General features: G+C 50.4%; 1 protein-coding gene across 1 annotated transcript; it reads right to left on the bottom strand.

Annotated features, from left to right (window-relative positions):
* Positions 1-14,007: 14,007 nt before the first annotated feature.
* Rps6ka1 (ribosomal protein S6 kinase A1) lies at positions 14,008-53,503 on the bottom strand. The gene is made up of 22 exons (XM_041652195.1): positions 53,288-53,503; positions 46,679-46,723; positions 37,177-37,293; positions 36,864-36,945; positions 35,072-35,152; positions 34,823-34,902; positions 32,389-32,495; positions 31,648-31,685; positions 31,002-31,144; positions 30,545-30,615; positions 30,109-30,197; positions 29,149-29,213; positions 28,792-28,894; positions 26,504-26,634; positions 24,166-24,291; positions 23,875-23,964; positions 23,438-23,596; positions 17,390-17,551; positions 17,121-17,197; positions 16,888-17,005; positions 15,216-15,353; positions 14,008-14,852 (listed from the first exon to the last, which is right to left on the bottom strand). Exons 1-22 carry the CDS (start codon positions 53,348-53,350, stop codon positions 14,730-14,732), a joined length of 2,208 nt encoding a protein of 735 aa, XP_041508129.1. The 5' UTR covers positions 53,351-53,503; the 3' UTR covers positions 14,008-14,729.
* Positions 53,504-70,827: the final 17,324 nt, after the last annotated feature.

Here is a 70,827-nt window from a genome sequence, read left to right as displayed (position 1 = left end):
TGTTTTGTTTTTGTTTTTCGAGACAGGGTTTCTCTGTGGTTTTGGAGCCTGTCCTGGAACTAGCTCTTGTAGACCAGGCTGGTCTCGAACTCACAGAGATCCGCCTGCCTCTGCCTCCCGAGTGCTGGGATTAAAGGCATGCGCCACCACCGCCCGGCTCAGACCCCTTTAGAGATGGTTGTGAGCCACCATGTGGTTGCTGGGAATTGAACTCAGGACCTTTGGAAGAGCAGGCAATGCTCTTAACCACTGAGCCATCTCTCCAGCCCAAAGTTAAGCTTTTAAAGAGTAACTAGAAACAAAGTTTGTCTACTCAGATATACCTAATAGACAGACACTTCTCAAATTCTCACAGATCAGGAGAATATAGCATTTAAAATGTTTAATTAAAAAGCTTTTCATCAGTCAGGCGGTGGTGGCACACGCTTTTAATCCCAGCACTCAGGAGGCAGAGGCAGGCGGATCTCTGTGAGTTCGAGACTAGCCTGGTCTACAGAGCAAGTTCCAGGACAGGCTCCAAAGCTACACACAGAAACCCTGTCTCTAAAAGCCAAGGGGGAAAAAAGGAGCTCTCAGTGGTCAGCCCCCTGCATCTCCTGGGCAATTAGATAGAAAGATGGTGCTTTAAGGTGTGAAGTTTCTGTGAGGGTCTAAGAATGCTTCAGGGTCTAGGAAAGTGGCTAAGGTGGGTAAATGCACGTTACGAAGGTCTGAGGATGAAAAGGCATAAGTGCTGATAAAGGGATTTGAGACGCTTAAAAGAATATAGCATTGGGGAGGCTGGAGAGATGGCTCAGCGGTTAAGAGGACTGACTCTTCTTCCAGAGGTCCTGAGTTCAATTCCCAGCAACCACATGGTGGCTCACAGCCATCTACAATGAGATCTGGTGCCCTCTTCAGGGGTGCAGGTACGCAGGCAGAGTATTGTATTCACAACAAATAAATAAATAAATAAATCTAAAACCCCAGTAAACATTAAAAAAAAAAAAGAATATAGCATTGGGCTGGAGGGATGGCTCAGTAGTTAAGAGTACTGCCTGCTCTTCTAAAGGTTCAATTCTCAGCAACCACATGGTGGCTCACAACCATTTGTAATGAGATCTGGTGCCCTCTTCTGACCTGCAGGCATACACGCAGGCAGAATACTGTATACACAATAAATAAGTAAATCTTAAAAAAAAAAAAAAAGAATATAGCATGCTCCAGATTTCTCTCTCTCTCTCTCTCTCTCTCTCTCTCTCTCTCTCTCTCATTCTGCTCCTGTTAAAATAAGACTCCATGCCGGGTGGTGGTCAGCACCTCCGCTTTCCCGCTTTCTCAGGCCTCCCAAGATTCTAACACCCCCAGATCAGCATTCGGAAGCAGGCTGCCTCTGTCTTTGAAGTGCGGGGATTACAGGTCTGGACCACTTTGCTAGGGTGTCAACATTGGTCTTTAAGTAGCCTTTCTTTCTTCTTTTAAATCTTATTATGTTCATATATGAGTGTAGATTTGTGTGTGTGCCGAGGTGAGCATTGTTAGATCACCTAGAGTTGGTGGTTATGAGTCCTCTGATATGGGTGCTAGAACTTGAACCTGGGTCCTAAAGACTATGTGCTTTAAATGCTGAGCTGTTTCTTCAGTCCTAAGTAGGGTTTTTTTTTTTCCTCCCATTTTTCGATACTAAATTTCTTTGTGTAGCTTTAGCTGTCCTGGAACCCAGTCTGTAGGCCAGGCTATCCTGGAACTCACAGAGATCTGTCTCTGCCTCCCGAGTGCTGCGTGGCTCTAAGTAGCCTTTTCAATAACCACTTTCTTCCCTGGTGGTGGTGGCCTACGCCTTTAATCCCAGCACTAGGGAAGCAGAGACAGATGGATCTCTGTGAGTTTGAGGCCAGCCTGGTCTACAGAGTGAGTTCCAAGACAGCCAGTGTTGTTACACACAGAGAGAAACCCTGTCTCGAAAAACAAAACAAAAAACCACTTTCTTAGAAAAGATTTACTGACTTGGTCATTCATAGAGACCTGAAATAATCTTTCTGCCTTCAGCAGACTCCCAGGACTCCAGACAGGCCCATGGCACCTCATCAGAGAGCCAGGACAGAGAACAGCGGAATGCAGGAAGCCCCGATCTTCTAAATGAGCTGTTTGGGTCTTTCCGCCGAACTTTACGGCACTGTGCCCACTGCACAGCAGAAGGTCCGCCTCTGCTCTGCTCTGTATCTGAGACTGGTGTGGCTTTCATAGGCATTAAGTTTGTTAAATACCACTCAATTGTAAATCCCTGTGCTCTTTATTGTATTTAAATTAAAACTCAACATAGTCAGTATAAACATGGACGTGAAATTTCTTCCTCGGTCTGTCAGCCTCAGTGAGAGTTTATGAAGAGAATCCTTTGTCCAAGTGAGGTGGGAAGAACTGGGCGCTATTGACTGGTAGGCAGCTCACCAGCGCCCCCTGGAGGTGACCCGACAGCATAGCCCATATTCCCGGCAGAGCTTCTCTTTGAGACCCAGCAACAGAAAGGCTTTTTGGTCAGATTTTCAGTTCCAGATGCAGAAGTAGGCTTCCTTAGGAACTCTGTGGTTTTACCTGGATGTGGTGAGACATGCCCGTGATTCCAGCACTCCGGAAACCGAGGCAGGAGAATGGTGAGTTTGAGGCTAGGCAGGCCGACAAAGTAGGCTCAAGGTTAGCCTGGTCTATCTAGCGTACTTCAAACCTGTCTCACCAAGCATCATATGACACGTCTTTAATCCTGCACTTGGGAGGCAAAGATAGGTGGATCTCTGTGTGTTCGACACAAGCATAGTTTACAAGCAAACTATAGTTTGGCTGGCCTCAAACTCACAGAGCTCCTCCTGCCTCTGCCTCTTGAGTTCTGGGGATCAAGGCGTGGGCCACCACTCTCGGCAGACGTTCGTTTTTTTCCGTTTGCTTATTTGTTGTTATTGTTCAAAAACAGGATCTCATTTAGTGTGGACCAATCTCAAACTAGCTGTGAAGACAAGGACAACCTCGAACCCCTGATCCTCCTGCTCTACTGCCCAAAGACTAGGATTATAGCACCCATTCTACACCCAGGTGCTGGGGAATATTTTCAGGTGTGTGACTTTTGTTTACGCTGCATTTGTTTAACTCTGTGAAGCTATTACTGTGCCTGTCTAAAACACCTGATGGTCCTAACAGAGATGACCGGCCAATAGCAAGGCAGAAGCAAGGGTAGGCGGGGCTGGCAGGCAGAGAGGATAAATAAAAGGAGAACCTAGGAGAAAGAAGAGCAAGAGAACAAGGAGAGGAGGACATCAGGGGCCAGCCACCCAGCTACACAGCCAGCCACGGAGTAAGAAGGAAAGTAAGATATACAGAATTTGAGAAAGATAAAAGCCCAGGGACAAAAGGTAGTTGGGATAATTTAAGAAAAGCTGGCAAGGGGCTGGAGAGATGGCTCAGCGGTTAAGAGCATTGCCTGCTTTTCCAAAGGTCCTGAGTTCAATTCCCAGCAACCACATGGTGGCTCACAACCATCTGTAATGAGGTCTGGCGCCCTCTTCTGGCCTGCAGACATACACACAGACAGAACATTGTATACATAATAAATAAATATAAAAAAAAAAATAAAAAAAAAAGAAAAGCTGGCAAGAAACAAGCCAAGCTAAGGCTGGGCATTTGTAACTGAGAATCAGCTAGGAGGCATCTGTGTCCCCATTTCTTCTGCCCATGGTCACTGCCAGAGCCTTGACTCTCATTCCTTTGTTTTCCAGTCCCGGGGATTGAACCTACGTCCTTGCATGTGCTACGCCAGTAAGGGCTCTACTGCTGAGCGGTGTCCCCAGTCCCGTTTTTACTTTTTAGCTTGAGACAGTCAACTAAGTTGCTCAAGATAACTTTGAACTTGAGTCTTCCTGTCTCAGCCTTCCACATAGCTGGAAGGGCAGTCCTGAGCCAGCAGACATGGCTGTCTTAACTCTTTCTGAAGTGCCCCCACTCTCTCTGAAGAGACTCAGTAGCTAGATGTAAGACCCGAGATTCACAGGCCAGGTGACTGTTTAAGAATACACAGCTAATAATGGCCGGAGTGAGACTCAGCCTCATTTGTGCCCTTGTGAACCCCCACTCAGTCCTCAAAGTTTCTAGTTGGACGCCCCCTGAAGTCCCCGATGAGGGGCCCAGTAATTAAAGCTCCAGGGCTACAGGTAGGAGGAACAGGGGCCAGCTAAATCCAGCCCCAGGGAGAAGTTATTTTGCCATGGATGAGTGGCCCTGACCTGTCCCAGAGGCAAGCTTCATGCCCGGGTCAGAATGTGTCATCTGCCTCTTGATTTCTCAATTCAGCCCACAGCCTTTGGGGCAGGTGTAGAGCCTCAGAAGAGACAGAGGAAATGACTTACAAAAAGCAGTCTCGGATTGAGTCACACACATGAGTTATAGCTCAGAGAGTGGTTCTGGGCAGGAAGGGAAAGAGTGAAGGCCTTGGGGAAGGTTCCCTCTGCTCCCTGGGGTTCAGGTCCTTCAGAGAAGCTGGCTTCTCTCCATGGTTTTGCTCTTCTAGTTTGGGATGAGGAAGGAGCCTGAGCTAGAAGGTCGGAGTATGTGAGGAAGGGGGGTGGCAGTGAACACGTGTTAGTTAGCCTGAGCCATCTTTTTTCACTTACTTTTTTAAAAAAGACACACCTGGGTGGTGGTGGCACACGCCTTTAATCCCACCATTCAGGAGGCAGAGGCAAGCAGATTTCTGAGTTTGAGGCCAGCCTGGTCTACAAAGTGAGTTCCATGACAGTCAGGGCTATTACACAAAGAAACCCTGTCTTGAAAAACCAAAAGAACAAACAGAAGGATGGGGAAATCAAGGCAGAGATGTCAAAGGACTACCCAAGATCTGCTGGCCAGTGGCCAAAGCTGGGTTGTAAACCAAGACTGCCCATACTGCAAACGGTAGCGTTTCTTAGCATGTGTGCAGCCTTCTGTCAACCCCTTCTCCCACTACCAAAGAGTTATCCAGCAGGGCCAGAGTTCATGCGGTGGTACTGTACCCCAGCACTTGGGACGTGGATAGGGAAGGATCAGGAGTTCGAGACATCCTTGACTACCTAGAAAGTTGGAGGCCAGACTAGCACCTTGAGACTCAAAATACATCCCCAAATCTTAACCAAACTGAACAGCTGACCCTGCCTCAGCAACCACTGCTCCGGATTCCTCATCCTCTGGCAGCTTGCTTATTCTTCATCCTGCTCACGACTGTGTCAGGGCAGGGGTTGGCTTGGTAAACCTCCCTTTTGCAAACCTAGTTCAAATCCCAGAATTCACATGAAACTCTTGGGGCTCAGGAAGCAGAGACAGGAGGGTCTGACTTTTGGGGCCAGCTAGCCTAAGCCTAATGAGTTAGGGCTGTGGGACCTGCCTGTCTCAAAGGTGTGGGCTGCACTTCTGAAGATGCCACTGAAGGTTGCTCTCTGGCTCGAGTGTAGACGTGTGCGTGCGAACACACATCGGATACTCTCGCTTGGCATTTGAGGATGTCACAGATCCAACTGACTTGGTGTCTGGGTTGTGTCCACCCATTGTTGCCTTCTCTGATGGACTGGACAGGCAGGGACAGGAAAGGGGAACTACAGGGATCCTGGGGTTCTGGGCCTAAGCCCTCATACCCCTCTTTTCCCTTGCACAGTCTTAGTGCCTCCCCTCTGCCTGTGGCTTGTGGCTGCTACCGTCACTGAAGGTGCAACACCCAGCGAGGTTTCTCTCCTTTGTACTTGTCATTTTTCCCTGAGTCCCCCAGAGTTAGTGGGGAACCCTCTCTCCATTTCAAGAAGAAAATATTTACTCAGAAAATCTCAGCTCTGAGCGGAGGAACTTTCCATGGGTGTGGGGACTACCCTGTGGTAGGTGGAGTCTCCACTACTGCTGATATTTCACTGAGGGCCTGGTTGGCTATCTGAAGGGGCTTCCTGTAGGGGAGGCAAGGGTTGGGTCGAGGCCTTTAAGGCTTTTATGAGTCATTATGAGTTGAAATTTAGCCTTTGAATGCGAATCAAATATAGGACACCTTTGAACTTTGGGGTAAGAGGGACTTAGGCTCAAAACCTCCCTCACTGGCACAGTATGGTGTAGCTGAGACCAGAGGATTTCTGAACCCAGAAGTTCAAGGTGAGAATGAGCACCATAGAGGCCTTCCTGACAATAGGAAATATTCTCTTTCTCAAAAACAAAACAAAAAATGGGGCTGACGAGATAGTTCAGCAAAAAAAGGTCCTTGCCACCAAGCCTAACGGCCTGAATTCGGTTCCCAAAACCACATACCGCGAGAGAGCCAATGTCTGTGTGATGCCCTCTGACCTCCACTTAGTTGCTACGGCATGTGTGCCCACACACATAAAGGTACACACACAATAAATAAATGTTTTTTTTTTTAAGTAACATAGCCACAAGCTTCCTCACTTGACCTCAGTTTCCTCCTTCTAACATCAAAAATACCTACCTCATGAGACTATCTGGATTTTTTTTCTCTTCTTTATGAGTCAGGCTGGCCTCAAATTTGCTATGTGGCTGAGGATGACCTTGAACCCTGATCCTCCTACCTTTACTTCCAGAGTGTTGGGTTTATGGGTGAAATGACCACTGCTGGTTTTCCACAGTGTCAGAGATGGAACCTAGAGCAGGTGAACGCGACACAAGCTCTCTACCAAGCGAAACACCTCAGCCCTCTGTGATTGCTTCAGCCATGAGTGGGGCATCAGTGCCCTGCCTGGTGGGAGGTGGGGCTCGGTAGATCACACTGCTGACAGTTCTTCAGCAAATGCCTAAGCCACAGACCCGCCGCTACAGGGTTGAGTGAAGGGTTGAAATGTATGTGTCGACGTCCCGCATGTTTGGATGTTTGACACGGGCAGGAAGCCAGGCCTTCCTTTGATGGGGCCTATTTCTGAGGTATTCCTGGAAAGCATGGTACACAAACACGCAAAACGCAAGAAGGTCTCAGGGTCCGTAGGGCAGGAGAGATGGCTCAGCAGTTTAGACCACATTCTGCTGCTCTTCTGGAGGTCCTGAGTTTGGTTTCCAGGATCCACATCAGGCGACTGGAAACTGTATCTCCAGTTCCAGGGAATCCAGCGCCCTCCATAGGTACCTGCACACACGTGTGCATACAAACCAGTGAGGGCACATACATGTACACATTTTAATCTATTTTTATTTTATTTGCATTGGTGTTTGCCTGCTTGTATGTCTATGTGAAACTGACAGAGCTTGGACTTAAAGACAGTTGTGAGCTGCCATATAGGTGCTGGGAATCGAACCCGGGTTCTCTGGAAGAACAGTCAGTGCTCTTAACCACTGAGTCATCTCTCCAACCTATATACACCTTTTAAAACAGAAAGAAAAGATGCCCAGAGATTCCGATGTGCAGGACAGCAATTGTGAAAGAGTCTCCAGTGGCTGGAGAGATGGCTCAGGGTTAAGAGCACTTCGTAGATCTTCCATAGGTCCTGAGTTCAACTCTCAGCACTCCCAACTGTCTATAACTGCAGTCTCATGCATTCCAGTGCCCCCTTCTGGTGTGCAGATGTACATGCAGATGAAAGTACCTGTACACAGCCGGGCGGTGGTGGCGCACGCCTTTAATCCCAGGACTCGGGAGGCAGAGGCAGGCGGATCTCTGAGTTCGAGGCCAGCCTGGTCTACTAGTTCCAGGACAGGCACCAAAAACTTTAGAGAAACCCTGTCTCAAAAAAAATCAAAAAAAAAAAAAGTACCTGTACACATAAATAAATGAACCTTTAATAGTATATACTGTATGAGAATGAATATCTGAGCCGGGCGGTGGTGGTGCATGCCTTTAATCCCAGCACTTGGGAGGCAGAGGCAGACGGATCTCTGTGAGTTCGAGACCATCCTGGTCTACAGAGCTAGTTCCAGGACAGGCTCCAAAACCACAGAGAAACCCTGTCTCGAAAAACCAAAAAAAAAAAAAAAAAAAAAAAAAAAAAAGAATATCTGATCCAAAGGGAACGTGACAGTGCTTCCTGACATCCCTCTGTGAGAACAGGAACCTCCTTGACTTTGCCAAACCATCACCAGTGTGTGTGGCCCAGGCTAACTGTCTGTCTGTCTGTCTATCTATCTATCTATCTATCATCTATCTACCTACCTACCTATTTTTGGTTTTTCAAGACAGGGTTTCTTTACGTAGCTCTGGCTGTCCTAGAACTAGCTCTATAGACCAAGGTGGTCTCAAACTCCGAGATCCGCCTCTGCCTCCTGAGTGCTAGGATTAAAGGCCTGCGTTACCACTGCCAGGCCTCTATTTTCTCTTTCTTTTTTCCTTGTAAAATAAGTTCCTTTTGTTGTTTGGGAATTATGAAAAAGAACCCCAGGAGCTCTGGTTCAGTTCTTGGGGGAGAAACAACCCTCTCAAGCTTGAGATCTAGGTCTGTGCACACCCTTGTCTTCCTCTGCCATGACCCAGGGCGTGTCCTCCAGGGTGCGTCCCTGCAGCTTGCTTCTCACTAATCTGTGGCAGGTACCAGGGGGTGGGAGTTCTTCCTCAGAGTATCGCCCCCTCGGGAATACAACTGTTTTTATCTAAGGTCAATCCATGGCCCGACACAGATCCTCTACTTCGTGGACTCTATCCAGGGCCAGGTATCCTATGAAGTCCAAAGGCAAGTCTGTCCTTTTTTTCTTTTTTATTGATATTTCTTTTTTTTTTTTTTTTTTTTTTTTTTTTGATTTTTCGAGACGGGGTTTCTCAGTAGCTTTCGGTTCCTGTCCTGGAACTAGCTCTTGTAGACCAGGCTGGCCTCGAACTCACAGAGATCCGCCTGCCTCTGCCTCCCGAGTGCTGGGATTAAAGGCGTGCGCCACCACCGCCCGGCATTTTATTGATGTTTCTTGAGCTCTACATTTTTCTCTGCTCCTCTCCCTGCCTCTCCCCTCTCCCCTTCAACCCTCCCCCAAGGTCCCCATGTTCCCAATTTACTCAGGAGATCTTTTTCTACTTCCCATATAGATTAGATCTATGTAAGTCTCTCTTAGTGTCCTCATTATTGTCCAAGTTCTCTGGGATTGATTTGTAGGCTGGCTTTCTTTATGTTTAAAAACCACCTATGAGTGAGTACATGTGATAATTGTCTTTCTGTGTCTGGGTTACCTCACTCAAAATAATGTTTTCTAGCTCCATCCCTTTTCTTGCAAAATTCAAGCGGTCGTTTTTTTTTGTTGTTGTTTTTTTTTTTTTTTTTTTTTGGTTTTTCGAGACAGGGTTTCTCTGTAGCTTTGGTGCCTGTCCTGGAACTAGCTCTTGCAGACCAGGCTGGCCTCGAACTCCCAGAGATCTGCCTGCCTCTGCCTCCCGAGTGCTGGGATTAAAGGCGTGCGCCACCACCGCCTGGCTTGTCATTATTTTTTCTGCTGTGTAAATGTACCACATTTTCCTTATCCATTCTTCGCTAAGAAATCGAGGGGCATTTAGGTTGTTTCCAGGTTCTGGCTATGACAAACAAAGCTGCTATGAACATAGTTGAGCACATGTCTTTGTGGCACAATTGAGCATCCTTTGTATATATACCCAAAAGTGGTATTACTGGGTCTTGGGAAGGTTTTTTCCTAATTTTCTGAGAAATCGCCACACTGACATCCAAAGGTGTTGTACCAGCTTGCATTCCCACCAGCAATGCAGAAGTGTTCCCTTTTCCCCACAACCTCTCCAGCATAAGTTGTCATCAGTATTTTTGATCTTGGCCATTCTTACAGGTGTAAAATGGAATCTCAGAGTTGTTTTGATTTGCATTTCTCTGAAGACTAAGGATGTTGAACATTTTCCTTAAGTGTCTTTCAGCCATTTTAGATTCCTCTGTTGAGAGATCTCTGTTTAGGTCTGTATTCTATTTTTTTTTTGTATTCTATTTTTTTTAATTGAATTATGTGATCTTTTGGTGTCCAATTTCTTGAGTTCTTTGTATATTTTGGAGATCAGACCTCTGTCTGAAGTGGGGTTAGTGAAGATATTTTCCCATTCTGTAGGCTGTCGTTTTGTCTTGTTGACTGTGTCCTTTGCTTTACAGAAGCTTTTCAGTTTCAGGAGGTCCCATTTATTAATTGTTTCTCTCAGTGTCTGTGCTGCTGGGGTTATATTTAGGAAGTGGTCTCCTGTGCCAATGCTTTCAAGTGCACTTCCTACTTTCTCTTCTATGAGGTTCAGTGTGGCTGGCTTTATGTTGAGGTCTTTGATCCATTTGGACTTGAGTTTTGTGCATGGTGATAGATATGGGTCTATTTTCATTATTTTACATGTTGATATCCAGTTATGCCAGCACCACTTGTTAAATATGCTTTCTTTTTTCCATTTGATATTTTTTGTCTTTTTTTTTTTTTTTTTTTTTAAAGATTCATTTATTTATTATGTATACAACATTCTGCCTCCATGTATACCCGCACGCCAGAGGAGGGCGCCAGATCTCAGCACAGATGGCCGTGAGCCACCATGTGGTTGGCTGGGAATTGAACTCAGGACCTCTGGAAGAGCAGCCAGTGCTCCCAACCTCTGAGCCATCTCTCCAGCCCCTCCATTTGATATTTTTTGCTGCTTTATCAAAGATCAGGTGTTCGAAGATGTGTGGACTGATATCTGGGTCTTCTATTCGGTTCCGTTGGTCCTCTTGTCTGTTTTTATGTCAGTACCAGGCTGTTTTCAGTACTGTAACTCTGTAGTTGAGTTTGAAGTCAGGGATTGTGATGCCTCCAGAAGTTCTTTTATTGTACAAGATTGTTTTGGCTATCCTGGTTTTTTTGCTTTTCCATATGAAGTTGAGTACTGTTCTTTTGAGGTCTTTGAAGAATTTTGCTGGGATTTTGATGGGCATTGCGCTGAATTTGTGTGAGGTCTGTCCTAGGAGTGCTCAGGGCACAGGACCGGCAGGCCAGCGCTTTCTGGGGGCAACAGCCAGTGTGTGCAGGCACTGCGCAGCTTTGTGGGTAGGGCAGGGTGCGAAGCAGGTGAAACAGCTGGGCATGATTGCTTTCACAGGGTGGGCAGGCACGAAGGGTGGCAGGCAGCTGGAGGGAGGCAGGGAGCCTGCAGGGAGGGCCTCCGCAGAGCCCAGATTGTAGAGCGGAAAGATGGGCCTCTATTTTCTGATTGTTAGGAAACTTCCCAATCTCCAATTTGTCTTCCACTAGTTGTCAAGGAAAAGAACTTTCTTTTCTTTTAAAAAAATTATTTATTTACCTGGGTAGTAGTGGCGCACACCTTTATTTATTTATTTATTTATTTTTTTTTTTTTTTTTTGGTTTTTTCGAGACAGGGTTTCTCTGTGGCTTTGGAGCCTGTCCTGGAACTAGCTCTGTAGACCAGGCTGGTCTCGAACTCACAGAGATCCGCCTGCCTCTGCCTCCCAAGTGCTGGGATTAAAGGTGTGTGCCACCACTGCCCAGCTCTTTTTTTTTTATATTTATTTATTTATTATGTATACAATATTCTGTCTGTGTGTATGTCTGCAGGCCAGAAGAGGGCACCAGACCTCATTCCAGATGGTTGTGAGCCACCATGTGGTTGCTGGGAATTGAACTCAGGACCTTTGGAAGAGCAGGCAATGCTCTTAACCACTGAGCCATCTCTCCAGCCCCCTGTTTTTGTTTTTGTTTTTTTTTTGTTTTTCGAGACAGGGTTTTTCTGTGGCTTTGGAGTCTGTCCTGGAACTAGCTCTGTAGACCAGGCTGGCCTCGAATTCACAGAGATCCGCCTGCCTCTGCCTCCAGCCTTGGCACACGCCTTTAATCCCAGCACTTGGGAGGCAGAGGCAGGTGGATCTCTGTGAGTTCGAGGCCAGCCTGGTCTACAGAGCTAGTTCTGGAGCAGGCTCCAAAGCTACAGAGCAACCCTGTCTCAAAAAACAAAGAAAAAGCCGGGCGGTGGTGGCGCACGCCTTTAATCCCAGCACTCGGGAGGCAGAGGTAGGCGGATCTCTGTGAGTTCGAGACCAGCCTGGTCTACAGAGCTAGTTCCAGGACAGGCTCCAAAGCCACAGAGAAACCCTATCTCGAAAAACCAAAAAAAAACAAAAAAACAAAAAAACAAAGAAAAACAAAAAGCTGTATACCAACTGATATGTTTTTTCTGCATGTATGTCTGTATACTACATGGGTGCCGGTGCCCATGGATGCAAGAAGGCGGCACCAGATCCCTTGGAACTGGAGTTACAGAGGGTTTCAAACTGTCATGTGGGTGCTAGGAGCTAAACTTGGGTCCTCTAGAAGAGCAGCCAGTGCTCTTAACTGCTGAGCTATCTTTCCAGCCCATGATTTCTGTTCAGCGAGTGGGAAACTGAGGCAGGGAGCACCTGAGTTGGCAGCTCACAACACTGGTTCCTCCAGCACCATCACACACGTCTGTATTGTTTTCATCTATTCGCTAACCCTAGCTGAGGACCAAGGCGCTGCGTGCCAGGTCAGGGATACAGGCGAGAACAAAGCCCAGTCAGCATGCTAGGGTACTCAGCACAGAGGAAGCATCTTCTCCGACGGTCTGTGTGGTGCTCACAGGTAGAGCCTGTCACCACACAGCTTGTATCTTGGAAGCTGATTCTTAGAAGAGCCATTTGTACTTTTCTAAAGGATGAGGACAATTTAGCCAGGTATGCAGGGAAGTGGAATGCAGTGGAGGCAGGAGCATGGCAGGTTGTGTGTGCCTGTGAGGGGAGGGAGTCTTAATGCTAGGGACTGGGTAGGCTAGGTCAGACAGAATACGGTTACCTGACTGAGGTGCTTCATACTTGCCTTGTGGACAGTGACTGGTCATTTGAGGGTAAATGCTGGGCCAGGTGTGGGATCAAACTTGTTAATGTCTGCCAGGAGGTGGTGGTGCACGCCTTTAATCCCAGCTCTTGGGAGGCAGAGGCAGGCGGATCTCTGAGTTCGAAGCCAGCCTTCTACAAAGCTGAGTTGTCTAGACTGTGAGTCCAGGACAGCCAGGGCTATCTATCACACAGAAACCCTGTCTCGGAAAAACAAAACAAAAAATACAGTGTTTGAGGCCAGCCTGGGCTATAGTAGGAAGGTGCTGGGGAGAAAGATAGACCATGTTATTATGTCTTATTTATATGGTGTCAGGAATTAAACTTACCCTGTACCTCTCAACGACATTCCTAGCCCCCAAATCAGTGCTTCTCACACGACCCCTTGGAGTGGAATGACCCTTTCACAGAGGTCACCTGTGACCACTGGGAAACATAGATATTTACAATTCATAACAGTAGCAAGATTACAGTTATGAAGAAGTGGCAACTAAAATAATTTTATGGTTGGGGTCACCACAACATGAGAAACGGTCTTAAAGGGTCGAAGTACTAGGTTGAGAACCACTGCTCTACGTCAGATGCTCAAGTCTGGCCCACCCCTGCCCAGCCTCGGCTTACACAAACTCGAGGTTCTGAGGAGTGTCCTAGCCCTCTCACTGGACCGACTGAGCCGTTTCCCTAGCTCTGGCCTCTAACTAGTCATGGATTCTTTTCTAGATCTCCTTAACCTCCAGGTCTCAGCTTCTGGATCGCTCATCCTCTACAGGGGTCTCCCTCCCGGCCTACTCAGTCCTCTGCAGGTCCCATCAGTAGGTGACCTCGGGTTACCTGTCCATCTGCCTGCTATGGAGTAAGACCCAGGGCTTTGCTTTCCACACGGCTGCACGAGGAAATGCAAGCCCCTCTCTGAGCCTGTCTTCCCTCTATAAAACGGAGATTTGCCTGACAGGCTTAGTTGTTTATGTGTACGGGGGCCCTGGGGTCGGACTCAGCACAAAGGGAAGGACAGACATCTTAGGGCTAGGCACTGGGTCAGCATTTGTCACGGATGTCACTGTCATTATGTTTCTCCATACTGTGGTGGCGTCCCCTGGAGGAGCATATGGATGGAATCGGAGGGAGTCTCACACGCTCCTCAAATGACGTGTGTTCCAAGCAGGAGGGCTAAACTGTCCCTAGCCCTGTTTCCTGTCCCCGCCAAAGTCCTGGAATATGAGAAAGAGGAGAAGAGACATGCTTCGACTGGACTGTAAGTTTATTAGAAAGGCCTTGGACAGATGAACCCTGAGTTACCAGCTGAGGAAATGAAAAAGCCCTCGTCCCCTGTGGCCCACTCCCTGGTCTCCTCTGTCCAGCGGCAGACAGGAGGAAGTCTGCCCAAAAGTGCTCTCTGCCTCCTCTCCACGGGGCTGTCCGACCCGACTGCAGGGGCCGCTGTGGAAGGGCAATGCGGATGCTGGTGCCTGGAGCTGACAGGGCGGCGTCCTCGCGGAAAGTGGTTCTGGAACTCCAGAACAGAACGGAGAGGCGGGGACCAGTTTCTGCTGAATAGCCAGTGGGCGAACTCTGAGAGGCAACACTGGGCTTGCTTGGAGGTGTGTGCAGATGGCTCCACGGCCAACAGAGGGGCGCTTAGGGGACTCCCCCAAAGCTGATCACGGTCTCTATGTGACTCTGCTCCTCCTGGGACTGCAACGGCCAGAAAGGCAAATGGATCTTGTAAAAACCCATGGTAGAGGATGCCATTAGAAAACAGTTTGTACAGTGAATGGATCTCACACACGGAGCCTGAGCCCAGAGGAGTCCGTGCTAGGGAGGAAGGCACTTCACACCGTCACTCGGGTGATCTGGGCTGGCTACTTCCCGGGCCCTTAGGACTCCACTCCACTTGGTCCTGCGACTCAGGCCCGTTCCCTCTGGGAAGGACTCTGCCTCCAAGGAGTTTGTCTGCAGTGTGGTTCACAGGGTGGTGGACGGCAGCTTCCTCACCCGCCGCTGGGCCAGGATAGATGACTCAATCGGCTTCAGCTGGGGAGTGGGTTTGGTGCTATTGAGCGCAGAGTAGGTAGCTGCCATGGCTCCCTAGGAGAGAGGGTAGGAGAGTGAACCATGAGGGAGGGCAGACAGACAAAACACATGAACCCTCCCGGGGTTCCACAGCCCACTGTCCCTAGCCTTGGTGGCACTTTATGGCCACTGGTTTTCCCTGGGACACAAGGATACAGTGACACTATTGCATGTAAGTCTGGGACTCCCCTGGGGGCAGGGCTATGTCTTTTGGTTCATCTGGTTTCAGTCACAGACTGCCTGGCTCTCTCTGCCACTTCAAGTCCTTGCTATACCCCCTAGACCGAGAACCCCCCCCCCACTTCAAGTCCTTGCTATACCCCCTGGGCCGAGACCCCCCCACCCCCACATTCAACAGCCCCAGGCCCTCATGGCCACCTTCACAAGCTGCAGGTCTTGGTGAGACAACTGGCTCCGGGGTAGCTTGTCTTTCTGGGTGATCCACGGGTGTTGCAGGACCTGCTTGGCTGTGAGGCGCTGGTGGGGGTCCACATGCAGCATCTTAGATACCAAGTCCTGGAGACACAGTGGGCAGGGAGGCGATGGGTGGGGCGCCGAGGAGGCACACAGCTGTGCCCCATCAAGTACCCCACTGATCGCCAATGACTGGAAGGCAATCGCGTCCAGCCATCTCTGGCCTGCGCCCTAACAAAAGGCCCTGCAAACAGGCAGTGGAGGCGCACTCCTTTAATCCCAGCACTCGGGAGGCAGAGGCAGGCGGATCTCTGTGAGTTTGAGACCAGCCTGGTCTACAAGAGCAAGTTCCAGTAAAGGCTCCAAAGCTACACAGAGAAATCAAAGCCTTCCCCTAACAACAGCTCAGGAAACTTTCTCTTCCGCCTTTGTTGCTGCAGGCATTGTGGTTGACATCTTTCTCCTTTTTCCCTTTCAGCAAAGTTACGTGAAAAGGTGAAACCTGCCTAAAGACGGTGTGTGTGTGTGTGTGTGTGTGTGTGTGTGTGTGTGTGTGTGTGTGTGTGTCAAGGAGACACAGGTTCGAATTTGACCCTTCCGGGGTGAGAATGTAACTGAGAGCTTTAAGAGTTTGCCTGGCTGGCAAGAGGAGCTGGGCTCCATCCCCAGTACGATGAAGAACAAAAAGAAAAAAAAATCCATGAAAAAGCATGCCAGGTATTCAATCCCAGCACTTGGGAGGCAGAGCCAGGGAGATCAAGAGTTCAAAATCAACCTCAGCTACTAGGCTTGAAGGCCAGCAAGGCCTGGGAGAGACCATCTTCTATGTAAAAATCAAAACAGACAAACTCAGTGCTTACCAATCTCCTCAAGGCCTGGAGTTCAGTTCCCAGCCCTCTCGCTAGGAGGCTCACAACATGTGTAAACCCAGCTCCAGGGGACCTTGTGCCTTCTGGCCTCTGCGGGCACCTGTACTCATATGCGCATTCCCGCGCACACACACACAGAATTAAAAATAAAAATAAGGTGTGGGGTGGTGGGGCACACCTTTAAACCCAGTACTGGGGAGGCAGAGGAGGACGGAGCTGGGTTAATGCTAGCTTGGTCTACAGACCTGGCTCCCGGATAGCCTAGACTACACAATGAGACCAAACCCAACCCAACCCTGAAACAGCAACAGAGCCTCAAACAATTAAAAACCCTAAACTCGGCTCTTCTACTGAGCTTGAGTGTCCTGGGCAGTTAACTTTCTGAGCCTCAGTGTCCCTCTGAGAAACACTGGTGTAGGCAGTGCTGATCGTGACAGGTTCAGCCTGATCTAGCCAGGGGTTCTTGGTAGAAACTTCCCAATACCAAGAGTTCAAGCTCAGTTCCTTTTGGGAAGGCACCGCACAGGGCACGGGCAGGTACCCACACGTCTGGCCAAAGAGACCAACCTCAACGTGCAGGTCTGTAATGCCTACCGTATCAACTTTCCATAGAGATTAGGTTGGGCAGCTCTCCGCATCCCTTAGGGCCCAGAACATGGAAGGGTTAGTGACTTCATCCAGACAAACAGGGAAGGCTGCAGGAAACCCACCCGTGAACGGCACAATAGCACTGACGTTAGCAGGCTGGCTCCGTCCTTCAGACTCACCTTGGCTGTCTCTGAGACGGTGTTCCAGTTTCCCCCACTGAGGGTAAACTTCCCGCTGCCGATCCGGGTGAGGATCTCTTCTGGGGTGTCGCTGGGTCCATTGGCAAATGGAGTGTATCTAGAGAAGTCCCCGAACCCGGCTTTAACCTCTGGCCTCCATCCTGGCCCTGGGGGTAGGTTAGGGGGGTGGCAGCTCCCAGAGGCGGGGCCACGGGACCAGCGTTCACACTCACCCTGCCAGCATGGTGTACAGCAGAACGCCCAGGCTCCAAATGTCACAGCCTTCGTCATAGCCCTGACGTTTCAGCACCTGGCCAGGGGTGGGGGTGGGGAGTGAGGGAAGTGGTCAGGCTCAGGGGCATTCAGAAACAACCAAACAGTTCCCAGAAGGGTAGGAAGCAGTCCCAGCTGTGGGCTACACGGGTCAGGGTCATGAACACCAGTTCTAGACACCTTTGGGCCTTTGAAAGCAGTCACGAGCGCTCCTGTTGCCTCCAATTACCTCAGGTGCCACAAAGTTGGCTGTGTAGCAAGGCGTCATGAGAAGTCCGTTCTCAGCCCGCAGCTGCTTGGCAAAGCCAAAGTCACAGATGCGCAGGCACTCGGGGTTCCCGGACTCATCCACATACAGGATGTTACTGGGCTTGAGGTCCCTATGGACGACCTAGGGGAAGAGGGCTGGGTCAATATATGGTGGTGGAGGGATCAGTGACCCAGGCCAAAGTCACAACTGGGAAAGTCACAGGAACTCTGAGAGGGAGGAAAGTGTTGAAGTTCCCTATGTCGGTATACCGCCTTTGAAGATGGTGTGGCGGGCCAGGACGCACGGCCTGGAGTCAATTCTCTCCTCTACCTTGTGGGTCCTGGGGATCAACTCGGCTGTCAGGCTCGGCAGCAGGCACCTTTCTTTGACGAACCATCTCACCCACTCTGCTGCCTTGCTGAGATCTCCGTGAAGATGCCTGTGGCTCTAAGCCCTGCCTAACGACTCCCCTTCAGTCTGCTCATCCTCCACGCTCTTCTGGGGCAGCTCCCTCCTTCCTACGGTAGGGGTCCTCTTCCCTTTTCTTCTTCCTTTTTTTTTTTTTTTTTAAAAGATTCTTCTTTCCCTGTACTTCTCTACTATTTCATCAAACTCTGCTGGCTCGGCCCAGGCGCTCTCAGCCCCTCTCCTGTCAGGAATCCTGTCTCCAACACCATCACCAGCCCTGAGACTCTGCTGTTGCCAGAGGGAGTCAAGGGGTCAGTGAGATGGCTGGGCAGAGTGTGATCAGACTCCACATGGAGAATCTACTCCCATAAGTTGTCCTCTGACTGCCACATGCATGTGCCACAGCATGAATACATGCACATGCGTGTGTGCGTGCCACAGCATGAATACATGCATGCACATACACACAGAAAATATAATAAAAATGTAAAGAAAAAATGGAGGACCCTGCAGGAGGATCAGAAGTTCACGTTCACCCTTGACTACACAGTAAGTTAGAGGCCAACCTGACATACACTTTCCTGTAAACAGTCAACCACCCAACCAACAGAAGCAAGCTAGAAAGATGGCTTAATCCCAGCACTCAGGAGGCAGACAGGCGGATCTACAGAGCTAATTCCAGGACAGCCAGAGCTACACAAAGAAACTCTGCCTCGAACCCCATCCTTCCCTCAAAAACACAACCCTGGCAGAACAATCGTGAGGACCATAGTAGGTTTTAGACCCCAGAACCTACAGAAGAAACTGTGCTGTGCCTGTAACCCCATTTCCAAGTGGGGCTGGCAGAGACAGGCGGATTGATAGAGCTGGCTGCCTTCCAACCTAGCCAAGAAAATTTAAGCCCTAGGGAAAGGGAGAGACCCTGCCCGAAAGGAAGAGACGGAGCAACAAAGAATATGTAACATCCTCTTCTGCCCCCACATGTAGGTACGCACACAAACAATCTCACAGACACATAAGCCTTTTAAAAAATGTCATTTCACAGTCATGATCTCACCACCTCAGTATCTGGGTAGGTGACATTTTTCAGGAGGAAGCAGACCCTGAGAGAAAAACTGAGAAACAAGGGCAGGACTTGAACTCAGCCCTGACCATGGTCGCAGGATCTTTTCAGGTTAGTGTGGCACAGAGAACACTTTTGGGGAACAGGGATAGGGAAGTTTGTGATCTTGCCCTGCCCTAGCAACCTAAGAAATGAGTAAGTCTGACGGGAACCGTGCCGCACCATGGCTGGCACAGAGGGGGCGGGGTCCAGCTGGGAAAAGTGCCTGAGTGCTAGAGTTACACGCATGTGCCACCACGTGTGTGCCCCACCCCCCAAGTACTGTGACTGGAACTCAGGGCCTCAAATACAGCAGACAAGCACTCTCTCCACCACTGAAGCAAAGCCTTCAGGGGAGCGTCAACCAGTATTAACAGAGAATGAAACAGGAAAAGGGAATATGTCTTTGATCTGACATATTTAAGCATTAGTCTGCTTGCATTGGCCATTCGAGAAACCAAAGCCACTTCAAATATGAAAGACACGTGCCAACCAAACCGAAGCTTTGGTTATGAGGTAAAGTCCCCTATAAAAGAATGCTGGCCCTCTGAGATGGTTCCATTGGTAAGGGCACTTGCAGGCAAGTCTGAGGACCCAAGTTCGATCCCTACAAGTTGAAAGAGGATCAGTGACTTCTACAAGTTGTCCTCCGACCTCCATGCGTGCACCGGGACACACGTACACCCACATATGAAATTAATAAACAAGTGTGAAAGAATTCTCCTAGCAAGTTCCACGTAATCAAACGCTGCCGTTTTTTCAAGTCTAGCAAAATACTCGATCCAAAGACTCTGAGAGGATAAATCCATTAAGACGAGGGCTTCCTGACGAGGAAGTGGGGTTGCTCCCGCCTGGCTTGAGTAATCAGGGGAGGCTGCGTCTGTGGATGCCATGCAGGGTCAAGGACAATGTCACACCGAGAGGACAAGCGAGCTTGCTCCCCGCCCCCATTGCCTAACATAACCCATAGCGACCAGATCGTCCTGCCAAAGAAGAACCAGTGCATAAGTACAAACGGGAGCCCGGCTGTTCTACATAACCAGCCCAGGTCCTGTGATTGACCCCTAGGTATGAGCAGAAGAGATCCTGAGTCTGCGCACCCGTGAGGACATCATGACCCCTACCTACTTCCATCCCAGTCACTAAAACATGGACCTGGAGGCCATGTCACAATAAGTCCCCTTTCCAGAGTCCTCCTCTATAGACAGCCTGTTAAGGACAAAGAAAAAGAATTCTTGGAGGCCAGTGGCCTGTAATAGTTAAGAACTCTTGCTGGATTTTGGTACTCATGTCTATAATCCCATCCCTGGGGAGGATGAGGCAGGTTGATCTCTATGAGTTCCAGGCCAGCCTGGTGAGGTCGAATAGTGAGTTCAGGATCAGCCTGGGCTACACAGCAAGTTTCAGGCTAGCCCAGGTTATATTACAAGACCTTGTCTCAAAACGATAAACAAAAGCAGGGCCTGATAGTGCGCACCTTTAAAGGAGCGCTCTTGAGGCAGAGGCAGGTGGATCTCTGAGTTCAAGGCCAGCCTGATCTACTGAGTGAGTTCTAGGACAGCCAGGGCTACATAGAGAAACCCTGTCTCAAAATACAAACCAACAACAAACAAAAACTAGTTAAGCCTTCTACATAATTCATTTGGATCTCAGGCCTTGGTTGGCCTTCCGAGCCTTATTCCCACTCCCTGCAAGAAAGTGAAGTAGAATTAAGACTTTAGGGCAGTGTGTACCTAGCACACATGAGGACTTAGGTTTGATCCTCAGCATGGACAAAAAAGACTCTTCCTCCCACTCTTCAGGACACAGAATGGATGCCAATGGTGAGGCACGGGACTGCAAAGGGCTAGAGGAGCTGCAGCAGGTTTCACTGTACCAGAAACACAGCCATGATGTGAATTACGAAGTAACACAATCGATGCTGCTGAGGTTCAGAACCTGGATGTTCCAAGGAAACACTGATCTCTTTTACATGCACGTGGCTTACCAATAGGAAAGCCTCACACCGCAGACGACATTGCTATACACCTTATGCAAATAAAGGCGCAGGCGCCACCACCGCCCGGCTGCACATACAAATTTTTAAAAAGTACTTGCCACGCATGCTGGTTAATTCTTTGTCATCACAACACAAACCACAGTCATCTTAATGAGAAAATGCCAAAATGCCTCCATCAGACAGGCCTGCAGCAAATCTGTGGGGCAGTTTCTTTTTCTCTTTTTTGGTTTTTCGAGACAAGGTTTCTCTGTAGCTTTGGGGGCCTGTGCTGGAACTAACTCTTGTAGACCAGGCTGGCCTCAAACTCACAGAGATCCACCTGCCTCTGCCTCCCGAGTGCTGGGATTAAAGGTGTGCCACCACCGTCACGTGGGGCGTTTTCTTGATTATGACTAATTTGAATGTGGAAGCCCATCTCCCTTGACGGTAATACCACCTCTGCACAGGTAGTCAGTCCTGTGATGTGAGAACCCCCTCTGTATGCTGTGAATGTTTTATTACCAATGGTTAATAAAGAAGCTGCTTTGGCCTATAGCAGGGCAGAATACAGCCAGGCTGAAAGAGATATAAAGTAAGCAGAGTCAGGGAGACACCATGTATCTGCTGAAGGAGACAGATGCCGGATCCTTACCAGTAAGCCACAACCACATGCCAATACACAGATTAATAGAAATGGGTTAACTTAAGATATAACAGTTAGCTAGGAATATGCCTGAATCGTTGGCTATGCAATATTGTGATTAATAAAGTGTCTGTGTAATTATTTCAGGTCTGGGAAGCCAGGAAACAAAGAGCAGTCTTGGCCTACAGTCCTGGGTTATACAAACCAAGTAAACTGGGGCTGGAGAGATGGCTCAGCAGTTAAGAGAGCTGCTGCTCTTCCAGAGGACCCAGGTCTGACTCCCAGCACCCACAAGGGAGCTAACAACTGTCTATAATTCTAGTTGCATGGGATCCAATGCCCTCTTCTGGCCTCTTTAGGTACTGGGGGAATGCATGTGGCACACACATGCTGGCAGGCAAAATATCCACATAAAATATACATAAATTAGGGGCTGGAGAGATGGCTCAGCGGTTAAGAGCATTGCCTGCTCTTCCAAAGGTCCTGAGTTCAATTCCCGTCAACCACATGGTGGCTCACAACCATCTGTAATGAGGTCTGGTGCCCTCTTCTGGCCTGCAGGCATACACACAGACAGACTATTGTATACATAATAAATAAATAAATATAAATATATATATACATAAATTAGTTATAATGATAATAAAGGTAAGCTAAGCAAGCCACAAATCAGTAAAAGTAAGCACTGCTCCTCTGTGGTTCCTGGCCTCCAGATTTCTGCCTTGACTTCCCTCAATGCTGGAAGTCTAACCGAAATAAATCTTTTCCTCCCCACGTTGCTTTTGGTCATAATGCTTTAGTTTAGCAACAGAAAACAAAAGAGGATACCATGTAAACATGGGAACCAAGTCCAGATCTTTAGAACCCACGTCAACATGGGGCAGATCTGGCAGGCTGCTTGTAACTGCAACACTTATGAAGTGGAGACAAGGACAATGAAGTCAGCACGTTCCTGGATCAGTGAGAGACCCTGTCTCAAAACATACAGTGCAGTGTGACCTCTGACCTCCACACTCAGGCACACGTGTGTATGCAAACCTGCCCACATACATGCCTATATAAATGCTATCTTACATATACATACATGTATACATGTGAGGGGGGTGGCACATACCCTAGGCTCTCTGCCAATTTGTGATGATCCTTTTCCCTTGGCTTGGCCTCTTAAGTGCTGGGATTAAAGGCGGGCTGCCATGTCTGATTTACTGTGGTGTCCCCCTGCCCCCGACACTTGGTCTCAAAGTCAGAGAGATTCATCTGCCTCTGCCTCTTCAGTGCTGGGATTAAAGGCACATGACCCCAGACTGACGTCACTCCCAACCCTCCCACTGTCTGATCAGAAGCACCCAAAGCATCCCATGACCTAGAGAGAACTGAGAAGTGACTCAACTACCAGGAACTTTAGCCTCCCACTTGGCTTTTCACCCAGGGCAGCATCAATCAACAAAGAAGACCACACCCTGCTCTTTGGCCCCACCCACTCCCTCTTCCTTAGCACCTGGACCAACCTCTCCCTCTTTGAAGCTTCAAAGCGCCCCACAGGGACCCTTGCACCTTCCAAACAAAATCTACTCTTCCCCTCAACTTCCAGTTCCCCTACCCCACCCGTGGTGTGATCTCAGGGAAGCAACCTTACACTCAGACTTCTGGCCTGCCGAGGGTCATCTAATTCAGGATTTTATGGAAATCCAAATGGAATAACAAAGGAAGCTTTCCCTTAAATTAAACCTTAGCAAGGCAGATGGCACATGGTTGGTGCTGGCCAAATGCTCCTGTGCCTGGCCCCATCTCTTCCTTCCACCTACCCAGCCCTGGTCCCCTCTGACTGGTAATTTGGAGACTGCCACTCCTGAGGCAGCCAGTTCTCACACTCTGCCCTCATCATCTGAGACTTACCCCCTGGGAATGCAAATATTCCACCGTCTTGCTGATGGTATGCAGGACAAAGCTGGCCTCCCGCTCCGAGAAGAACTTCTGCCGCAGGATCTTATCCAGCAGCTCGCCGCCCCTCATCAGCTCTGTCACCAGGTACACGTGTTTGCCATCATCATACACCTGCCAGACACCTCGCCATCAGGCTGGGACCCTCGGCCGCCAGGTCTCCTGACAAGGAAGTCTTAGGGCTGGGTTCTGCCACACTGCAGTGACTCTGCTGGGGCTCCACCTTTCCAGGCCACCACTGCTGGGCAGTGGACGCTGGCCTCGTCCCTGGTGGTTAAAGAGGGCTCCAGGAACGCCCGAGTCTGCAGGGGAGGGCTCAGAGACCCCTGCCTCTTCTCATGAGCATTGGAAAGCGGCCCTGATGTCACCAACGAGGACCCCTCCCCACTCACATCTTTCAGAGTGATGATGTTGGGGTGCTGTCCATACCGAAGAAGAATCTCGATCTCCTCTGAGGGATCTCGTTTGCTCTTGTCAATAACCTGAAGACAGCAGGAGACACGGCACTGTCAGGAGCACAGACCCCATGATCTGATTCTCTCTACCATGAAGCCCGTACCACAGGGACAAGGAGAACCAGTCCCATGCCTGCCATAATCGACAGACCCTCCCATCAAAGTGCCACGGGTACACTGGCCTCACCCCCAACCCAGCAGCCTTAGAGATATGGTTGGGAAGCCGACCTTGACAGCGTACTCCATGTTGGTGGCCTTGTGGACACATCGCTTACACACAGAATAGGAGCCCACGCCGATGGTCTCTTTTACCACGTAGCCATCACTGAAAACTAAGTTCTTCCCATGGAGTTGCTGCAGGAGACAAGAGTCAGCTTGACTCCAGGTGCCCCGGTCCAGGGGTCATGCCTAAGATCAGGCCTTGCCTCAGTAAAGATCGCATGCAGAAAGGAGAGTCACAAGGCCTAAATGTTATCTGCTGTGACCTCAGTCAAGAACCTGCCCCGCCAGGCAGTGGTGGCGCGCGCCTTTAATCACAGCACTTGGGAGGCAGAGGCAGGAGGAGCTCTATGAGTTTGAGGCCAGCCTGGTCTACAGAGCTAGTTCCAAGACAGGTACCAAGAAACCCTGTCTTGCAAAACAAAAGAACCTGCCCCTTCCTGAGCCTCAGTTTCTACTCTGCAATGGGCACACTCACAGCAGTCTACAGTCACAGGGGCACACTCACCGCGGTGTACAGTCACAGGGCACACTCACCACGGTGTACGGTCACAGGGCACACTCACCGCGGTGTACGGTCACAGGGCACACTCACCGCGGTGTACGGTCACAGGGCACACTCACCGCGGTGTACGGTCACAGGGCACACTCACCGCAGTGTACAGTCACGAGGGGCACACTCACCACGGTGTACGGTCACAGGGCACACTCACCGCGGTGTACAGTCACACGGTAGCCCAAGCGGGGGAGATGGGGGACACGGCAATGCACGAAACAACAAAATGGAAGAGGACAGACCAGGAGAACCGGACACTGAGAAGTGCAAGGTTTTAAAACCCTGCATAGACCTAAGCTGAATAAAAACCCAACTATATCTTAGGACTTCCATTTAATGCAGCTTTAAGTAATGGGCTCCTGTTCTTGGGGTATCTGGGTCTATACCATCATGTCTAAAGGTTGGCATATACTTTATATAAAGATTGAGATATTGAGCTGGGTAGTGATGGTGCACACCTTTAATCCCAGCACTTGGGCGGCAGAGACAGGTGGATCTCTGTGAGTTTGAGGCCAACCTGGGCTATCCTATGTTGAAAAACCATATATATATATATATATATATATATATATATATATACACACACACACACACACATACACACATACCTTTAAGATTTATTCATTTTTAAATTTAAGCATGTGGATGCCTGTATCGATGCCTGTACCAGAAGAGGTCGTCACATTCCCTGAAGCTGGAGTTAGAGTTAGAGATAGTTGTGAGATAGTTGTGAGCTGCGTGGGGATGCGGGGAACTGAACCCAGGTTCCCTGCTAGAGCAACAAGTGCTCTTAATTAGTGAGGCATTTCTTCAGCTCACGTCTCAAGGTGGTTTGTTAAAAGATTTATTTATGTATATTATGAATATGGGTATTTCATCCGTACATTAAAAGAGGGCACCAGATACCATGGGATTACAGTTATGGACGGCTGTGAGCTGCTGGATGGGTGCTGGGAATAGAACACAGGACCTCTGGAAGAGTCTCAACATACCTTATAGACAACCCTGGCTTATGCTGGCTAGTCTGGTTAAGTTTTGTCCTGCACAGACATCCCAATTTAGGTAAGAAATTACCTAGTGGGCAGGAATGGTGGCACATGCCTTTAATTCTAGCCTTCCAGAGGAAGAGACCTTTGGATCTCTGTGAAACCAAGGCCACCTTGGTCCACAATAAAGAGTTTCAGATCAGACAAGGTATTTAACCTATTTAGTGAGACCCTTTCTCAAACAAACAAGAAAAGGAATTACATGGTGATCTTAACTTCAACATCAGCTCCGGAAAGCCTTAAGACACAGCAGAGAAAGGTTCTATTATCACCCATTTACAGAGGAGGAAACTGAGGCCAGCATCTCCTCCAGAGTCTGCTTGCCTTGTATGTAATAAGCCCCGGCCTTAAGCTCCGACATCTAATTATTGTCTCTGTGCACAAAGGAGGGGTGAATGTGAACACACACACACACACACACACCCTGCCTACTCGTAGGGGGGACACCTGAGCTACTCCCTCATTCCACCCTCAGGGCAGTATCTGGCATTCCTGCTAAGAAGTTTCTCTCTCTGATTCTGGCCGACGATCAGGGCCGCTCCACTCCGAGACAGGAGACAGGTGTCCCCGACTGTGTTTCACTAATAGGCTTAAACCTGAGGACAGTGAGGGTCCAGGAGCTTAGAGGTTGCCTGGGTCCCAGAGAAGTGTGACCTGTTCAGCTCCAGAGCCTGTGTTCTCAGCTTTCCTGCTGTGCCTTCTACATGGAAATGGGCAACTGGGGGGCAGCCCCCCACCTTCTCACCTGTACTACCGAGTGCAGGGGGGCCTGAGTGGTCCGGGGCTTGCCGTCATCCTCCATCAGGCCAGTGGCCACGAAGCTGAAGCCACGGAACAGTTGATGGGCACCAGCACTGGGGGGGATGCCTGGAGAGTCTGTTGAGAGGAGGGGACATGGGGGTGAAGGGGGTACCCTTGATCCAAGGCAGGCAGCTATGCTGGGAGCATGTTTAAGGCCGTCCACGCCAGGACTTTGCCTATCTGTTCACATGTGGAGCTCAGTGGTATAGTACTTGCCTAGAACATTCGATGTCCTGGGTCTGATTCCCAGCACCACAGAAGAAACACAAAAACGTGTACTGTTAGGTGTCAAGAAAACCTGGGACGCCGGGCGGTGGTGGCGCACGCCTTTAATCCCAGCACTCGGGAGGCAGAGGCAGGCGGATCTCTGTGAGTTCGAGGCCAGCCTGGTCTACAATAGCTAGTTCCAGGACAGGCTCCAAAACCACAGAGAAACCCTGTCTCGAAAAACCAAAAAAAAAAAAAAAAGAAAACCTGGGACAAGCAAGTTTCCGTGCCTGTGGCTCTTCCCAGCACTCCTCACCACGCCCCCTACCCTAAGCTCCTCCCTCCCAGGGGCTAGGCTTCAGGTTTCCTTCCCTCATTCTGACCCTGAGATAACTCAACCATTTTGGCTACCCCAGTCTCTAGGTCTGTTTGGGGGGAGGGATCCCTCTTGGTCAGGCTCCTCTCTTGCTCTCCTCTCCCCTTCTCTCCTCTCATGGTCTCGGTTAGTCTGCTGCCATGTTCTGCCTGGACTCTTCAGCGCCTGCTTTCTCCCTCCTATCTGCAATGAAGACCTCCATGCTTTAGAGGCAGTCATGGCCTCCTCCTCTTACTCCATTTTTCTGTTCACACACTAAGGGAATAAATAAACAAGCCTGGTACGGTGGCACACGCTGCAGTCCCGGCCCTCAGAGCTCGAGGCAGGAGGATTGCTGCTAGTTTGAGGCCAGTCTGGGTGACACACAGAGTTCCAAGCTAGCCTGAGCTACAGAAACCCCAAACAGCTAATGCATACAATATAAACACATAAACGTCACTTAGACCATCCTTGCCCTGCCACACGAGGAATGCGAGACCCCCACATAGGGCCCCCAGCTCAAGCCAGGTGCACCATGCCTCCCCCATAGCCTCCCCATCTCAGGTCCACCTCTCTCTCTATCGTGAGCACAGCGAGAGGAACAGTCACAACCACACAGTCTGCTGGCCACCTGGCCTCTGCACCTGCCAGCGGGATGCTCTCCACCACCTGGCAAGTGAGATCCACGTGGCCCCCTCCTTCCCTTTGGCAGCTCGGCCACAGTGGAGCTCCATATTCTCAAAAGAGCCTCGGAGCGGCCACACACGCTGTTCCTCTGGATTAGATAGTCTACTCCTCGTCCATCATTCAAGGCTTAGTTCATAAGCCCTCCCGAGAACGCTGCCTGAGGCTGCTTCTCTGACCATCTAGAATCTCCTTCCCACTGACAGCATGAGCCATGTGGTTTCGACTTATGGGCCACTATTCCAGGTCTGCCCATTCTCTCCTAAGGCCGATACACAGCAGGGACCTGGGATGGACTTGGAGGATAAAGAGATACACAGCTCAGAAGGGCTTGCTGTCCTCGGCAGTGTGCCAGCCACACAGAAAAAAAAAAAATCACCCTCCAGGAAGGCATTGCAGAACCAACACGCAAGTCCCCATCCACTGGCAGTATCTGGCCAGAGCGTCAGCTCTCCCACGCTCCTTCCCGGAAGTCCCCACACTGGCTTTCGGTAGCCACCGAGGCAGGTCTGTGGCTGTCTGAATGTCCCAGATGAGCCAAGGTGCCTCAGCACCAGAAGCCGACATCCATTCTTACATTCGCCCAACCTGTGGGTACTGCCACCTCTGCTCTGCCAGGCTCTATCCCTGTCACGGGTTTGCTAGGTCAAGTTCCTCACGTCTGATGCGAGCGGAGGCCTGAGCTGGTTAGTCTTCCCAGCAGGCTGGAAGATGCCTGGGGCAGGGGTCCCGACTTTCCTGTTGTGCCCTAAACCACCCCCACATCTCATTCTCTCTCCCAGGAACAAAGAGGCCCATAGAGCCACAGAGAGGCAGCCAGGCAGTATGAGACCAGGATGAGTATAAATCCCTCGGAGCCAGAGACTGCCTATCTACCCACACACCTGAGCTCCCAGAGTCCTTGGAGGCCTCTGTATCCCAGGATTCCCCCAAAGATCTGCTTACTGGGCCCAGCCCCAGACAGACTAACCAGATCAGGGACATACCCCGGGGTGTGCGGGACGTAAACTCAGTGTCAAAGTAGAAGGTGTCATCGGGCTGGGCCACAGCTGGCTTGAAAGGTGGCTTGATCTCACGACGGTAGAGCTTCTGCAAGGTGGGGTATGTGCTCTAGTCACCATGGTGACTCCAGCAGGAGGAGTGGAGGCTAGCCCAGTAGTAACAGTGAGTCCGAGGCCTTGGGAGACCAGTCGTGTCCCACAGGGCGTGGCGTTGCCCTCCAAGGGCATTTCAAGGGCTGCTCACCTTCTATCTCCCACATCTGAGGTCCTAGTTGGCAGAGGCCCTGTTTCCCACCCTTCCTGTGTCCCCCAGAGAGCCATGGTGTAAACAAATTCACTCACATTCCAGTCAATGGAGGAGTAGAAGACATGCCTCTTAATTTCCTCTGCCCCGTCAGGACCTGAGCCTGAAAGAAGCCAAATGAAGGTCCAACCTCAGACACGGAGCCTGTCCCCCAACTCTGGACCGGCTGCTGCAGCAGCACACAGGCCGGGCCCGCCCTGCCTTGAATCTGCATCCATCATCCTGAAGCCCTCAGCCCACTCAGCACCCTCTACGGGGCCTCTGATGATCAAGTCCCAGTGTACAGACAGAAGGAAGGACCAGGCAGGACAGGTAACCTGGCCAAGTGACAGTCGGGACAGAAGCTAGACTTCTGAGCTCTATCAAGGTCCCATCTCTGTCCTTCTCCTACTGCCTTCTTCATCCCTGAGACAAACTCTTGTTCAGTTCAACACAGGGACTTGGACTGGGCAATTAAAAAGTCAACAAACACTGTAGACTCCAGTATGTGACAGACGCCTCCTTCTCCGACTCAAAGAACCTGGGGAGCCAGGCTGGGATCACTGTCTCCACCAACACAGAAGACTTGGGGCTCAGAGTGGTAAAGTCACCTGCCCAATCACGGAGCTCATAAACGGTACCCAATCACTCAACAAATATTTACAGTGCCTGCTAGGTGCCAGGAAGTGGGGACAGTCACAGCTAGTCCTGGGACCTTTCTCACTCCTGAGCTCGTTGTGCCTTCTCCTGAGCCAGCAACTTTGGCAGAGAAGTTGTGTGGGGGCCTCTGTCCTTGTCCCTGAGTGGGTAGGGATGACTCAGTTCCTGCCTTCCCCCTACACACAGGTCACCCTCCCAACACCACACATGGAGCCAGAAAACAGGGTGGCCAGCAGCATTGTCTGCTCACACAAAGCACAACGGTTCCTTTCAGTCCCCGATGTGGCCCTGTGGCCTAGGCTGCAGCTGTACCCTGTTCCCCACTGCCATGCCCCCTCCCCTGAGCTGGGGTTGCTTACCAAGCCGATTGGCAGGATTCCTCTTAAACAGGGCTCGCAGGAGGCTCTGGGCTTCTGTGCTCAGAAACTGGGGCATGCCTAGCTTTGCCCTGGAACAGCCGCAGGTCTCATGAGTGACAAGTTTCACCCCAGAAGCCCCAGAGCCCCTTCCCTTTGTCCAGGTCTTTTTCCCAGCTCGGTCCAGAGAAGCCAGCCACTAACTCACCTCCCAAAGACTTTAGGGTACCTCCCACTGGCCCTGGTAGACAACAAGGGTCTGTGGAGTCTGGGGACACCTCCCACTGGCCCCGGTAGATGGCAACGCTCTGTGAAGGCAGGGGATACCTCCCTCTAGCCCTCGTAGACAAAGGTTTGTGGAAAAAGGTGACTCTCTGGCCCCAAAACTGGGGTGGGAGTAGGAAGACCATACTAGTGCCAGGGCAGCATTGGCGCTTACTTCAAAATCAAGGTCATGGTCTCTTTCCGGTCCTTCCCCTGGAAGGGCAGGGAGCCTGTCAGCATCTCAAACTGTAGGACAAAAAGGGTGCAATTTTGATCTCTGTCTCCCACATCTTCTTCCTCCTTCCCAGGCTACTCCAGTTCCAGGATCTTTGCTGGCCTGTTGGACTTTAGAGTCGACCTGGAGCGAGGACCGTGCCTGCGTCTGCCCCCATCCCAACCTAGATTCCAGAAACAGCACTGAAGCTGGAAACTGAGGAGAAACCCCATGTCAGGTGCAGGGCACTCTGGGTGGACTGAAGCCCGTGCATCTCCCAGGGAAAGACGGTGCAGGTGTGCAGGGCACGTGTAGCTGGGAGACGAGGGAGGGCCGGACGATCCTTCTTCACTGTACACACAGGGAAACTGAGTCCTGAGTCTGGGACCGGATCATTTACTCTTGCCAGGACACTCACCATCAACACCCCATAGGACCACCAATCTGCACTGTGGGTGTGGCCCTGGCGGTTGACCACCTCGGGGGCCATGTACTCCACTGTCCCGCAGAATGAATAGGCCTTCTTCTCGTGGTCAATGGCCTCCTTGCTCAGGCCAAAGTCTGTAGCATGGAAGGCAGAGAAGCCATCTTTAGGACCCCTGCCATCCTCATTGCTATCACACTGAGCTCCCTGGCCAGAACAGGGGATCACCTCCATGATACCAAGAGAAAGCTGAAACCCACGGGTATTTGAAGGTTGTGGTGGGGAGCTGTGATTCTAAACTGGGACCTGGGGGCTTTGAAAGGTGGCCCCGCAATTAAGAGCACCAGCTGTTCTTTCAGAGAGCCCAGGTTTGATTCCCAGCTCCCATATGATGGCTAACGACCAGTTCCAGGGGACGCTGGCTTCTGTGGGCAATGCACACATGAGGGACACAGACACACACACAGGCAAAATCCCCATACACACAAAACAAAATAAATAACATAGCCAGGCCCTGGGCTTTGGATTCGTGTATATAACTGGCACCATCTCTGAGGTAGCAGAGGGAGCTCCCAGACCTCAGCTAAAACTTATCAGGACCCCTCCCATCCTTCCCTGGAGTCCAATACACTTCACTCACCAGTGAGTTTGATGTGGCCCTCCTCATCCAAAAGGATGCTGTAACAGAGAGATGGGTCAGGAGCCTTAGCAGCAGACACTATGTGGGTTCGGGTGGTACCATGGGATGGAGGAAATTGGGCCTGCCCAGAAGTAGGGCTTGGTCGAAATCTACCCAATGGGAGAATGGTAGAACGGAGGCCCGACAGTGACATTAGGGCCCCATTTTGCTAAAGGGAAAACTACATCTCAGGAAAGTAACTCTCCTCCACAGGATATAAATGTCTGAGGAACCTGTCTTTCTTTTAAACACAGTATCTACTATATTGCACAGGCTGGCTTCAAACTCTTGGACTTAGTCTCTTTAGCAGCTAGGACCACAGCCATGCACCATAATGCCTGACTTGGGGTGTGCCTACCTCGACCACCAGACTGTCCTACCTCTTAAGGTAGCACCGGAAGGCATTGCATTTGTAAACTGTGGAAAACCACAGGACAGACTTATCAGGATGTGATCTTTAACGGCAGCATCTCTGACGTCACTAGACAGGATGGGACACATGACACAGCTGCCTGGTGGCCTTTGGTAATAGCACTACGGATCAGGCAGTCCCGAATTACCTAAGGTCAATTTGCTGCTGCCATTACCCCTCCAACCACTTCCTGATAGCCCCAAAAAGGTAAGAACCTGAGGAGAGCCAAGCCACCTCCATTCGAGTGGCCCTGCTCCATACCCTGTAGAGAGGCCAAGAGTTTCACTCACTTCTCAGGCTTGAGGTCTCTGTAAATGATGCCCAAGCTGTGCAAGTGGTCCAGACCCAGTGCCAGTTCAGCCAGGTAAAACTTGACATCCTCTTCTGTAAACATAACCTGTTGCAGGGAGAGAGACATGCTTCAGCCAGGACATCCTGTTCCCTAAGAGCCGGGCTACGGAGCAGCCACAGCCTTTGGGTGTTGACGGTCTGCCCTGGGGACATAGTGCAATGGTGTTGAGGGTCTGCCCTGGGGACACAGTGCAATGCCACATACCTTTCTGCAATACACAAGTCACTCACTGTGCTAAAGTTCGGAAACAGCAAAGAGTAAAACAATCCGAGTACCCAGGAGTAAAAGACTAGAATTAACTGCCTCTCCCGGGCAGAATCAAGAGCTACGCAGCTGTAACGTAGAACAGGGAGTTTTTCCACATCCCGATACAGAACAACCCAAGATTTACTGACTTGAGAGGCCAAGCCTAGCACAGTGTACAGAAACTAATCCTTCTCAGGTAAGAGAGTGGGTGTAGAGACTCAGAATATGTTCAAAATGTATTTATAAAAGGAACCTGAGGGCTGAGAGATGGCTCAGAGGTTAAGAGCACTGACTGTTCTTCCAGAGGTCCTGAGTTCAATTCCCAGCAACCACATGGTGGCTCACAACCATCTATAATGAGATCTGGTGCCCTCTTCTGGCCTGCAGGGATGCAGGCAGATGCTGTATACACAATTAATAAAAATAAATTAAAAAAAAAAAAAAGGAACCTGAGATGGTTAAATAAGAGTTGGACGGTGGTGGCGCACGCCTTTAATCCCAGCCCTTGGGAGGCAGAGGCAGGTGGATCTCTGTGAGTTCGAGGCCAGCCTGGTCTGCAGGGCGAGTTGCAGGACAACTATATGTGACACCACTGTGGCCTCTAGTTGCTTAATCTCCCAACGCTTGAGGTGGAGTGCCACGGTCTGTGCCTGGTCTAGGGAAAGAAGCCCAAACCCGCCCAGGTAACTAGACTTAAGGTTCTTGCTGGGCAGTGAGATCTATACAGAGAGTTATACAGAGAACCCCTATCTGGAAAACAACGGTGGTGGGGGGAGCTAGAGGGAGCTGTAGTAACCAGACTGTACCACTAATGTTTACTTTTGAATCGTGAAAACGGATCGCCTAATTAAGCGTTAACTTTTCAAATACTGAAAGTTTGGTTCTGAGTAAGTGAGACAATGCAGTGGGAGTTCTATCCTCCTGGAACCAACCCCCATGATGGAAGGAGAACCAATTCTCTCTCAAGCTGTCCTCTGACCTCCACATACACACATGTCCACACATCTGTGTGCATATGTCCCAATACACACACATCTGTTGTTTTCTGTCCTCTGACCTCCACATACACGCATGTCCACACATCTGTGTGCGTATGTCCCAACACACACACATCTGTTGTTTTCTTGTTGTTTTCTTCTGTTTCGTCTTTTGTTTTGTTTTTCAAGACAGGGTTTCCCTAGCTGTCCTGGAACTCACTCTGTAGACCAGGCTGGCCTCAAACTCATAGAGATCCGCCTGTCTCTGCCTCCCGAATGCTGGGATTAAAGGCATGCGCCACCACCGCCCAGCTCCAGGTATTTTATTTCTAAGAAAGTGTGCATTATTATTTTTTATTTCTAGTGAGTGAATCAGGCCCTGCACATACTAGACAAACTCTCAACCTCCATGTTACATCCTGAGCCCTGTTTACTCTTCGTTGCTTAGGGAGGCCTTCATCTTGTAATCCACCCACCTCAGCCTCCCAAGTAGCTGGGATGGCAGGCCTGCACCAGCATGCCTGGCCAAGCTTGGTTCTCTCCCTCCAAAGAAGAATTGTATTAATGGTACCGATTCTTTAAAAATTAAGTTCACATCCTTTTATATTGGATCCTTTATATTATATTCTTTTATATGAACGACAGTATAAGAAACTTACGCCTTTTATTGTTTTTTATTTGGTTTGGTTTGGTTTTTTAGTTTTTTGAGACAGGGTTTCTCTGTTTATCTATTGCTGTCCTGGAACTCACTCTGTAGACCAGGCTGGTCTTGAATTCAGAGATCTTCCTGCCTCTGCCTCACAGGTGCTAGGATTAAAAGTGTACACCATCACTGCCCAGCAAGAACCTTAAGTCTAGTTTCCTGGGCGGGTTTGGGCTTCTTTCCCTAGATCAGCACAGACCGTGGCACTCCACCTCAAGCGTTGGGAGATTCCCTTAGCAACTAGAGGCCACAGTGGTGTCGTTCCTCCTCAGCCCATCCCCAGAGGAACTCGCAGAGGCACTGCCAGGGGCGGCCTCTCTTTCAGGGCCGGTGTGACATTTATTGCAGCCGGGAGGTTACAGGCCTAGGCCACACTGAGAATGGGCTTCCCAGGACCCCGGGACTGGACTCTGTCCTGCATCCCTGGCAGTGGGATGTTGGCTTACCTCCTTTGACAGTCGTGTGAACAGGTCACCGCCACGCAGGAAGTCCAGAATGAGATAGAGTTTGCCCTCAGTCTGGAAGGCTGAGGGAGGACAGAGGCCAAGGCGGAGTCAGCTGGGCCTGTGACCTATGCCTCTGTCCCTGGCTCCTGGGCCTGGCCCGTGAGAGGTGGGACAAGGAATGAGGCAGGTCACAGGCAAAGGTGGACACTGAGGAGTGGGGTGGCACTTGGGCAGGGTCTGTGATCTCACCATAGTGCAGCTTCACCACGAAAGGGTGGTTCACATCAGCCAGGATGTCTCTTTCCATCTTGGTCCGAACGCGGTCACGCACTGGCCAGAGGAGAAGAGAGGTCACTAAAAGTCTACACCCAACACAGCCTCCCCAAGCCCAACCCTATGGGCCACTTCCCACTCAGCCTTCAAAGTCCGCACTCCAGAGGCTCTTCACCCTCGGGGCACTCAGTTTCCCCCTTCCTCCCCACCCTGCCCTGGCTTCTTGGCCTGCTCTTGCTCTTTTTTTTTTTTTTTTTTTTTTTTTTTAATTTTTCGAGACAGGGTTTCTCCGTAGCTTTTGGTTCCTGTCCTGGAACTAGCTCTTGTAGACCAGGTTGGCCTCGAACTCACAGAGATCCGCCTGCCTCTGCCTCCCGAGTGCTGGGATTAAAGGCGTGCGCCACCACCGCCCGGCTGCTCTTGCTCTCGCTCCTCACAGAGTCCAGGCAGAGTCCTGGTGTCTTGCCCAGTTATGCCCCAAGGTACCCTATTTCCTGAGGTCCCGGACTTTGGCCGTGTTCCTCCTCCAGCACACCTTTATCAACCCTTCCCATTTCCACGGGAGTTCCTAAGACCATTCTAAAATGCGGTTCTTGGGTGGTCTAAGTAGACATTCTTAACAAGCTTTGTTTACGGATGTTTTTTCTTATTTTATTGCTGGAGAAGATTATTTGAGACAGGTTCCCATGTAGCCCAGGCTTGCTTCAAAGTCACTAGGTAGCCAGCACTAGCCTTGAACTTTTGATCCTCCTGCCTCTACCTCCCATGCTTCAGTTAGGGGTCTCATGAATGTCTGGTAGGGACAAAGAACAGAAGCTGCCAATCCTGGCCATCAACAGGTTTTCGGTGGACTGGATTCAAACCCTACCACCTCTAGGAAGCATCCCTGTGGGCTGGGTGCCCTGGACTTCCAACCACATCACTGCTTCCTCTGTTCTAATCCTTCTATTTCTCTCCCTAGATGTGGCAGGGGCCACGCTGCAGCTAACCAGTCCAGCCACTTTCAAACACACCTCACGTTTCCAGTCACCTCATGGCTCCTCCTTCTTGGGGGTCCAAACTTTCCCTGTGACTCCCACGAATTCTCCTGAGGGACGATCCTACGGTCAGACTACACTAAACCCCCTAGCATCTGTCAGAAAGCCCTTGGTAGGCCAAGGGCAGATCTGTCCTTAAGGCTGACCCCTCCCTTTCTCCAGGTTACTCTCCCAGCCAAGGCTTAGTATGGTCTCCACCTGCTTGCTGGCCACATCGGCCCCCAGACCAATCAGAGTCAGCAACTGACCCACAGCCAGCAACCCATCCTCGTGCACTAAGTCCCCAGAATTCTCGACTTTGGCTTGGGCTCCCTTCTGAACCTCTCTGTCCCCCAACTCTGTGGCCTTGCCCTCAACTCATGGGTCCCCAGCTTCTATACCCTCAGGCTCCCCGCCTCTTCTCTCATGGGGCCAGAGAGATCTCCCTTAGACTTCCAAGCACCATAGAAGCAACTCTGCCGATACAACACTTTTCCCCAACAACGTGATGGCTGAGAGTCTCCCACCCCAAGCCTCTGCACCCCACTACTTCCTTCTAGGCATCTGCCTTCACTTGGTTTTGGAGGAGGGAAAAGGAGGGGCTGGCTGAGGGTTGGTTTGCTCTCTGCCCCCACGCTAGAGGCTCCTGAAATCAGAGGCACCTCCCTCACCAGCTCTCCAGTCCTGTAGCCCGGGCTTCCTCTGATCCTGAGCCCAGCTTCAGTTCTGGCCAGGGAGGAACTCTTCCTCACCTTTCAACGTTGCCTTCTTTAACACTTTCATGGCATACAAGTGCCCACTGTCAGGCCGGGTGACCTTGCGCACCAGGAAGACCTGGAAGACAGAGGGCAGGAAAAATCAGGGAGGGGGTGAGAGGCAGCTAACCCAACCATCTTAAAGCGCCCTACATTGACCTATAAGTTCTCTGGGACCCCAAGTTGACTTTCTGTTCTCCCTGGGTTATAAAGGTGACCTGTGATCCTTTGGTGGACTGCAAGGCCCCCCCAACTCCCTATTTCAGACATGACCTCTGGTGCCTTCCCAATAAGGTGCCCTCTGACTTACTTTGCCAAAGGATCCCTGGCCCAGAACCTTAAGGAGCTCAAACTGGGATGGATCAGCCTTCTCGGAGCCAGCCTTGACGTGGTGTGTGATGGAGATCTCCTTGAGGACGCCTTCATCCTGACAGAAGGACAGAGGTGGTAGGCCCGGGCCCCTTTGTAGGCCTGGGGCCCTTCCAGGGCAACATGGCATACAGCTTATCCAAGCCATCCCAACAGACCACTACCCCAGCAGCCTTCAGGCTCATGGGCACCAAGAGGGTCTCAATGGCCAAGAAGGCCGACTATCAGAGGGCCAACTCAAGTGAGGCCCTGTTCCCGTGGCATGGATGCTTGGGCCTGCTCAGACCCAAAGGAAGGTGCAGACATGACCAGGATGAGTTGACCCAAGGCTTGGGTCTGGTGTAGGGACCAACTCAGGCCCGCCCTTAAGGCTCCCCTCCCCCCACCTGTTTGGGTTTTGCCACAATAGGAAGTAAGGTTTGAGCTCATAATGGGGAGGTAGAGCCAGGCCTTTCTTGCTAGTCAGGATGAGATGAGGCAAACTCTCTGGTGTATGGATAAGGCTGAGGTACACTGAGACCCAAGAGTCACCCAGATATCCCTGTCAACCCACTCAATGCCCATCTGGAGCAACTGAGGGTTAAGGCCAGAGACCCTATGCCCTATCAAACGTTCCTTGATAAGCATCTAGGAGCCCTCGTTGGGTCATTGTTGTGCGGGGACCTCTCTGGCCTTCCAATCTGCCAGTCTTGCCGTGAAGCACTGAGATGCCTCCTTACTTCCCCATGAAGCAAGTCTGGGCAAGGTCCGGGCATCTAGCACAGCCGAGAGAGGCAGAAGCTAATTTGGGCCACACTGGCTACCCAAACACCTGTTCCAGGGGCTACTGCCAAGCCAGGACCAGATATCCGGGTACACTTACCGAGTCCTGCTGGGGACCAGAGCCAGGGCCAGGGCCAGGCAGAGTCTGGCCGATCCTGGACCGTTGCTTCCTGAGCAGCCAGGGGAGCAGGGCCCTGAGCCGCAGGCGGGGCAGCTTGGGGTCCTGCTCCATCCGCCCAGCAGGGCCACGGCACCATGGCAAGGGTAGGCAACAACCCACTGGGGCTGCCGAGGAGGTAGCTGGGCCTAAGGCGGATGTGCAGGGTGAGGGCGCGGGGGCTGGGCCAGGCCCAAGCCAGCCAATCACACAGGGCTTGTGGTTTCCCAGTTCCAGACTTCCACCCTCACTCTGTTCCCTTCTTCTCTCTGCCCCCCTCCTCGGTGCCTGAGGTCTGCCCTCTGGCCCTCTCCTTCATCTTCCCTACTAAGAGAAAGCCCCAAACCAGCCCAGGGGCTGAGCAGATAGGTCCTAGAACAGTAGGGACCTGAGAAGGTCCTCAGGAGGCAGAGAAAGGCATCTAGCATGTAGCAGCAGACAAGGACAGACACCCATCAAGCAGGGGCCGGAAGACATATTTACAATGTGTGTATGCATAGCGCATATACACATTTAGTAAACAAACAGGGAAGTATAAGATGATGCCATATCCCCAAGTGGCAAGAGATAGATTGGGACGAAGACACACACACATGTTCAACACAGAGATGGGTGGGAGACCTAAACCAAGAGGCAAGAACACAGCACATATCCACTACACCGGGGGTGGGGTGGGGGGAGAGCCAGTGCCTATGAGAGGCAGAAGGGACCCAAGCACACAGAGGCAAGGGAGCCTCTCAACATTTATCATGTATGCCATTCACTAAGACAGGCGCTTATCAGTTAGAGACAGGGCCTGGAGCCCAACGAGAGAGCCAGGCCAGGGCAGACCCAGACAGGTAGCAAGGCAGGGATTCCCCAGGAGAGGACAAGGGGACAACGCTGTAGGTACTTTCTCCAGTGCTTAGGGAAGAGACAAGAGGAACAAAAGCTGCCGGCCCCAGCACTGAGAGTGTGCTCAACCCCATCTCTGTGAGGTCTTCCAGAACTTTCTCAGGGACTTCCCAGGTGGCCCCAGGATTGAGAGAAGCCAAGAGAGCCGTCTTGAGTGAACTCTGATCCAAATATCCCTAAAACCTCTAAGCCCTCTGAGGGAACAGGAAACTGTGGTTCAAATTCAAGACAAACCAATGACAGAGTTGCCCTGAGCCGGGTCCCTCCTCTGGGTCCTGTCTGACTGCAGTCAGCAGCCTCAAGTGCCAGGAAAGGGTGGGCAGGTAACTGAGCCAGAGCCCACTTCCTGCACACCCAAGCCTGCCGTCTCTCAGTCCTAAAGTCAGTCTGGGACTTCCCATTCCAAGCTGTCACTCTTAGAGACTCCAAGGGTTTCAACAGTGCCATCAAACCCCCAAGAACACCGCAGGCTGACCAGTCCCCCAGAGTCATCTGGGGGAACAGACAGAAGGTATGACTGTGGTCAGGCCAAGACCACACAACTCCTGCTCACCACACCCCGAGGTCAGCTGCTTAACTCTGCCTGAGAAGACCCATTGGGGACAGATGCAGCTACCCGGAAACTCCAGGGGACAGAGAGCTTTCCCCAAACCTATTCTGTGCTCAGAGGCGTGATGACAGACACCCGTGGAGACAAATTACCCATCTCCTCACCTTTCTGGGACAGAAGTCAGAGTCTCTCTCACCCCTGGGGAAATCTGCTGGGGTTTGCATGGTGGGACTCAAGCCGGTAGCCAGAGGGGCCAGTTACTCTGACAACTTCTGCTTTTTTTAGCCTTCCTAGCCCAGAAGGCAGGGTCCCTGGCTCCCCTCCTTCTCACTTCCCTCTCAGCAGGAAGGAGGAACTCAAAATGGGTTAGGCTCCCCTGCGAAGGAGGGAACACTGCAGACCCCGAGCTATGACCCAGGGAGAGTCCAAAGCCACAACCCTTTCTGTCTCCTGACCCCCCAGTGAGGGGAGACAGGAATGTAAACAGAAGCCAGAAGGTGAGGAAACGCCCACACAATATGCATTCAGCATTTGAAAATATACAACCTGGGGGTCCCCAACAACAGATGGGACAAGAGTCCGCAAGGTCAGTCTGGCCGGCACAGCCTGGAGTTGACACACTCCTTTCCTGACAGAGCAGGCCGCACCCTGCCTCGTCCTGTTTCTGTCCAGACACACTAATCTTAAGCCTTGGGATGGACAAGAAGTCAGAAGACCCAAGAAGAGGAATGGGCTCCTGAGGGCAGGCATGGACAGGGCCCACCCCTTCCTAAGGGGCTTTACCTCCTCTGACATTAGCACACCCACAGGAACTAACACGTATGCTCACTCATGCTGGTGATCGGAAACCCTTTCTAGACAGCCCAGTGTAGAAACACATGCCCCCTCACGCACAATGTACTTCCCCTTCCCTGTCCTCACAGGGCTCTGATAAGCCTGTGATAGGCGGCCAGTGGGGTTGTGAAAGATGCCACCCCAGGACCAAAGCTCCTGCTGCTACTTCAGGCAGGGCAGCTTGCCTGAAGATTAGCCACAAACACCTGTGCCAGGCTTCCCTCAACCCACCAGTCCCCACAAACAGGGAAAGAAGCGCCGTGGCAAACAGCGCACCAGAAGGGGCAGAAGGAAGGAAATGGTCTCAGAGCTGCCTTCGCTGAACCGTGTGAGGACTCAAAGTCCCTGATGGCTAGGAGGGAGGACACACATCAGCTTATATCCCTGAGTCCTGGCCCTGTTCCTCCAGATTCAGCCCCTGTATTTACTTCCTCCACAGAGTAGCAGGAAGAAAAGCCCAGAGCCCTGCCACCTGACCCTTGTTTTCTAGGAGCTCTAGACCACGTGGTTTAAATGACCCTGTGATGGGAGGCTCAAGTCTCAGGCTTCTTCCCAGGCCTGACCTGGTGCCTGGTCAAGCCCACCTGTCAGTTGCTGGCCCCAGTGGCCACCCACACTCCCTTCCCCAGCTGGCAAAATCTGCAGGGCCTTCCAGGTATGACTCCCAGCATGCCTCTGGGCAGGCTGCCTGCACCTTGGCATCCCAAGGGAGGGGCAGGTCCCAGGCACCAGGTCAGGCCTGGGAAGAAGCCTGAGACTTGAGCCTCCCGTCACAGGGTCATTTAAACCACGTGGTCACTCTTTCCTTCAGTCTTTGCTGAAGTAGGTTCACTGGGCCTGGGCCTGGCACAGCTCCCAAGGACGGATCCTTTTCTGATTTTCAGTGATAAGGAAACAGGACTCAAAGAATGACAAGCCCAAACCCATGTGGGTGGCACAGGGGGCAGCTAGGAACTAAACTAAAAGCCTGCTCCTGAGCCAGCCAAAGCTTTACCCCACTTCATCACTGACCCTTAGGCCCCCTCACACCCCCCCCCCCCCCGACACCCCTAGCCAGGCTTTCCTGCAAGCACTAAACACCAGTGCCTCTCCTCTGGCTGTGACTGACAGCTCCCAGCCCCTGCTTCAGCCAGGTGGGAGACAGACACTAGGAGGCACAGAGAAGGCTGGCTTGGGTCACATTCTCAGGCAGCTCCAAAAAGAAATACTTTGGTAACGAAACCCAACTGTCCTGCCCCAGGGCTTTGGTTAAGGTGCTGTAGCTGCCCCAGAGGTGGAGAGACTGTCAGGCTGAGGTCCTGAAGACTTTCTGGGTGAGACGGTACCTTGGCTCTTGAGGATAAACAGGTACGGGCTGAACAGAAAGGGACTTAAAAAAAAAAGTCCATGCCAAGAAAGGGCATTGTGAGCAAGGTGCTTGAGAAGGGAGCAATGATCCCCACAAGCCAGTGCTCCCAGGCAAAAAGTCTTTATTTCTCAGTCTCGGTCACCCTCTGCTAAGAAGGTTCTCTAGAAGCCAAACGGGCCATGGAGAAAAGAACCTGTAAACAAAAGCTCTCTCCACTGAACCACAGGCTCTCCCTCAGTGCAGGCTGAATGAAGAGAGGCCCAGGCAGGCGTCCAGGGCGCTAAGCAGGTAGTCTGGACAGTTCCGGTCATCCGAGAGAAGTTTCTCTCAGTACCTGAGGCTGCCTGAGGCTCCCTGAAGCCCAGAGTCACATCCTGCCTAAGCTCCAGGGCCAGGGGAGCACAAGGGATCCGGGAGGGATCAGGGTTTAATAAACAGGAAGAGAGGAAGGGAGGCGGGAGATACTCAGCTCTCAAAATAGACCTGCAGACACTTCAAAGGGGTCCAGCTCCGGAGAGAGCAAGAGGAGGGGGCCTGGGTTGTCCAGTCTACTCCCAGAGGGGAGAGGAAGTAAGTGGAGCCCCGGTGCTCCTGAGAATACCAAGAGCTACAGAACCGAGGGGGATCCAAGTAGTGCTTGCCCTTCGCTATAGATGCTAAGCCCCAACACTCTTTCCAGCTGTAAGGACGAAGCAGCCAGCGCTATATAACAACACTGTGCACAAACTTGGAGGCTTTAATTTGTACACAGCACATTCTCCCTTAGGTGGTCCCTTTTTTGTTTTGCGACAAGGTCTTGATATATAGCCTTAGCCAATCTGGAACTCATTATGTAGCCCAGGCTGGCTTCGAACTCACAGATATCCACCTGCCTCTGCCTCTGAGTGCTGTGGTTAAGGGACTGTATCATCAAACCCAGCAAAATAGGTTCTTCTGCATTGTAGTTAGGCTCTATTCTGCCCTCTGGAAGAGCAGCTTGCCCCAGGCACCTCCACTCAATGTCCAGGCAAGTGCTAATGCTGCAGGAAAGATAGTTGGGTATCCCAGAGCCCACCCACCTTTCCTTCACCTACCACTCTCTGGTTGACACTCCGTCAAGAGTTCAGATGATGCTGCTGAGGCTAGGATGTACTCAGGTCACTAATCACTCTACTGAGGGGAATGGGGGGTTGGGGAAGGAAACGCTATATGTAGGTTCTGTGTGCCCATAAGCATGTTATTTCCCCATCTTAGCACCAACCAGTTTTCCTGTCTCCACCTCCCTCCACACCTGGGTGCTCTCTGAAGCTGGGGGTGTACATTTGGGCAAGGGGTCCCTTTCAGTGAAACAGTACGGAGTACACATACGTGATGAAGGACAATCTGCCCGCTCCATCCGCTACCCAATGGTGTGGTCCTGGCTGCAGGCTGAGTGCTCCCTAGTGCACTAAGACGTGGCCACTGGGGATCTTCGTCCAGTGGTGGCTGAGCTCACACTCCGTGCTAGCCCCCTAGGGTGGGAGACACCCAGTGTTCTTCCTCTTTAGCACTCTAGATTCACCAGCCAGGGAGGAATGGGGCTCTGGTCAAACAAGGCTGGACCCCTAGCTCTGTGTGACATAATTTTCCCAACTGGAAAATGTTGCTCTACCTCTGGAAACTGTACACAGGGATGGAGAGATGGCTTAATTGGTTAAGAGACTTAGTGGTTACAAAACTCCTCTTCCAGAGGACCCAGGTTTGATTCGCAGCACCTACATGGCTGCAAACAATCATCTCTAATTCCAGCACCAGAGGATCTGACTCCCTCTTCTGGTTTTCCCGGACACTACACACATATGAGGCACAAACATACATACAACATAAAATAAAAATAAATCTAAAAATTAATAAATAGGGGCTGGAGAGATGTCTCAGCAGTCAAGAGCACTAGCTGCTCTTCCAGAGGACCTGGGTTCAATTCTCAGCACCCACATGGCAGCTCACAACATCTGTGACTCCAGTTGCAGGGGATCTGACAGCTTCATCCAGACATACATGCAGGCAAAACGCCAATGCACATAAAATAAGAATAAACAAATCATTTAAAAATGTTTTTAAAAAATAATAAATAAAAGCTGGGCAGTGGTGGCACACGCCTTTAATCACTCAGGAGGCAGAGGCAGGTGGATCTCTGTGAGTTCAAGGCCAGCCTGGTCTACAGAGCGGTTCCAGGACAGGCTCCAAAGCTACACAGAGAAACCATGTCTTGAAAAAAATAAAAAATAAAAAAAAAATAAATAAATAAGTAAATAAAAAAGAAAAAACTGAGCACAAAGCCTCTATTTTGAAGCCAGGTGGTAGTGAACACCTTTAATCCCAGCATTCAGGAGGCAGAAGCAGGTGGCCAGTTTGATCTACAGAGTGAATTTCAGGGCAGCCAGGGCTACACAGAGAAACCCTGTCTCGAAAACAAACAAAAAACCCAAAATAAAAAGCTTCCAGTTGCCAGGCCCAGGTCCAGCCTTTTCCACTGTGTGGCATCTGAGAGCCCCACTGCCTCACTATCCCCAGCCTTGACCCCCTTCCCGCACCAGGATCTCAGTGTGGGAGCCTTAGGCTGTGGAATGAACAAAGTCCTGCCTAGACAAGCCCCCTCCCCGACTTAGCCAATCTTTTGGTTTGGTTTTGAGACAGGTCTCATATAGCCCAGACTAGCCTAAAACTTACTACATACCAACCAGGGGTACTTTCTCCTGATTCTCCCGTTTCTGTCTCCCAAGTACTGGAATTACAGCCTGCACCACCAAGCCAGGCCCTTTAACAAACTGAGCTCAGAACCAGTTCCCCAAGCCTTCGCTCTAACCCCCGTGGACCTTCAAACCCAAGATCTGAAGGCCTCACACAGCTCCAGCTTCTTACTTTTATTACAAGGAAACTAGAGGCAGCTCCTTTACAGGAGGTATCTCCTGTCACAGCCAGAGACAACCGACTCCAAGCTACAAGGCTTACTTGCCCCCAAGGCTCTGTTGTTATAGTAACCAACATCAGGAGGAGGTAGGGGCCTACTTCTCTCACTCAGCCCCACCACACCCAGCTGAGTTACCTTATCTGAGGAAGCTAAGTCAAGGTAAACACCAGTACCAACCCTGACTCCAAATCAAAGGTCATACTTGAGCTAGGCTGACCAGGCCTAGAAGGTGGGGCCCTGGGCAGGAAGTAGAACTGAGCAACTAGCGAGGCAGTCCCGCTGCCTGCAAAGCAGTTACTACCTCATCTGTCCTCTACTCAGGAAAGGCCTATTCCCCAAATTACAGTTGACTGCAGGGACTCCGAAAGCAGAAGAGCTTCTGGGTAGGGTGGAGTACCTGGAATCTAGGTTTGCACAGACCCAGAGGGCTTCCAAAGCCCCTCTATTCTCTCTCTCTCTCTCTCTCTCTCTCTCTCTCCCCCCTTTCCCCCCCCTCAGATCTGTGACTGAGGTGTCGTTCTTCCTACTACAGAGATGAGAAAGTCCAGGATCAGAGAGGACAAGGTACTCAGCTAAGGTCACATAGACGGCTTTAGCTGTGGGAGACTGGTGGGTAACTAGGGTTGCTGCCACGCTTGACAAACTGAGTTTGGTCCCTGGCATCTACACAACAGAAGGAGAGAACTGACCTCAGCATGTCTAGGGACATGCACACATATGTACACAAAAACACATACAAAATTATCAAATAAAAGTTAATCCCAGGGAGGGGGAGGGAAATGGGAAGCGGTTGCGGGGAGGAGGCAGAAATCCTTAATAAATAAATAAATTTAAAAAAAAAAAAGTTAATCCCAGCACTCAGGAGGCAGAGACAGGCGAATCTTTGGGTTCGAGGCCAACTTGGTCTATAGAATGAGTTTCAGGACAGCCAGAGCTACACAGAGAAACCCTGTCTCGAAAATCAAAAACAAACAAACAAAAAGTGCAATACAGGTGGTGCACGCCTTTAATCCCAGCACTCAGGAGGCAGACGCAGGCGGATCTCTGTGAGTTCGAGACCAGCCTGATCTACAAGAGCTAGTTCCAGGACAGGCTCCAAAACCACAGAGAAACCCTGTCTCGAAAAACCAAAAAAAAAAAAAAAAAAAAAAAAAGTGCAATACATTTTTGGGGTTGGGCACAGTGGCAACCACCTTTAACACCTTTAATCCCAGCACTTGGGAGGCCAAGGTAGGTGGATTTCTTCTAGGCCAGCCAGAGTTACATGGTAAGATCCAGTCTCAAAAAATAAAAACAGTAATTTTTTTTTTTTAAATAAAGAGCCAAGCCGGGCGGTGGTGGCGCACGCCTTTAATCCCAGCACTCGGGAGGCATCTTTGTGAGTTCGGGGCCAGCCTGGTCTACAAGAGCTAGTTCCAGGACAGGCACCAAAAACTACAGAGAAACCCTGTCTCGAAAATCAAAAAAAATAAAATAAAAAAAAAATAAAGAGCCAGCAAGGGGTAAGTATCCTAAGGAGGCAAAGACACCTGGGATGAGGGACAATGCCTGAGCTTTGGAGCTGGGAGTCCCAAGAAACCACCTGGAAGGCACTGGACGTGGTCAGAAGATCCGCTGGGTTCCCATTCCCACCACTCCAGTTCACAGGTCCAAATGTCCCCAAGTCCTTGTTGCACCCACTTCCACCCACCAAGGAGGTCAGCACAGAACACAGACCTCTCCAAACCCTCCTTAGGCCCCACTACCAGTACATAAGCCCAGGAAGTGTTGTGACCTGGGTGACAGACAACCAGAATTCCTGGATCCTGTACCTGTGCCCTCCTTCATCCTTGAGAAAGGGAAGATGAACCCAGTGGGCTCCGCCCCAAGCATAGAGATAGGGCCAGGGCCTTCTCATCCAGGTGCTGCAAGAGCAATGCTCTCTCCTTCCCCGGCCACGACTTCCCTCGCCGCCGCCCCTAGTCCTCACCTTGGATGGCTGAAGTCCAGCTTCTTCAACTGACGCCTGTCCATTCTGGAAAAGAGAAACAGAATGAGGGCACGGTCACAACTTACCTTCAGGGGGACAGATGCATGCTGGGACTCTCCATCCTTGGGTGTTCCTAATAGCAAAGCCACAGAGGCCATAGAGACCAGTTATTTTTTTCTTTTTCTTTTTTTTTTTTTTTCCAAGATAAGGTTTCTCTATATAACAGTCCCGGTTATCCTGGAACTTGCTCTGTAAACCAGGCTGGCCTCGAATCAGAGATCCTCCTGCCTCTGCCTCCCAAGTGCTGGGATTAAAGGCATGCACCACCACCGCCCGGCAAAGCCAGTTATTTCTACATGGGTCCCCTCCATCTCTGCTTCAGTAGGTAAGAATCAAGCCCTCTGGCAACAGCCCCTCCCAACCCAGGCAGAATACTCCCAGGATGCGGGCATTGAGAATACCCAACCTTCCTAACAAACACTCCATCATCTACAGAGTCTTAGCCCAAACAGTACCTTCCTAGGGAGGACGCAGCACACACGGCCACGCTCTGCAGGGCAGACTGTGCAATCACTGCAAACTAACCAACCACGAGAGGCCTCCGTATCCCCATCTGGACCACTCAGATAGATACCCTAACTTCCACAAACTGCTATAAGGAAGGAGAGGACAAATTTGGGAAAGGTGTCCCTCCTGGTGGCTTCCCTGGTCCCTGCCCTACTTTGACAGCCCTCAGCAGGTGAAGTGATGGCTGTACCCACGCCTTTGCTTTTCTCCACTGCGCTACTGTTCACATATGGACACGCCCTTCCCAATAACCAGGGATTCCCAGGAAAGCAGATAAGAGTGGCCACCATATGCCAAGCTGGGCTCACCGCTCCACACCTGTGGCACTGCTTAGTCTTTCTAACAGCCCTGGGAGTCAGGCCCTGGCCCAGGGGGTAGAGGAGGATGCCGGGGCTCAGAAAGGACTAACGATGGAACCCTGACACAGCCGAAAAGACGCGATTTGAAGTGTAGCCCCAAATGGAGGGCTTGGCTAAGGAAAGGCCCGCTGCAGAGCAGCCTGTACCATGGCCAGGGAGGACCCACCTCTGAGCTATCCTGCTTCTTCTGGACTTTACCCCAGTTGGAAACTACACATGCTGGGGTGTACCATAGCTGGTCTCTCCATTCCTACAGGCTATGAGGTTAGAAACCCAACTGAAGACGCTGTCCCCACCCCTCCCGGCATAGAGTAAGTACAGTGAAACAGACAGGAGGCTCCCAAAGGCTGGGACTTTGGAGCCAAGAGCCAGGTCCATAGGGCAGCTTTGGCTCTGCTTAGCAGCAGCAGGCATAACTACGTTCTACCTAGTATGTATTCCCCTTTGCTCCTGGAGTGACTGCCCCTGCCTGCCAGGCCATCCTTCCTGCCCCGAGCCCCCTAAATGTCCCTAATACTCCCCAAGAGTCAAGTGTTACATGGGCGCACACACACACACACACACACACACACACACGCACGCACTTAGGGAAGGGACGCACTTAGGATTGGCCAGGGCCTAAGGGCAGGACTAAACAGATGTATTTGCTGAGTCCAGCTTACCCAGCAGACCTAGATGTCACAGTCACAGAGGAACTGTTTCACCTCAGGCACGAACAGCCTGCCCATCAGCCCCTGCCCTAGCCCTCCAGAGGTACTCCAAACCCTCATCTTCCTCCACATCTCTCAACCCAGCCACTGTTCACTGAAAACCACACATCCTCCGTGACTGAGACGAAGCCGGAATCAAGTTCCAACTCCTCAACACGAAACCCACAGCCATCACCCTCCAACTACCCTGCACAAGGATTCAGAAGTGGGTGCAAATTCTGGCTTCTACCATTTGCATGACCCCCCAAGGAGGTCATTTTACTTCTCACAGTTCAGTCCCCTCACCTGTAAACCGGGGGATAAAAATAACACATTTCATGGAGAGCTGCTACAGTCAAGGAATCAAGCCCAACAGTACACACACCTGGCATGTGACTGGCCCACAAGCAGGAGCCACTGTAGCCATGATTACCATCGCCACCCCGACCGCCTGGCTCGCGTCTTTGTACTAACTCACACAATGGTTTGTCTTGTGATCTGGTAAAGCAGTGAGTCTGTCAGCATTTACCCCGAGAACATCTGTCCGTGAGAGCTCACACCACATCCACCTGAACAGCGCTCTTGACAAAGGCAACGAATTTCGACATTCTTATCCCCCTTATAACATCTTAGGGCAACCAACAAGAACACCCTTTCTCAAGCTTTAAAGATACGGAACGCCGGCCTGCTGAGATGGTTCATCAGGGTAGGGGAACCTGCCACCACGCCTGAAGACCTGAGTTTGACCCCTGGAATGCAAAAAGGTGGAAGGAGAAAACAGACTCCACAAAGCTGTCCTATGGCTCCCACATGTGTGCAGATGCATTGGTATGTACGCACATCATGTATACATACACACAATAATAATTACATTTTAAAGATGGGCTGCTTCTTGAGTCTGCGGCCATCCTTGCCCAGAGACCACGCTAGTCTTCTGTGTACCATTCCAGTTTTTCAAGACAGGGCTTCTCTGCAAAGCTCTGGCTGTTCTAGAACTCACTCTGTAAACCAGGCTGGCCTTAAACTCACAGACATCCACTTGCCTCTGCCTCCCGAGAGCTGGGATTGATTAAAAGCGTGCGCCACCTCGCAGCTCACTCCAATTTTAGTACTGTCAAAGCAAGCACTATTGGGTCCTCTTTGGGGCTTCCACTGAGTGACCCCAGATCATGAATATGACCGAGCATTTGCATGGTGACTTACCCTACCAAGAAAACCCTTCCTGCTCTTCTTGTACCTCCTCTGTCCACACAGCCTCTAACTCTTCATTCTCTCCCATGCACCCACAGCACTGAGCACCCAGGTTAGCTCAGGAGCACAGCATTACTTGTCCTTCATCAGCTCATAGTACCGACCCAGGGTCCAAGATACAGTTCATCAAAGGAAAGGTGAAAGGTCAACCCAGCAAGGACAGCTAGGGGGCCAGAGTAGGTTCTTGCTAGCAGGCGACAGCCATGGGACCATAACTCTAATTCATGTATCTGCAAGTCTAAATCCCTGATGAAAGAGAAGACATAACAAGACCTATCAAGATTTTTTTCCCCCTTAGCATAATTCAGGGACAACCCCCCCCCCCCCGCCCCCAGCCTTGTTTGGCTAAGATCCTCCCCTAGGTACCACTATCAGGGAGCGTTTCTCTAAGAGCTGATACCGAGGTCTCTAGAGAAGTGACTGGTTCTCAGTAAAGGACTGAAAGGCAGAGAAGACAGCAGAGAGCACCTGATAGGAGGGAGGGACAGCGGGAGGAACGCGGCTGTGTAGCCACAAAGACTCGGACCCCGCACCGTCACATTGCTTCTCAGAGCCTGGTTTCTTCCTCCGTATCACGACGACACATCTACCTAGTCAGCAGTTGCACTCGAGGGCTCAGAATACTAAAGGAAGTCCTAAAAAGCCTATGGTGAGCTGGAGAGACAGCTCAGTGGTTAAGAGCACTTGTTGCTCTTCCAGAGGGTATGAATTCAAATCCTAGCACCCATGTCGAGCGGCTCGCGATTGCCTGTAACTCCAGCTTCAAGGGACCCAGTGTCTTCTTCTGGCCCCTGCTGACACCAACACACACACACATACACGAATAAAATAAATAAATAAATCTTTAATGATAATTCTTTAAAAGGCCTAGGGGAGAAGGTTTTGCTCAGAGGTAGAGTACCTGCCTACCACAAACAAGGCCCTGGAAGGAAGGAAAGGAAAGGAAAGAAAGGGGCGGGAGCTAGGGACACAAACCAGACCCTAGGACTAGGGCAAAAAGCCTGGGACAGGGACGACCCTTTGTCTTCTTAGAGCTCTCCATTCTCCTATCTTCCTCAGGAGCACTGTGAGGACGGAGATCTGCTCAGAGCCCTAGAGCACTGCACCCCTTCCCGTAGTTGGGAGTCATTTCCTAACAGGCAGGCTTCTTCCCACCTAAGGGTCCAGAGCAGCTCCTGAAAAAGCTGGGAGCAGAACAGATGGAGAAAGACAGCACGTGCCCTGCAGGCAGGAAGCAGCCCCAGGAACGGAGGTCTGAGCCCAGCACTGGCAGCCCTGTGCACTGTGGGAGCCTGGGGGACAAGTGCCAGGACACTGCTAGCCCTCGGCCAAGGCTGGACAAGGGCCCTGCGGGCTGAGCAGTGTATGCCAACATCCGGAGCTGCTCTCGGAGTACCTGCCACCTGCGCCAGTTTAAACCCAACCCATGCTCATCTTCAAGCCTCCTTTGCTTGGTGGGAAACAGCAGGAGCACCGAGTTCCAATCCTGGTCCAGATATTAATGCACGGGCCGGCATTTCCAAGTTCAGCTGTCCCCTCTGAAAATGGGAGTCATTTCTATCTCAAGAGGTTGTGAAAATTAAAGTAACATAACATCCATGCCCAGCCGATAGCGAAGTCCTGGTGAGGCAGGGCCTGCAGATGAAGCTCTATTTCTGCCCAAACCAAGAAAAATCCAGGTAGCATCCTCACCCATACTTCCCATTGGCTTATTCCACCTCGGCCCAGCAGCCCAGTTTTGGTGACAGCAATGGGAAGACAGGACAATTCAGATCCAGACCTCTTGTGCCAAATGCCCCTGCCAGCCCCCTTACCTGCCTCCTTCCTGACTGGAAGCTGCCCACGACGGCGCCAGTACCTGCAGGTCAGGTCCATGTATCGCTTACATGTCATCTGTACTAAGAACAGCAAGGCCCTGTTCTCAACCAGGAATGCACACCCTCACTGCCCCATGGCTCCTGTTACTCAGACAATAACACCCAGTCCACTGGCACCCTCCAAGGCCTGGGGGAGGGGACACAGACAGCAGTACCCAGCTTTTATTTTTTGCACCTTGTCAGGCCCAGGAAGCAGAGTTAGAAGCTCATTTGTGGCACTGGAAAGAGAAGCCCAGATGACTTGGGCATGGACTAAGGGCCACCCCCAGCATTTCTGAAATAAAGTTCATTGAAAAAAAATCCTCTCCCCATCCCAGGAAATCCGACAGTCTCCTCTCCCCGAATTCAGGTGCAACACTGTTCAAACTAAGATGTTTCCGGTTTAACCTGGCCCCCATGAAGTTGGCCCTGGCCTCAGGATTTCCCAAAGGGAAGCAGGAAGTGCTGCCCTGGAGGAGGCCAGAGCTCCCAGATCTCTACCCTCCCTGCTAGTGTAACACTGAATTTCGAGGCTAAGCCCCTCCCCAACCATACCCAGCTCAACTCTCCCTTCCTCTAGAGGCCCAGGTGGCAGGGGCGTGCCCAGGCAAAGGAATACACCTCTGAGCCTTCCCGCGGGCCTTGTGCCCAGACCCGAGGTAGAGGGGGGAGGCAACAGGGGCTGCACAGGGCAGTGCTCCTCACCTACCAGGGTGAGTCAGCGAGAGAACCTCTGAGGGCTGTGTAGGGCCTGTAAAAACCCCATGGCAGGGATCCCAGAACAATTTACTCCAAATTGCGCCTTCAGGTTGGTTACCTAATCCAGCCGCGCCCACCCTCCAATAGCCAGTGTAGGCCATCCCTTTAAAGGGGCAGCCAACCCTGGGTGCCTGAAGACCTGGGGTCCTCACTGTGGGCCTCTCTACCTGTGGTCCTGACAGGAAGGGAATATGGTGACTGCCTTAAGGACCCAAACATAGGCAAGGAAGGGTTCAAGCCCAAGAGAAAACCAATCTAGATTCTGGGGTCAAGTGAGGTCTCCATCCCTCTTCTACACCTCCTAACAGCTCCAGCTAAGGCAGAGTTTCACCTGCCCCCTTCCCAGCATGAGAGCAGGGCAAAGTTTCACACTTGCTGGTTCAAGACTTGACCTTGATCCTAGGGTCACGGGCCACCACCAAAAGTGGCCTCCTGCATGCTCAGGGTTGGACCACAAAGCCCTCGAAGGATAGGAGCTGCTTCTGGAACAGAATAGGTGGTAAAAGCCACACTACCCAAGGCCCAGCCTTTTCTAAGGGAAAGGAAGAAGGAGGGAGAGAGGAAGACGGATGCTGAGTCTCTTCACCAGAGACAATCTTCTCAAGGGCTAAGGGCAAGCCCACTCTCCAGCATAACCTGAAGTAGGAGACTTTTCATAACTGCCATGGGTCCAGAAGGGCTACCTTCCTGAGGTCAGAAGTGGAGGAACGAAGAGAGCTCTTGGGGAGAAGGAACGGGGAGAAACCGGATTCCCATGATCCTTGTCTCTAGTTGAACCCCAGACATCTGACCCAAGCCTTTGCCATCTGCACTGACTGGGGCACCTCCCACAGCTCCCAAAAGATGATTAGCGGGACGGGTCCTAGGGGTGCTTAGGGAGTCAAATCTCAACATCCCGTGGGGTTCCCTCTCCTGGCTACCGTAGCGGGGTACTGAGCGCCCTAGCAGAACCGTCCCCTCCCTGCACACGCACACCCGGAGCACAGGGGGGTGGAGCCGGACAGTGGGCTAGAGACCAGAGGGCACTCGCGTCCTCGCGGGGCTGCAGGGACGCCGCGGGCCGCCCCGCCCCTGTGCGGATCCGGGCTGGCCGTCCGCCGGCGCCCGTCCCCCGCCCCTCTCACTCACCTCCGGGTCCAGCGGCACCAGCTCCATGAGCGGCCAGGGCTCCTTGAGCTGGGCGAGCGGCATCGCGCCGCCGCCGAACCGCCCGCGCTCCTCCCGGCGGCCCCGGGTTGCGCCGCCTCCGGGCCCCGGATCCCCGCCGCTGCACTGAGACCCCCGCGCGCCCCCGAGCCCCTCGCGCTCTGGCTGGGCCGTCCGCCGCCGCCGCCGCGGCTCTCGCACTTCGGCTCCCTCCGTCACCCGGCGCCGCCGCGCCCATTGGCTACCTGCGCGGGGGCGGGGCCTGGGCTGCCCCGCCCACTCCCCGCGGCGCGGCATTCCCGGCGCGGACCCCCGCCCCAACGCGCTGGGGAGTCGGCCCCGCCTCCACACGAGCCCCTGGCCCACTCTCGGCCGTGCCCACTGAAGACTGTGCGGGTATCTCCTTCCCGGGCTGTGTGTCCCTGCGCAGACCTCGCCCGGCCCACCGTTGTCCTGTCCTAGCAGCATTTGGAATCTTAACCCAGATGTGCCTTCGCCCTCCAGGGGGAGGGGCTGCCACCCTCCACGGGTTGTCCTGGGCCTGATCCAGACCGAGGCTTGAAAGGATCCGGCGTTGTGTGTCCTCAGCTCGCCGAGCTCCAAAAGCTGCACCGCACGGGAACCCACGCTGGGGTCTCTTAGGTGTCCAAGCCGGCCAGCGCCAGGACCCACAGCGCCCCCAGGGTGATTTCCTAATACGCATTTTCTTCCCCTCCCAGTCTGTGTTGTGTCCTATCACTTGAGGGCGCTGGTTTCAGGCCAGGTCCAGCGTCTCTTCCTCGGCAGGCCCGATGGTGGTCTTGGTTTGAACTTGAAGCCCTGTGGAGAGGGCAAAGTCTAGGCCAGGTGGGATCAGGAGTCCCTCGGGCAGGATTTGGCCAGAGCCCAGGTGTGGTGAGACTTACTCTCAGGTGAGAGCCCAAGGACAAACGAGAGAGAGACAGAGACAGAATTTGAGACTGGGTTCTGGTGTGTGAGAGAAAGAGTATTTGAGATTGGGTCCTAGTGTGTGCGTGTGTGTGTGTGTGTGTGTGTGTGTGTGTGTGTGTGAGTGTGTGAGAGAGAGAGAGAGAGAGAATGTGTGTATTTGAGATTGGGTCCGGTGTGCGTGTGCGAGAGAGAGAGACAGACAGAATTTGAGATTGGGTTCTAGTGTGTGAGAGAAAGAGAGAGTATTTGATTAAGATTGGGTCCTAGTCTGTGTGTGTGTGTGTGTGAGAGAGAGAGAGAGTGAGAGAATGAGAGAATGTGTGTATTTGAGATTGGGTCCGTTGTGTGTTTCCTTGCTTGGTTCTGGGTATGGAACCCAGGCTTTGCACACTAAGTTGCGTTTGGTACTATGGACCTAAACCTCCAGGCGGCTTGTGAGTCTCTTGAGAACTTACCACCTCCTACCAGACACTCAGAAAGGTGGAGTGATTTATCCAAAGTCACCCAGCAGATCAGGAGTACACTAGTGTTTAAAAGAGTGTGGGGGTGGGCTTATGAGATGGCTCAGTGGGCCCGATGTCCTCCCTGAGGTTGACTCCCAGCCCCAGATGTGTTGGAAGGAGAGAACCAACACCCACAAGTTGTCCTCTGACCTCCACAAACATGCATGGCACAGGGACAACTTCCCCCAATAAATTTAACTGCAATAACATTTTTAAGTGGATGTAATGGTGCACGCCTTTAATTGTAAGAGGAGACTGCTCATGTGTTTCCTGGATGCCCTGACCCTAAGAATCACACAGAAACTGTATTAATTACAACACTGCTTGGCCACTAGCTTGGGCATATTTTTGGCTAACTCTTATAAATTAAATTAATCCTTTTTTTTTTTTTTTTTGGTTATTTTTGAGACAAGCTTTCTCTGTAGCTTTGGAGCCTGACCTGGAACTAGCTCTTATAGACCAGGCTAGCCTCAAACTCACAGAGATCCGCCTGCCTCTGCCTCCCAAGTGCTGGGATCAAAGCCATGCACCACCACTGCCCGGCCAAATTAATCCATTTTTATTAATCTGTGCATTGTCACAAGGCTGTGGCCTACCGGTAAAGGTTCTGGGTGTCTGTCTCCTTTGACAGCTACATGGCATCTCCCTGACTCTGCCTTCTCTCTTTTCATATCTCTGCTTGAATTTTCTGCCTGGCTTTACTTTGCTAAGCCATTGGCCAAAACGGCTTTATTCATTAACCAATGAAGGCAACATATGCAAAAGGACTTCCTAGCACTAGGAAAGCAGAGGCAAGAGGATCTGAGTTCCAGGCCAGCCAGCACTACATAATGATATTGTCTCCAAAAAAAAAAAAAAAAAGTCTGGGTGGCATGCCTTTATGCCTTTAATTCTGGCACTCAGGAGGCAGAGACAGAGGGATGTCTGTGAGTTCAAGGCCAGCCTGGTCTGCAGAGCTAGTTCCAAGACAGCAAGAGCTGCTAGACAGAAAAACCCTGTCTCAAAAAAAAAAAAAAAAACAAGTAAGTAAATAAATGAATAAATAGAAATAAATTTAATTCTGGAGACAGCTTGGGCTGCATAATAATGACCTTGTCTTTAAAAAAATGGCAAATTGAAAAAGAAATAGAAGGCTGGGCGATGGTGGCGCACACCTTTAATCCCAGCACTCGGGAGGCAGAGACAGGCGGATCTCTGTGAGTTCGAGACCAGCCTGGTTTACAGAGCTAGTTCCAGGACAGGCTCCAAAGCCACAGAGAAACACTGTCTCGAAAAACCAAAAAAAAAAAAAAAAAAAAAAGAAAGAAAGAAAAAGAAATAGAAGCAGATGCTGCTCGTGCACTTTTTATCTCATCTGAGGTGGCTGAGACAGGATCGCTGGAGCTCACTGTTCAGCCAGTTTAGCCAAATAAGTGAGCCCCAGGTCCAGGGAGAGACCCATACAATAAATAAATAAACAAATAAAAAGATAAAGACATGGCTTGTCAACTTATGGCCAACACACATACGTGGGCACACTCATGAACACCCACACATAACACACACATAGACATACACACATGCACATACGAAGTAGACACCAATTTCTCCCAAATCTACATGTTCCCCTTATTCCGTGTCTTCCCTTAGTGTGACCACTGCTGGCTTGAGCTGCATCTTGAGTGGAAAGGACACTGGAACCCCAAACCATGGATTTGAATCCTGGATCTGCCACCTCTTCAGCCCTGGGAAACTCCTGTCTTTACGTTCATCTTCTTAATCTGAAAAATGGTATTAGAACTCCAGTCTTTTAGGTTTGTAGTTAGGACCAAACTCATAAGCCTATATATAATTTATAATTGTGAATTACATACCAGACCATCTCAGCACAGTGGCACAGGCCTGAAATCCCAGCATTCAGGAGGCTACGGCAAGAGGATCTTGAGTTAGAAGCAGATCAGCCCAGATTATATAGTGAGACTGTGTCTCAAAAAAATAAAAGTAAACACAGTTGGGTGTGATGGTGTATGCCTGTAATCCCAGGTCGTGGAGGTGCAAGGCAGGAGGATCTGGAGTTCAGAATCATCCTCAGCTTTGTATTGAGTTCTAGGCTAGCCTAAACTACAGGAGACTCTGTCTCAAAGCTCCTGACAAGATCTCTCATAAGGTAAAGGCACCTGCCATCAAGATAAAAGAGTTTGATCTCCAAGATCCATATAGTGGAGGGAGAGAACCAACTCCCAAAATTGTGCACTTGGAAACACACACACACACACACACACACACAGAGAGAGAGAGAGAGAGAGAGAGAGAGAGAGAGAGAAAGAAAAATAGAATTCAGAATGGTATTTCTGCTCTTTAATCTCAGCACTCTGAAGATTAGGATGGGAGTTTGGATCTCCAAACCCATGAAAAAGACAGGCAGTCCCGGCGCCCTCATGCAGTCACAGTACCTGAGAAACAGGGACAAAGGGTCCCGCAGGGCAAGCTGGCCAGCCAGACTAGCTGTGATTGGTGAGCTCCAGGTTCAGTGAGAGACGCATAAAGTGGGCACACACACAGGAACACAAATCTGTTCACACACACACACTCTATACACATATACCCTGACTATAAATTAATGTAGCTAAGGCTAGCAGATACTACTGTGTTCTTCCCTAAGCACCCTTCCTGTATTCTGTATATTGCAGTATACACATCAACCTGATGAGACCGGGGCTTTTCTACCCAATGTAGCAGATGAGGACGTATGGGGACAGTTTTGTGCCAGATGGCAGTATTTGTGAACATCGGTGTCGGCACCGTCCACGCCGACTGCCTGGGAGCAGTTTGAGACACTGCAGCTCTGACTGTCAGGGCCAGAACCCAAATACTCGAGCACACTTGATTATATTATTACCTGCCATTTATCTGATATTCAAATTGAACTAGAGTTCCTGGGTTTTGACGTGCTCAGTCTTGTAATCTTCCTCAGGGCTCAGATGAGCTTGCACACAGGTGACAACTGTCAAACAGCTCTAAGTGACTCTTGAGGAAGACACACTGAGAACCACAGCCTGCTGGTGGAGGCCTGGGCAAAGTGGTGGACTGCTGGACTGCAGCCAGGGAGGGGATGCAGCAGTGGCTCTGCCTTCAGTCTCCTTCCTCCTCCCTGTCCAAGGACTCTGCCCTTCCAGGCTGCCAGCCTCACTTAAGGGCTGGGTCAGTGATGACCTCTTCAGCTTAAAATTTATCTCATTTACATAGCAAGTTCAAGGCCAGCCAAGGCCACACAGAGAAGCCTTGTCTTAGAACCCCCGTCCCCCAGCCAGAGAGAGAGAGAGAGAGAGAGAGAGAATCTCAGTTCACTGGGCCAGATAGAACCATATTCACGGAGGAATTAAAGAAAAGGTTGATCCAGCAGAGCGCTCGAGGCTGATATGAACCTTTAGTGCTTTTGCTGGGCCCATATCTTTATATAAAGTAAAGAAGGCTTGGGCAGAGCTCAGTGATTTAGCATGTCAAGAGAGTTTTGTAAGCTAGAAAGCTTTATAAAGAAAATCAGGAAAAGCTAAGGCCGAGGAAGAGGCCTGTCTGCGTTACTCGAGGATGATTATGGCAAGACTTTTGTTGATCTGGAGTTCCAGAGGAAAAAACTGGTAGAAAGCCAATCTGTGTGTCTAGGAGTTCTGGAAGGCTTTACGGCCGGAGGAGCAGTTCAGAGGCGGCATCCAGGACAGAGTGAAGATGGTCAAACCCATCCCACAGGTGGGCAATATTTATTCCTCCAGACTAAGGAGCTTACCCTCCCGCAAAAGGTTATACTAGGGGTGGAGATGGTTTGCCTAGCTAGGAGTTCCCCCAACAACCAGTTTTGGTGGATGGAGAGGCAACAACTACAGCTATACCCGCAGTGCCAACCCATGGCAACTCTGACCCCGGGAGTCAGCGGGTGCAGCTGGGGAGAGCAGGGTCTGCAGCAGGATTGCAGTAGGGAGCTGATTAAGTTAGTGTCTCCGAGCCTTGCTTTAGACTCAACTGAGGTCTGTGGAGGAAGCAGTTGATACAAATGGACGGCACCTTCACGCGCTGGATTAGACCTTGTTTATAGTCCGTGTAATTGTCGTGAGCTTCTGGGATCGGCTGCAGGTGACAACAGACTTCCGGAGTGCTTCACCGAGGGCATCTTTGTAACCCCACTATTATGGGATGGTGTATCAGGATGTTGCCTTGTCCATTCTCTGGAAAAGGTTTTGTTATATAGATGACGTCAGGTTTGGAAAGCCATTGGAGACACAACCAGGCACAATGTTACTTTTACCTATCTTACAACCCTACTGGGGCTGAGTTAACTAATTGAAAGGAAAAAAAGTATCCAAAAGGACAGTCCCAGAGGCCATAACAAAACCCCCAGTGCCCTTGTGATTTGTTGACCATGGAAGTTCCCGAGGCCCCACAAACCAGAAAAGCTATTGCGACTGCTGTTAGTTATGCACCAGCTCTAGACGGTAAAGCCTGCTGCTGAAGACACTGCATGCATACATGCTTTGATTGTAGGGCGTGGAAAAATTAAGCTGGGACTTAGCTGGAAACTCCCACCCTGCTGGCTGCTTTCATAATGCCAGGGGTGGCCAGGTAGGCTGCTGGCGGGAGACTGTCACCCACAGTACAGCTTGGCTATGGACCCTGAGCGCTGACATACTGACATGCCAGGCAGGATGCGTCTGCTTGTGCAATAGTGGCTCAGCTATCACGGGTAAGACCAATAGCCTGCCAGCTGGATTTATAGCCCACTCCACAAGACCGAGTTCACACCTGGTACCGTAAGCCAGGACCAAAACCTATAGCTGGGGAGGTCATGGGTTCTCAATGGGAAAGCAATGTCTGTGGTTTTTCTAGATGGGTGAGATGGGCCTGTGGAAACGTGTGCCAAAACTGCCCTCTGAACATGTGTGTTTATGCCCATAGGTCACAGTTGTCGGCTTCAACTCATAACCACCGTGAAGCTCCTGCAAACATCTGGCTGTTACTGTGACAGGTGGCCTAATCCTTAGCCAGCCTGCGAGGCTCAGGAATCTTTGCGGAAGAGGGGACAGAAAGAATGTAAGAGCCAGAGGAAGGCGTGGCACTTGTGTAGCGGTTTCCTCTGAGATCAAAGCATTCCATCCTGCAGAGGAGCTCCAGAAGCTGGACTCCAGGAAACTGACCAGATTCGCTATGCCCTCCTTGCCAGAGTAAACAATAGCAGCTGAGATCCCTCGCAGAACTGCGGGGAAAAGCTGCACGCAGACACGGACCAGACCAGCTGCCTGGAAGAAGCAGACACCTGAGGAGCTGCCTGGAAGGGGTTGGATCAACTGAGGCACCTGGAAATGACCGTCTCCAACCTGTGAAGCGGCCTGCAGGCTGTGTGGTGTGCTCCAGGTTTTCAGCTTTGTGAGCTGTCAGCCATGCTGGGGTGGACCTTGGTGATAGAGCTGTCTTTCAGTCATTTCTGCTCCTGTTAAGTAAACCAATAAAACTCTCTCGTTTACCAAGTTTAACTTTGGTGGTATCCATACTTTGGTCTGTCGTGGGCTGCCTATCTAGGGTAAGTAACTAAGAGTGTTTTATTTCCCCAGAAAGTTTTGCCATACAACTTTGCCTGAATGTATGTATGTATGCATGCATGTATGTACCATGTGCATGCCTGGTGCCTGTGAAGACCAGAAGAAGGCATTAGATATCCTGGAGCTAGAGTTCCAGATGGTTCTGAGCTACCACCTGCAAAAGTTAACAAATGCTCTTAACTGAGCCATCTCTCCAGTCCTCCAAAGCTTTGAACTTTTTATTGGTTTGTTTGTGTTTTTCAAGACAGGGTTTCTCTGTTTAACCCTGGTTGTACTAGAACTCACTCCGTAGACCAGGCTGGCCTTTAAGTCAGAGATCCACCTACCTCTGCCTCCCAAGTGATGAGATTAAAGGCATAGGCCACCACTGCCAGTTACTTTGAACTTTTTTAAAAGAGATTTATTTATTTATTTAATGTATATAAGTACTCTATGTATGCTTTTATACCAGAAGAGGGCATCAGGTCCCAATATAGATGGTTATGAGCCACCTATGGTTGCTGGGAATTAAACTCACTCAGGACTTCTGGAAGAAACCTCTTAACCTCTGAGCCATCCCTCTAGCCCTGCTTTAAACTTTTGATGAATACATTTCACCTCCCACATCTCCTTTCTGTGGATGTGGAGCCCCAAAAACGTGAGCCTATTTCCACATTGACCAAAGGTCCGACAGTTGGACCTCTAGTTCCTTCACGGTTATTGTGCTTCAACCTCAAACAAAGGTCTCACCTAGTTGTAGAGCAGAGAGTGCTGCTCTCTCAAGGTTATCGTCAGCAGGTGTGGCTAATAGCTAGCCCTTGTAGTTAAGGAATTGAGGAGTAGATCTGCTTCTACCTCAAACAAAAGTCTGTGGACCCAACTAAGTTCCAGTTTCCTTAAGGAGATAACTGTGAAGTCCACCCAGGGAGTGGTTTGCCTACAGAATGTTTTGTTCTAGGGTGTGAGCGACTTGTTCTAACAACAGAATGTTTAACTGTGGCTGTAGCCTGCGACCTTTGTTGGTCTGTTCATTTCCTTGTATCATGTTAATACCTGCAGGTTTGTTTTTTTTTTTTTTTTTGTCTTACTCCTACCTTTTAGGGTCAGGGAAATTAACCAGTTGGAAAGGAAACGCGGGTGAATTTCAGTACTCACGGGAATTCCCTCCTGATACTATCCTATGTTTCTCTGTTTTACTATATTTCTAAGTCCCTGCCCTCTACCCTGGCGAGAGGTATTTTCATCAAGGCTGGTCCCCGGCACTTGGAGATGTCAGCGATACATGTGTCACCGTGGCAAGAGGGAAGCCCAGAGGACAGATGGATTCTGTATGGGGGCCCTTGGGCAGGTCAGTTTGCCATCTGTTCCTGGAGTAGGGACAACAGCCATTTGGCAGAGAGCTATAGCCAGGAAGCTGCATTTCTCCAAAGCCAGCACCGTGCAGCTGCAAACCTGGTTCTGTTTCTCTCTCCAATGCCTTTACTCTCAGCACTCGAGGGCAGAGGCAGGTCTTTGTGAGTTCAAGACCGGCCTAGTCTACCACGTTAGTCATTGCTCCCTTGCTCTGATAAAACAAACTGGAAAAGATAGTTTCTCTGGGTTTGTGGTTCCAGAGCCCATCCCCACCACGGGAAGGCTGCATGGCAGTGGGCAGCTGAAGTGGCAGAGAGCTCACGTCTCATAAGCAGGAAACAAAGAAGAAATTCAAATGATTGGCACTCAAAAATCCCACCCACCCCCAGTGACATACTTCCTCCAGCTAAGCCGCACCTCCTAAGCCTTCCCAAACAGGACCACCCCTGGGGGCCAAGCATTCAAATGCCAGAGACTGTGGGGAACTCTTCTCATTCAACCAATCCTGTCAGCATAGCAATTTCTCATCATATGTCTCTCAATAAGGCCACCAGACAGAAATCACTGCTCCCATTTTCTAGGTAAGAAAATTGAGGCTCAGAGAGGGATGGGATCGTCCCAGCCAGATAGCAGATATTGCAGTTGAACTGAAAACTCACTTACCTCAGACCTGAAAACCAGCATTGGTACTGACTCACAGCCCAGCAATGGGGAGGGAGGGGTAGGGACTCCTGTAGGACTGAGGCAGGGGATAGTGTCACTTCCCAGTCAGAAACTTCACTGTACTTTCTCCGTAACACTTCAAGAAAAACACAAGCCTTTGCCACGCCTGCAAAGCCCCACAGGGCGGGTGCCTGCTCCTTCTGCACCTCCCGGGTGCCATTTGTCCTGGGCTTTCTACCTTCCTGCTCCCATCACCCCTGGGGCTCGCTATGCATGCCCGATAGATTCTCTCCTTGGATTGCTCCTGCTGTACCCTGTCTGGAACATTCTTTCCCCAGCTCTCACCCCATCAGCTTTGTCTCTGCTGTGATGGTGCCACCTCAGAAAGGACTTCTAACAGAGGTGGCAGCTGAGAACTGTTGTAACCCAATGCCATGCCTGCGTACCTGTCCACCTTCCCATGAGAAGCAAGCTCCAAGAGGGGATGGTGACACACTCCTGTGATCCCATCACTTGAGAGGCTGAGGCAGGACTGTGAGTTTCAAACCACATTGAGACTCTTATCTCAATCCTCCCCCCCCCAAAAAAAAAACCTCAAAAAAACAAAAAACAAAAACCCACAAAAGCTGTAGGGGCCAGATCTGCCTCTTGCTTGCTGCTGTAAGCATAAACACGCATGTACGACAGATAATATCACAGGTCACAGGTCACAGATTGTATTTCTGAGCACAGCTCTGCACACCTGAGCTCTCAGCCCATCTCTTAGCTGTGTGACCTGAGTACTTAAATTAACCTCCCTGAGCCTTAGCTTTTGCATCTGTGAACTAGGAACGCACTGACTGTGCAGACCAGGCTGGCCTTATCGCAGAGGTCCATCTGCTTCTGCTTCCTGAGAGCAAGGAGCATAGGTGTGGGCCACCAAGTCCTGTGGTCTTTACATCTTAAAGCAATTTTAAGTGAAAAGAAAATTGTGATGTGTCACAGCTGTATAAAATTCAAATTTGGTCAGGCAGTGGTGGCACACACCTTTAATCCCAGCATTCCAGAAGCAGAGGTAGGTGGATCTCTGTGAGTTCTGCTCTACAAAGTGAGTTCCAGGACAGCCAGAGCTGTTACAGATTTGGGCACCCGTAAATAAAGTTTTATTGGAACACGGCCATGCTCCATTTGTGGATTCTCTATGCTTCCTTCTCACTACGTTAAGTAGTTGCAACAGAGACCATATGGCCTGCAAAGTCGGAAATATTTACGAGCAGGCTCTTGGGAAACAGTGTGTGGCAGGCTCTAGGAAGGTACAGTCTTAGTGGGGCAGACAGACAGTCAGAGGAACAGGTCAGCTCTGTCAGGGGCTGCAGTATTTCCTCACGGGATGCTTCTCCCGAGCCCCTGCTCCACCCTTCAGCCCCCTTTCTCAGGGTCAATAGGATCCACCCAAACTCCCTTTCCCCCTCCCAGAATTTGGATATAGGAGCAAGTTTTGGGAGACTTTGGAGGTACGTATGACCTTTGCATGTGGGGGATTTTGTTGTTGTTTTTGAGACAGGGTCTCTAGACAGGTTCAGGCTAGTCTAGAACTCACTATGTAGTCCAGGGTGGCTTCAAACTAGCAGCAGTCATGTTGCCCCAGCCTCTCAAGGGATGGGACCCCAAGGAAGAGCCACCACATCCAGCCGATCGCCTTTCAGGCCTGCCATCCGTGTACCTGTCCTCTGGCAGTGTTCACTCACCTGCCTGATAGGGCAGGTATGGATTATGGACTTGTCTCCAGGGAAAACAGCCTCTGAAGTGCCGGCATCCCTTAAGGAGTCAGAACTGGAAAGTTAGCTTAGGGAGGTGCCCTTTTGGGTTCATCTTAGCCAAGACTCAGGAACTGATGGCCTCAGGCAGGAACAAATCTGCTAAGGGTGGCAGCTTGTCAGCTAAGTTCAAGAACTAAGGCACGTATTACCACATAAAACCAGCCACACGGAACCTCACAGAAGAGAGAGAGGGAATTTTAAGACATCGTAACGAAACCGGATAGGCTTTTATTGTCACCATATCCTGGCAATTCTAAATAATATTGGTGATAAAATTGTCCTCTCAGCTGGGCAGTGGTGGTGCATGCCTTTAATCCCAGCACTCAGGAGGCAAAGGCAGGCAGATCTCTGTGAGTTCGAGGCCAGCCTGGTCTACAAGAGCTAGTTCCAGGACTGGCTCCAAAGATACAAAGAGACCCTTTCTCAAAAAACAAAACAAAATAAAAATTGTCCTCTCTTTGAGCCAGGCATAGTGGCACACACCTTTAATTCCAGCACTCGGGAGGCAGAGGCAGGAGGATCTCCGTGAATTTATGGGCAGCCTGGTCTACAAAGTGAGTTCCTGGTCAGCCAAGGCTACACAGAGAAATCCTGTCTTGAAAAACAAAACCAAACAACAACAACAAAAACTGGCCACCCAGATCCCTGTCCTGCCTTGCACCCATCAGCAGGAACCGACTGGTCCCTCTCTTAGATGATTCCCTCCGTTCTACCCAGCCCTCCCCTCCCAGCTCCTCGCTCACTCAGGCTCCTGCTGCTCTTGTGACTGTTTGCACTTCCATGGCAGTGATTTTACAAATGGAGGACGCTTAAATCCCGGGAGGAAGAGGCTGACAGGTAGGAGGTACCTTTGTGACAAAGCTGGGCACTATGCCAAGCCTCACATGGCGCCTCAGTGACAGGGACAATTGTCAGTGCCCTCAAATGGGATGGGAACTCAAAATCGGAGTTTCCCAGCTCAGACCAAGCTACCTCTTTTTCCTGAACACACCCAAGTGCAGTACTGTGATGGGTACATCTCACCCACCTACCATGCCAACCCCCCACCTCTATCTTCCAGGTAACCATGGTGCAGGGCGGTAGTTGACGTTCCCAGAATCCCACAGCAAGCTCAGGCAGATCTGTCTAGATCTGCACCAGCTCCTGACAGAAGCCCAGAGGAAGACCTCCAGCGCCCAGAGGAAGACCTCCAGCTCCCCTTGGGAGACAAAGCCTCGCCTCTCACACAGGCCTGGCTGTTTGGAGTAATCCCTGGCTAAAGTCTTTTCCTCCAAGGGAGCGCTGAGACTGTCAGCAGTAGCTGCCACGTGCCAGGCTTAGGCTGGATGCTGCCCTTCACACTTCTGTCCCCTTCCCTGTGTTTATTTTCAGTTGATACACTTTTAGTTCCTATACAAGGAGTTGCTTGATCTAGGCCTAGACGCGATTCTGTGGATGGTCCGGAAAAGCTGGGGTCTGGAAGCTGTCTCCTCGTCTGAGGAAAGCGAGGCTCAGAGGACTGTGTGGTTACACCACTCAACATGGAGTTGTCATACTCCAAGGCCTTTCTCCATTCATTCTCTGAACACTTTGTTCTACACATGAGAAAATTAGAAAAACATCCTAAGAGGAAGATGGTTAAGGCGGTAATACTCAACACTCGGGAGACTGAGGCAGGAGGATCTCAAATTCAAAGCCAGCCTGAACTACATAGGGAGACCTTGTCTTAAATAAAAAAAAAAAATCAGAAAGGAAGGATGGCTCAGTGGTTAAGGGCGCAGGCTGCTCATCCAGAGGACTGGGTTTTCAGTCTCAGCATCCATATAGTGGCTCACAACCATTTGTAATTCCAGTCCATGGGGATCTGACACCCTCCTTGGCCTCTGTGGACACTGCACACATGTGGTGCACAGACATACAAGAAGGCAAAACACCCATACACATAAAAATAAAATAAAATTATTTAAAAACAAACCAACAAACCCACGTATGGTGGTACACGCCTTCTATCCCAGCACTGGGCAGGCAGCAGCAGGTGGATCGCTATGAGTTTGAGGTCAGCCTGTTCTACATAGTGAGTTCCAGACCAGCCAGGGCTATATAGTAAGACCCTTTCTCAACAAGACAAACAAACAAACAAATAGAAAAACACAAACAAACAAAACACCTGGACTGGAGAGACGGTTCAGTGGTTAAGAGCACTTGGCTGCTCTTCCAGAGGACCTGGGTTTAATTCCCAGCACCCATATGACAGCTCACAACTGTCTGTAACTCCAGTTCCAGAGGACCTGACACCCTCACACAGAAAAATGTACATATAAAAATAAAACAAAACAAACAAAAAACCCCACAAGGAATCAAGTATTTCCTATTTCGTATAAACTGTATTTCAGAAGAATAAAATCGACAAGTTCATATTTATGGAAGAATTATCCAGGTAATGAAGGCAAAAAGAATAAGAAAAATCACCAGCTTGCAATACCTGATCAAATAATGATTCATTGGTGGATGCTAAAACCAATAGGTGAAAGGTTGATGGAGACTTTTATAATGAAGAGATCATTAAGTCCACTGATTAGTCAGCTAGAATAGCTCAGCCAGACATTACGCACTTCCAGATTTGCTGTAATGTTGAATGTATCGTGCTGGGCATTCAGCTAAGATGGTAGAGTGCTCCCATAGCACGCAGGAAGCCTTGGCTTCCATCCCCCATACTGAACTAAGTGGGCAAGGTAGTGTACACCTAGAATCCAGCACTCAATCATGATTCAAGGTCATTCTTGCCACAGCGAGGAGTCTGAGGTCAGGCTAGAATCCACAACCCTGTCCGAAAAACAAACAGCAATATAAGCAGTGTCCACAGCCATCACCAATAAAGTACTGCTGCCAAATGCATTAAAGCCCATCTGATCGGATCTCTGGAGCTGACTTTCAGTTTGTGGGAAACTTAGGGCAGAAGAGCAAGTTTAAATACACTTCCAGGAAGAAGCAAATCTTCTAGGGTATGAGAGCTCTTATTGGACAAACACTCTGGTTCTTCCACAAATAAAGAACACAGAAAAAAAAAAGAAAAAGGAGAGTTAATGACATGGCTCAGCGAGGAAAGGTGCTTGCTGCGCAAGCCTGGTGACCTGTGTTGAATTGCTGGGGCTATGGAAAGGTGGGAGAGGAAAACTGACTCCCCAAATTGTCCTCTGAACTCTACATGTGACTAGGAAACAGGCTCTTCCCCGAATCTCTCTCACTCTCTCTCTCACACACACACAGAATAATAAGCAAACAATTAAAACTTTTAAGAAGATGAGTGTGTAGCTGTCATAGATAAAAGGGTCTGTAGGAGAAGTATCAGAGCTGGGTATGTTGGTGGAGCTTGAGAATCCAGCACCCTGGAGGCAGCAGCAGGAGGATCAGTGAGAGACCATCTTTGGCTACAAAGCCAGACTACAAAGCCAGACTTGGGTATATGAGACCCTAAAACAAAATATTGCTAGCACAAATGATAACTTTTAAAATAAAAAGTAGGGCTGGAGAGATGGCTCAGAGGTTAAGAGCATTGCCTGCTCTTCCAAAGGTCCTGAGTTAAATTCCCAGCAACCACATGGTGGCTCACAACCATCTGTAATGGGCTCTGGTGCCCTCTTCTGGCCTGCGGGGATACACACAGACAGAATATTGTATACATAATAAATAAAAAATAAAAATTAAAAATAAATAAATAAATAAAATAAAAAGTAGACACTTTTGCCCAGACTTATAGAGATTTAGTCCCAAAGGGAAAAACAAACTTTGGCAAATGTTAATAATTATTGAACTTTTTTTAATTTTATGGAATGTTGGCTCTCCCAGTGCTGGGAGGTGACTGAAGGTCTTCATGCACTCCAGATGATTAGTTACTGTTCTCATTCCCATGGCCAAAAACCTGGTAAAAGAGCAACTTGAGGGAGAGCGTCTGTTGGCTCACAGTTGAAGGGATCCAAGGTGCTGCCTAGGAACTCTGGGCAGCTGGTCACACAACTGCACTCAGGAAGAGGGGAAGGGAGGGGTAAGGGGAGGGAGAAAGGAAGGAAGAATGCTCAGTGTCTCCTTTTTCCTTTTGTGCTGCCCACGTTCAGAGAGGATCCTCCCTCTTGGTGAACAGGCTCAGGAACACCCACAGGTGGGGCTCCTAAGAGTCTAAACCCAGCCAAAGTGACAGTAAAGACCACCATGGGTGACATGCACACTCCTGGTGAGCTAGATCCCCCAACCTCTTCTCACTCCTTAGTTTCAGACAGGGTTTGGCTGAAGTGCCAAGGCTGACCTTTGAACTCATTTTGTAGCCCAGGCTGGCCTAGAATTTGCAATCCTCCTGTCTCAACTCCTGAGGCTCTGGGATTCCAGGCCTATGACACCAGACATTTTCTACAGTAAAAGAGGTTTTAAAACCAGATGTGGTGGCACACACCTTTAGTTCCAGCACTTGTGAGGCGGAAGCAGGCAGATCTCTGCGTTTGAGGCCAGCCTGATCTAAGTGACTTCCAGGACAGCCAGGACTGTTACACCGAGAAACCCTGTCTTGAAAAATCAAAAGGAAGCCGGGCGGTGGTGGCGCACGCCTTTAATCCCAGCACTCGGGAGGCAGAGGCAGGCGGATCTCTGTGAGTTCGAGACCAGCCTGGTCTACAGAGCTAGTTCCAGGACAGGCTCCAAAACCACAGAGAAACCCTGTCTCGAAAAACAAAAAAAAAAAAAAAAAAAAAAAAAAAAAAAAAGAAAAGAAAAAGAAAAATCAAAAGGAAGAATAAAAAAGGAAATTAGAAGGAAGAAAATACAGATCAAGAAACAGAGAAGTTCTTCACTTCTGCAGTCGGAAGCAAGGGTGCAGGAAGAGCCACCCTGACCACAGGACTGAGAAACCAGCAGAGCAGCAGTTTCTCTGCGCTTTTCTCTTGTGTGTGCTGACAGATTCTCACTGCTAAGTAACCAAGGATGACCTTGAACTCCTGACCCTCCTGCTTCTATCACCCCGAGGGCTAGAATTACAGACTTTAACCACAACACTTGGCTGGCTGCTGCACAGTTTGTTTTCTAAAAATAATTTATTATTTATGTATGTGTGTGTATAAGTGTGTGAATAGGTGTGTGTTAGGGGTGTGTGTACTGATTCCAGCTGTCTGCAATTCCAATGTCAGAGCGTTTGACACCCTCTTCTGACCTCCACAGGCACCTGGCCAGCACATAGTACATTCATGCAGGTGAATACTCATGTACATTAAAATAAAAAAATCAGTCGTTAGAGAGAAAGAGAACCCAGTTTACATACCTAAATAAGCCCGTCCTTTTTTCTGTCCTCGCGACTCCTATAACCCCAAAAGGCGCAAACAGGAGGCAAAAGCCTGAATGGAGAGGCTGCAGGGCTTTCATCTTCCAGTGCATAGCTGCTCAGAATCCTCTGAAGTCGTCGTCTTAAGTCCCAAGCTTCCAGAGCAGCTCCAGAAGGCCCTGCTTGCTCTCCCTCCTCCAAACTGCTGACCACCCTGGTTCTGCCAACCCACATCTCTGCTTCCTCTGCCAGCAGCTTTTCCAGAGCGAACGAGTGAACAAGAGGGCCTGGGAGGAAATTCTCCAGATCACAGCAGGCTTTTTGCTTTTGTCTGCCCCCTCCCTCGGCAATCTTCACAATATGCTTCAAACCAAGACTGGAGGAGGAGAAACCATGAATATTTACATGTAAATATTTTTTTTCCCTGTTGCACAGAAATAGAGATTGGAAGTCACCAGAACTCTAACAGGAAGAGATCAACAGAGCCACGGGATCAGCTAACATTGGGCACAGTTCGGGTCTGTGCCATTCTGGCCTAGCTGTGTGACCTTGAGCAAGTGACCCTCGCAGGAGAACTTTCTCCAGCTCCCAGATTTCCATTGCATGAATTACTAAGCATTAAGTACCCTAGACAGTGTAGTTTATAGAATAAAGCAGTCAAGGCAGAGTGGCTCACCACTTGTATTCTCGGCTCATAGAGAGCTGAGGCAGGAGGATGGCTAGACGTTCAAGGCCAACTTGGGTTGTATTACCAGTTCCAGACTTATTTGGGCCACAGTGACTCTGCTGCAATGAGAAAAGACAAAACCAACTGGCACAGTGTGGTCAGCCTGGTCTAAATAGTGAGTTCTAGGTTAGCCGGGGCTACAAAGTGAGACCCTGTCAACTAAACCAGAACCAAATAAACGAACAAGCTGGAGGAGGAGAGCATGACGTAATCTTAATCTTTATCAATTTCTTGGCTCCTATTAATAGTTTCTCTAAAAGTGTGCACATGAACATGTATTTATGAAGTTATAAAGACTGTTCTAAGCATAGGCACAGACTAAAAGCTCAGGAGTAGAGGACTAACTGGACTCTAAGTATCCATTTTCTGGGAATATTGACTCCTTAAATAACAAAGCATACCTATTGCAATAGCACATACAGGACAAACCATAGGCATATGCCCTCTTTATGTGTAGGATCCAAGTATTTAAACACAGAAATACTGGAGTATGTCAGTAAAAGGATGAGGGTATTTATTTATTTATTTTCGAGACAAGGTTTCTCTGTAGCTTTGGAGCCTGTCCGGGAACTAGCTGGCCTCGAACTTACAGAGATCCGCCTGCCTCTGCTTCCCAAATGCTGGAATTAAAGGCATTGCACTGTTAAGCTGATTAAAATTTTTTATTTCTTTCTTCTTTCCTTTTTTTTTGTTTTTTTTTTTTTTGTTGTTGTTTTTTTG

This window comes from Microtus oregoni, unplaced genomic scaffold (genome assembly GCF_018167655.1).
Source record: "Microtus oregoni isolate MIOR12 unplaced genomic scaffold, Mior012 000005F_ref0000423, whole genome shotgun sequence".
In the NCBI taxonomy this organism is placed as follows: domain Eukaryota; kingdom Metazoa; phylum Chordata; class Mammalia; order Rodentia; family Cricetidae; genus Microtus; species Microtus oregoni.
Note: the sequence above shows the minus strand (reverse complement) of the source record. Positions and strands in the feature narration are given on the sequence as shown.

Coding starts and splice junctions, on each gene's coding strand:
- Rps6ka1 (XM_041652195.1), bottom strand. CDS start 53,350: ATGCCGCTCGCCCAGCTCAAGGAGCCCTGGCCGCTCATGGAGCTGGTG. Junction 31,145..31,647: donor GGGCCACATCAAACTCACTG/GTGAGTGAAGTG, acceptor TCCATGCTACAG/ACTTTGGCCTGAGCAAGGAG. Junction 24,292..26,503: donor CCCTGCACTCGGTAGTACAG/GTGAGAAGGTGG, acceptor TGTCTCCTGCAG/CAACTCCATGGGAAGAACTT.